The sequence below is a fragment of the Papio anubis genome, chromosome 2, assembly GCF_008728515.1.
Source record: "Papio anubis isolate 15944 chromosome 2, Panubis1.0, whole genome shotgun sequence".
Taxonomy (NCBI): Eukaryota; Metazoa; Chordata; class Mammalia; order Primates; family Cercopithecidae; genus Papio; species Papio anubis.
This window is the reverse complement of record NC_044977.1, coordinates 77,145,993-77,218,081: the sequence shown is the minus strand read 5'-3', so window position 1 is coordinate 77,218,081 and position 72,089 is coordinate 77,145,993. Positions and strand designations below refer to the sequence as shown.

The window sequence follows — 72,089 nt, the reverse complement described above, 5'->3', positions numbered from 1 at the left end:
TGCCCCAGGGAATATAACAGTTAAATTACCTTTCCCTGAATCTGGAATCCTTCACCTTTCTCCTTTATTTACTCTGAATGCCTAAGAGAATCTTCTTTTTCTGGCTTACTTATTGCATACTAATAGGAGAATTTAAAGAGAGAATCCTAGGTTACTCTAAGTGCTGTGGGTGATTCATCTGAAGATTCACATGCATGTTCACATGGAATTACCTACAGATAGAACATGTTGTCATTATTCAATCAAACAAAAGACTAAGGACAATGCTTCACTCAAAATAATCATGGGATACAGTTGGAAATCACCTCAGAAATCACTCAGTCTACTGTTTCCAAACCTGTCTCAACATAAGAGTCACCTGGAAAGGTTTCAACCAATACAGATTTCTAGGCTGATCCAAATTTACTGAATGTGATTTTCAAGAACCAGGAAAAATGAAGTTCTACACCTCTCTCTGGGTGATTTTAATAATTAGTCAGGGTTGGGAACTGCTAGTTTAAAACAGTTGGCAAATGGGTGTCATCCCACTTCCAACACTATGGATGAAGGGTAGCCCCCAGTGTGTTGGAATGAGAAGCATTCTATCAGGTTTCTGGGTTCAATGAGAAAGTGTACTGTAATCTGTTATTAATGTTTCATATGGTCTTTGTTAGGAGGATGATGGTACCTGTATCCTGTACTTACCAGTACAGATCTAGTTCAATACCCACATTTTCAAGATGTGGGAAGAGAATCAGAGGGGGAAAAACCTGACTTACTCTCTTAGTTGGCTTTAGCAACTTAACAAACTATTCCAACATTATTGAGTTAAAACAACAACCTTCTATTTACCTATAATTTTATGGGTTGCCTGGGTAAATTTTGTGACCTAGGTTGGCTTGACTTGGGCTGGGTCACCTAGAATAGCCTCATTCACATTCTTGGCAGTTGGAAGAATGGATGGTCCATTGGGCATCATTCACTCAGTCTGGCTATAGGTTTAAATTCAGCATCATCCAGCAGGCTAGCCTGAATTGCTCATACATGACAGAATGGGTCTCAGCAGCCAGACGGAGCAGAGTCCAATGGGCAAGCACTTTTCAAGCCTCTATTTGCATTGTTTTGCTAATGTCCCATTGATTGAACCATGACATGACACTTAGGAGAAATAGATTTACACCTCTTGATGGTGACAACATCACTTTACAAATGAGTATGCAAACAGAAGTGAGAGGACTTTGATTATTTTGCCATCTGTAGCACTTGTACAAAATCATACATTTTATTTGTAGAAGAGCTAGGACTAGAACTCAAGTTGCCTACTTCACAACTCAAAGAAGAAACAGAAACCAAAAGAAGTGTCATGCACATATAGCCTCTGGTGCACATTTGGATCTTAAAAGTAGGACAGGCTTGGCAGAGCTGGGGCTCGATGGCAGGCAATCAGATTGTAGGATGTAGGACTTGTCATTCCCAGAGATAATTTCAAGGAAGATGTTCAACGGGTCATAACAAACTCAGGATAATTTAAACTGAGGTCATATCTAAGGAGGTTAAGCCTGGTGAGTAGGGTATGGCAACAGGAGAATTTCAGGCTGTGGCTTCTTGGAGCCATAGGGTGACAGCATCATGATTCCAGGTGGTCCCAAATCCTGCCAGTAACTGGGAGTTTAGAATGGTTTCAGCCTGGAAATTAAGACAGAGACTTTTGAGGTCTATGTGGGTTATTGAGTTGAGGGTAAGTTCCTCCCAGTTGCTTTCAAGAGAGGTGCTTTCTATAGACTACGATGTGAATTGCATATTCTGAAATGCTGATGTGTAACATAGTGGCTCTGATTTCCTCTTCCAACAAGAGAATTGTAGTGCAATCAAAAACACAAAGCATTGTCTGAGTCAGAGGAATTGAATAAAATCTCTCACAACAATGAAAATAGCCCACAGCCCATTTTCTTCAAGTAGTTTGAATGTAACACAATATGCACTGGTTTGGAAGCTAATACAAATAATAAGAGCTGTCATTTATCAAGCACATACTATGTGCTAGACACCATCCCTAGCACTCACCTCTAAGATTTACAGAGGATTGATTTTTTTGTTGCTGTTTAAACACATTTTCTAGATGAGAGGAGTAAGGCTCAGAGAAGATAATGCAGCTAACTAGTTCATGAAGGCAGTTGGCTGCTAACTCAAGTCTGTCTGATGCCAAATTCTGAGCTCTTTCTTCCAGGGCATCTTTCTTAACTTCAAATGTGCTTTCATGTGGCCCTCTGTGCCTGAATTGGACCATCACCCATGACCATTAATAACCTTCTCTGTAGGGTAAAGTCAACCATTTTCTCTTCAAATATAGACACCTAAGTAGCTTGAAAATATATTACTTTGGCTTTCATTTAGGAGGGCAAATGCACAATATTTTATTAAAATCATGAGTCTTAAAAAAAGTGAAAAGAAAAAGCTAAATAGCATTTTTGCCCAGTTACTTGGAAATCAGGCAATTATCACATGATTACTCAGGCTGGTAATGAAATTAAGATAAAGTTTCATGAAAATAGCATATGCAATTTTACAGCCACAACAGAATTTGTGTAAATAAGAGCAGATGTGTCTGAATCTCTTGGATTTATAAATACAGAAACATTGTTCCTTTGGGGGTAAAACATCATTCTTTACTCTGGATGTGGGAAGAGTATGACTCAGGGCCCTGGTGGTGACAGAGAAGGCGGGGAGTCATAGCTAGGAGGCCCCTGCATTCCTGTAGCTTCCAACGCAGATGCTCTCACCTGGGAGAATATGTATCTTTCCAACAGCAATTATATACACTGGGGAGCTGAGACAAAATGGTGAAATATGTTTCGGGCTCAGCACAGGGATTTTTAAATCTGGATAGCACACTGGTTTTTCTCTCCTAAGAAAAGAAGCAAATTCATACTAACCATGGGTTGAGTTCAAAATACAAGCAAGTTTGCAGCTCCCAACTCTGTATCAAAGATAGGTTTATAAAGGGCAAACAATTTGTCTAAAAGTGTCCTTTGCCCTTTGCCCACTTGAACTTGTCTCCTTAGAAAAGAGTGGGCAGCTGAGCCATTACCCTTCTTCCCTGAAAGGGTCTAAGGAGGAAGAAAGGCAGAGAGAGAGAGAACGAGAGAGAGAGTGAGTGAGAGAGAGAGAGCCTTGAGTTTTTGATGTAAAGACGTTCTTTCTTGGAGGCACCAGGAAGAATCTGTTTCCGCTCGGAAAGGCCAAAGTTGTAGCAACTTGTAGTGGTCAAGAGCACAAGTTCAGAACCACCTTGAATGCATTACCTGACAGCTCTATGACTTCTTTTCTCAGCTATGAGATGGCACTTTGTATAGGTGATGCACCATGCTTGCTGGAGAAAGATGAGCCATTATTATGTAGGTGAACTGGGGGAAAAAAAACTGCTAAAGGTAGAAGTCCTGACCACAGAATCTTCCTGTGCAGGTGCTCTGCCCTCACTGTCTGGAGCCTCCTTCAACTCCCTCTTGAACAGGAGCTTGGCAGAAGACCAGAGAAGCTGAGTCATCTTCAAGGAGGAGTTTTTATCACTGCATCCACTATGAGCAGTTCTCTAGTGGAAAAAAACAGGGCTTTAGCATAAGTCCTGAGTACAGGAGTGGGAGAATGGGCACTTGGGTGACTGGTGCTGCTTTCTTTATGTCCCCTACCCCTAAATAAACAAGTCATTTTCCCTCCATTGTGCCTGAAGTTAAGGGGCACTAAGTCAGTGGCAGCTTGGACTTGAGCTGCAGAAAACTAACATAGGTGTCTGCTATTTTGCCTCTGCTTTGCCCAAGAACCATTCTTCAAGAGCCAAGATTTCCATCTGGGCCTTTCCTCAACCCTACAGAGAAACCGTTCAGGAAAGAACACACTTTGGGGAGAACACAAAGTCTAAGATCACTGTAGATCATAAAGAAGACACAAGTGAGGCTGTTAGTGCTGGTTCCTTCTCATTTCACCATTAACAGTGAAAGCCCCAGAGCTCAAGCCCTGCTCCTCACATTTAAATCTCTTGTCTGGCCCACTGCCCTAAAATTCAGACTCCTATACAACTGCCTCTTTGAAACCACACTTGGTCGTCTAATAAGAATTTCAAATTTAATATGTCTGAAAACTCCTAACTTCCCATCACTGGTATAATAGTGTGTTCTCACGCTGCTAATAAAGACATACCTAAGACTGGATAATTTATGAAAGAGGTTTAACAGACTCACAGTTTTACATGGCTGGGGAGGCCTCACAATAATGGTGGAAGGCAAATGAGGAGCAAAGGCACATCTTATATGGAGGCAAGCAAGAGAGCTTGTGCAGGGGAATTGCCCTTTATAAAACCATCAGTTCTTGTGAGACTTATTCACTATCATGAGAACAGCATGGGAAAGACCTGTCCCCATGATTCAATTACCTCCCACTGAGTCCCTCCCATGACACATGGGAATTATGGGCACTACAATTCAAGATGAGATTTGGGTGGGGACACAGTCAAACCATATTACCTTGCTCATGCAAATCTGCCCCTCACATAGTACTTATATGTGTTGCTCCCTCCTTCTAGTTGCTCCAGCCAAAAACTTGGAGTCACCCTCAACTCTTCCTTTTCTTTTACTCCCCTCATCTGATCATGTCTTGTTGGTTCTACCTTCAAAAGATTTTCCATAATTCTCACTAGCTCCACTATTACCACTGTGGGACAAGCCAACGTTATCTCTCACTTGGATTCTGCAGTAGCTCTCCACCTGGTTCTCCCTTTTTCTATCCCACATCCCCTCATCTATTCTCAACCCAGCAACCAGAATGACAGAATGATCTTTTAACACATACATCAGACCATACCACTTCTCTTTTCTAACTTTCCCATCTCACTTGGAGTAGGAGCCAATGCCTTCACCATTGCCTGCAAATCCCTCACAATCTGCACCTTCCATACATTTCTGGCCTCTTCTATTACTCTCTTCTGCTAACATCCCTCGGCCACGTTGACCTCTTTGTTCTTCCTGGGTCATAACACCACAGCTTTGCTTCTGGTCCTGGGCCTTTGCACTTACAGTAGCCTATGCCTGGAACACCTTGATATCTTAACTCTTTCAGGTTTTTTCTTAAATGTCACTTTCTCAGAGAATTCTTCTTAAATCTCCATATTTTAAATTGCACCCCCCTTCAGCAATCCTTATCTTCTTTCCCTGCTTTTTAATCACAACACTTACTATCCACCATCTGTGTTTTAATATAATTTATTTTCTCATTTATTATAGCATCTCTCCCTGTCCCCTGAGATTTAAGCTGAGTGAAGGTAGGGCATTTTGTCTTTTTGTTTGTTTATGCTATATTCTTGGCACCTAGAATAGTGCCTGGCACATAGTAGGCATAGTAGACATGTGGCAATTATTTGTTAAATGAATTTTTAAAATTCTATAAAGGATTTGAATTTTTTTAATTCTATAGAGTGTCAGTGTTATTGGTGAAAATTTACTGATTTCCAATTCCTGATATATTGCTAGTATGTTTTTCTAATGATATATCTCTATCTGTGATTTTGTAGGTACTAAAACATTCCCAAAGGTTTTATTTGTAGCATGGTTGCCCTGAAATGAGAAACTATGTACATCATGAATCTGGAGTCACGCACATCTAGCCACCAAATTATGGCTCAACTATGTTGATCTTGGGCATTTTACTGTTTCTAATTTTACCTCAATAAAAGTAAAAAATACAGAAAAAAGTTTTAAAAAAAGTAAAAATTAAAAATAAAAAATATATATATTCACACGTGTGAAGAATATATATATTCACACTTACATGTGAAGAAACTGAGGCTCAGAGACTTCAAATCACTTGCTCTGTGTGTCACTCTTGGTGGATAGGAGAGGTGAGATTAGAATTCAGATTAAATTTATTCCAACATTGACACCTTGTTCTTCTTAGCACGTTGTAGCACGTTGCCAAGTGTTCTAGGGAATAGAATCTTTTTGAAACCACTAATCAGCCATGGGATCTTTGAACAATACTTTCCCCTTCTGGGTTTCTGTTTCCTTGGCTATATGATCAAGGTGTCCTTTATCCCAACTGAGAATGTCTCCTTTTTTGGAGCAATATTGTATGTGATAGTTTATTTATCTTACTCAAAAGCATTAAGAAGGGACAGAAACTTGCCAAAAGGGATTTGCTATACCTTTATTCCCTATCAAATCCAGTGCTCAGCAATATCTAGAAATTTTCTAAAGCTGTTTTTTTTTCTAAATTCTTCATGTTCTCAGTTGGTCTTGGGCACTAGGGCAGGCAAAGTGGTCTCCATGTGGGAAGTGGGAAACATAGGGTTGCCTTTGACTCTGCAGTTGTGACTGTGAACAAGACCAGGTAAATGCAGAGGAGCTATCCCAACCCCCTTACTGGTTCCTTCAGGGCAGAAATTGTGGGCCTGCATTCACTGAAACTGCAATTTTTACTATCGTTTACAACCTTAAGGGATGACTATGTGACTTTGACTTTCCTCTGTAAAGTCATAAAAACTGAGCAAGTGAATTTTCTAAACCAGGAAGGACTTTGAGCATGGAATTTGTAAAAGCAATGTGTGTATCCTTTTGTAGATATTTGACCTATGTTCAAGTAAAGGGTGTGTAGATTTTATTATGGCTTACTTAAATATAACGGCTTATAGGGTCTGTCTATCCCATTGGTGTCTCAAGAAGAACAGAGACTCCTGGGTCCTTGGCGTGGAAATTTCCCAAGGTTATTACAAGGCAAGGCCTAAAATTAACATTATGTGCTCTCTTGACATCTGGTAAAATCAGGAAGGCCTCAAATGGCCTCAATGCAAGTTATTCTCCCCACTCTTCTCTTGCAGGTAAAATCCCTTGGCTAAACAATCCTTGTTAAATGGACCAAATGCAGTTCCTGCTTATCACTGAGTAACAGGTTTCAGTTCCTTGTAGTGCATAGAAATCTTCAAACAAGCTAACCACACCTTCCCACCCTCCCACAGAAACCAAGGGTCACCCCACCCTCTTGAAACTACAAAGCCTGCCTCCCACAGCCCCTGGTTCACTCTGTTCTCAAGTGCAGCCCATGTGGCCCTGTGTGGCCTATGGTGTCCCCCTCCCCTAGGCTGTGAGTATATACCACTAGTAAACTGCTGTCAATCTTACCTGTCCAGTGTCAAGTGATGTGTGTTTGACCGTCCCCATAACCCTACGATGGGAATCCCTCCCTCAGTAACAAAGTGAAGAGAAGGCAATCAAAGTAGGTACATTCCGTAATACTGGCTTACTAAATATACCTTTTTAGCACAAGGTAGAATGTTCAAGCTTGACATATGGGTGACTCTGTGCCTCCTTAAGAAACAAATCTCTCTGACTTCAAACTTATAACTTCTCAAACTGTATTTCAATACTGTAAACATCCAGACTTCATGTCATTTAATGACTGTTTTCCTAGCTTTAATTATTTCAGAAATAAAAGTAGCAGGACTAAAGGTTTTACTCAATAGCTTTGAAAAGCACATACTAAACATTAAGAGGCAAGAATCAATTGTGTAAAGTTAATTGATTCTCATTTGTCTGTAACACATTTTAGTTCAAATATTTTTGTTCAGGTTATAACTTCAGTTACTGTGACTGATACACAAGTCATTGTTCTAGATGGTAAGGTAGGCCCAATTCAATCAATAAAAAATACAGAAATTTCAGCAAGTTCACCACTGACTTGCTTAAATTTCTTCTCTGAAAGTCTTACAGGCAGGGCATGGTGGCTCATGCATTGTAATTCCAGCACTTTGGGAGGCTGAGGTAGGTGGATTGCTTGATCCCAGGAGTTCAAGACCAGTCTGGGCAACAGTCAAAACCCTGTCTCTACAAAAAATACAAAAATAAGCCAGGCATGGTGGTGCATGTCTGTAGTTCCAGCTACTCAGGAGGCTGAGGTGGGAGGATCACCAGGGATGTCAAGCCCAGTGAGTCGAGGTCGCACCACTGCACTCCAGCCTGAGTGGTAGAGTGAAATGCTGCCTCAAACAAAAAACAAAACAAAATGAAAAAAAAAAATCTTACCAAAACTATAGACAGTGTGCCTCAATAATATAGACAAGCCAAGACTTCTGAAGCTCTTACTTTGTCATCAGAAAATGATCAAAGTTTTGATCATTTTCAAATATATACTAATATAATAATATAGCTGCATAGTGCAGCTATATTAGTAATACACAGCTGTGTATCAAATTACCCTCAAACTTAGCAGCCTGAGCCAACAAATATTTATGATTTCATAGTTTCTGGAGGTCAGGAAACTGGTACTTTTGCATGGTGCCCCTGGCTCAGAATACTTCACAGGCTGCCACCAAGCTGTTAGTCTGGGCTTCAATCATCTTGAGACTATCCTGATGCTGTCAGCATTCACTTTCAAGCTTGCTTGAATGGTGGTTGACAGGCTTTAGTCTCTCCAGGCTACTGGTCTGAGAGCCTTGGTTTTTCACCATGTCACATGGTCCTCTCCACAGGGCAGCTCATAACAAAGCAGCTAGCTTTTCCAGCCTGGGAGAGTGATCAAGAGTGAGCAATACAGTCTTCTTATAGCCTAATCCCAGAAGTGACATCCCATCACTTTGCCATATTCTATTCCTTAGAAGCAGGTCACTCAGTTTAACCCACAGTCAAGGTGAGAAGATCATCCAAGAGGGTGAACAGCAGTAGATGGGGACTATTGGGGTCATTTTGGAAGCTATAGCAAACATGCTTACATTCTGATACAAATGATGGCATCCTATCCCAGGAACGCGCAACTGCCCGGGCTTTCTCTGGCCACAGGAGTGTGCCTGGCTCACACATAGGACAGACTGGAAGTGCTGGAAAGTTCATGCCACACCTCCAGGAACAGGTCTCAAACAAGGAAGGATGGGAGGAGATGAATCTCTAAGGTCTGCACTGTTCCTCAGTGTTCCTGAGGGCACCTAACTCCAGTTGCCCACAGTGGTCACCTGTGCACAAAAGCACCATTTGTTAGCTTTCTGCCTGCCATATTTTACTTCCTCTCTGTTTTTATTTGGTGCTTCCTGAAATTGCCTCTCCAGCTACTTAATTCTAATCCTTGTCTCATGAACTGCTTATGAGGAAACTAAGAAATTAAACATTACTTACACACCACAGCAATGTTAGAAGAAATTGCCTAACTCTAAGGAATTGAATAGCTGTATAAGTTGTTCTTTCTCTCAATGAACAATTATTTATTGAGCAGATGCTATATGTGTACATACTACTATGCACTGGATACCAAACATTTTACAAAGCCAATTTCTGTACTTCATAGACTGCTTTAAAATGAGGAAAGAATGGAAGTTTTTATTCATTGTTATTTCTTGTGTTGGTTGTAGGCTTGAGAGAAAACTCTGTAGGCTGAAGATACCATGTTTGCTATTAGTTCTACTTTTGCAGTCTAGCTAGCGAGCTAGCTGATATACTCTCTCTGTGTGTGTATGTGTGTGTGTGTGTCTTTATGCCACCTCACACACATCAGACAGGCTCTTTGTGAATGGACAATGTCTGCTTTCTCACACTTGCTTGACTCAAGGTGGCAGAATTTTCCTCAGCTGTTTTAAAAGCACCCAGCCTTGAGCTGAGATGGAGAGGGAGACATTCCAATTCCAAGAGGGTGGTTGCTTGTTAAAAGTGGCAGAGCCTCAGTAATTGTGAAATTGCTTTTTCACCTGTACTTGGTGTCATTACAAAAGATTCCATGTGTGGAGACTCAGATTCATTCACGACCATTCTACCTCCTTTACAAAGCACTTCAAATATGGGAAAAGGAAGAAAAAAGGGAGAAAACTATTCATGGCTCTTGCTGAGAAACGTGATGGCCAACTGTTGTAGGAAAAGTATAAATTTTGAAGTCAGACAGGTTTGGATTAGAAACACAGTGGACCACATTCACACTTCCATGGCTTTAGTAATTCACTTAAATTTGCCAAGCCTCTGTTTCCTCATCTGTAAAATGGTGACACAGGTTGAGCATGCTCATCGGAGCATTTCAAATTTCAGATTTTCAGATTAGAGATGCTCAACTGGTAAGTATAATGCAAATATTCCAAAATCTGGAAAAATCTGGGATCTGAAACACTTCTGGTCCCAAGTATTTTATAAGACATACTCAGCCTGTAATAATACCTACTTTTCGGGGTTGAGAATTAAATAAAGAATGTGCACAGAGATGTAGGCTGTAACCTTTCCACAGGGGAACTGTCTCTTCAGACTTCTATACATTTAGAAGTGAGTTTAACTGAACTGTGAAATGCCATCCTGTATGTGGCCAGTCATATTACAGCAGCGGCCTTGAAAATAATTTAAAATAGTCTAAAGATGATTTACTTGACTCAGTGTATTACGAATGAATTCAGATTGGAGAGTGGCTTTTAGAAAAAGGAGGCACTTCCTGTCATCTTTAAAGTTTTCTGATTTCTGCATGATGAATCACTTATCTGTCTTACACTTTACATCTCGAGCCAGTTTTGACTCCTGGGGACTTGAGTGAACATCTGCTAACTTTGCATTTCTGTCCCCCACTTCTTCTGGTAGTGGCATCTTAATTTTATTTTGGGGATGCATTTCTCTCCTACTCTCAGACCATAGAATTCAAGTGGACTTTGTTCTATCCCACTGTCTCTGGGCTGTGAGATTACCCAGGCCTGGTCAGTAAGAGCCACAACAATTAGTAGAGGATGGTTAGGTAAGACTTTTAGCCCAGGATGTGATAGGCCTCTGGATTTACTGAAACTGTTAGAACATGACAATTCTGTTTCCGAGGATAAATGTGAGCTGCTCATGAGTACTCAGATTTTGATGATATAGGTTGAGCTTCTGACTCCAGCTGTCATTGAACCTGATAATTTTCTAGACCTATAAATCAATGTCACCAAATTCTATTTTATTATTTTTATTTTTTGGTAATTCTATTTATGCTGGATTCTCTTGTTTACAACAAAGAGATTATTGTCATATACCTGGATGATCACAAGGATAATACATAACATTTGTTGAGCACTCATTATGTGCCAGATGTTGTTCTAAGCACTTAACACGCTATGTATCTCATTTTATCTTAAAACATCCTATGAAGTAAGAACTAATATTAGTCCCACTTTGTAAGTAAGAGAAATCATGTGAGATGTTTTGAAGAAAATTCTGTGTCTACACAGCCAGTAAATGGTAGAGCCAGAACTTGAACCCAAGTCTGTCTGATTTTAGTATTTGTGTTCTTAACCTCTACATTATAATTAATAAAATGGAGCAAAACTCTTCATGTAATGAATAATAAATATTTGGAATTTCATGTATTTTTCCAGGATGTAAGAATTACTCCAAACCACATTCTTTTCCATTCTAGAGGTGATTTCTAATTTTAATTTTCTGAGATCTTCACCTGGAGTAGACTTATGAAAAAGATTGTGGCTAACAGAGTGAGAATATTGGCAACTATAGGCGTCAGTTCACCTATTAGTAGGAAGATGATCCCAGTCAAAGGCTATCCTTGGACGTCAGCAATTTCCTGTGTCTGTGAAATGGCAAAGAGGGGTGGGGTGGGGTATTTATGGGAAGACGTGGGCAGCTTGTTGAATTTTAGTGGTTTAAAAGCATTTGCTTTACAATATTTGGACTAATTGAAATAAAAGGTTTGAGGCTCCTTAGAGTTGACTCATTCCCATCATCCTAATGTAGATGAATCAAGTTCCATTTGGTTGATGGTCTGTACCAAATTTCTCAGTATTGGCTGACAGCCTCGGAAAGATCTGTTCATTTTTACAACGTTTCAGTGAGTCATTCCACACACATTGCTGGCATTGGTTACCGTTTCACTGCGAGAGTGAAGGGCTTGGAAGTTCACTGGGGAACAGGAAGCAGGTCAGCAGCACTTTTATCCAGAACAAATTTGGGGCTCAGGGTTCTGGTTTTCACTCCTGAGCTCCGTGTTAATTAGCATAGACATTGTACTCTTGGAAGAATGATACAAATCATATGGTCTCCAGCAGTCAAAGAAAATAGGGTTCTTTTTGATAAATTCAGCTGAATAGTTTTAACAAACTACATATACACACACATGCATGTGTATACATATATATCTACTGAAAAAATAAAGCTACTATGTATAAATAGACATATAATCTACTAAAAAAAGTGCTATGGAATCAGACTGCTCCAGGTTTAAATCACAGCTGAACTATGTTTTGTCTGGCTTTAGGCCACTTAACCTCTTGGAGACTCAATTTCCTCCTTTTTAAAATGTGCATAATTTTTACTTTTTGTGTACTTTTGTGAAAGTTAAAAATCATGTATTCTAAGTGCCAGTACATAGTGGGCACTCAATAAAGCAAAAACTTGTGGTATTTAGATTCTGAAGCTATTTCTGACTCTGCCATTTACTAGTAGTTTGGATTTGGGCAAGCTACTTAGCCTGTCTCACTCTCAGTTTCCTAGTCTATAAAATGGGATCATAATGCTCTGTAGGATTGTTGTGGGATTGCGTGCCATTATTTGTTATTGTAATTATTACCAACAATTATTAATCTATTCAATTTTGCTGAACACTTTCATATAATGCATGTCAAGCATTTGATAATTCCTAACACATAGTAAATAATGAATAAACATTAGTAGTTATTCATAGGTTATATAACAGAAATTACTATTGAATATTATTGTTCCTAGAGGGTTGATTTATTGTCATCAAAATTCTGTATCTAGTAACCTAGTAGCCTAGATGCTTTTCTTTTGTTCGAGCAGTAGAAACCTGAGATTGATTGCTGCCTTTCCTTTCAGGGCTTTCAGCAGTGATTGATTGAACTTCACAAGAGTCTAATTAATTCACCACATTCCCCTGAACTTCTCATGAGCTTAAGAAGCCTGGTCTCCCTCCTGGTGTTGCAGAAGTAGGAAAATAACATCAGAAAGAATGGCTAAGGTTGGAAGAATATGTGACCTGGTGCCATGTGATGTCAGCCCATGCTTTTCTATCATGACATTCAGATTTCTGATTCTCAAGAAATTTTCCTGCATTAAGAAAATTCATGACATAGTGCTTTGACTTTTCTAGCTTGCAGCAAATTTTCCTTGGTTGAATATAATCTTGAAGATGCACAATAAAAAAAAAAAACAACAGTCATGATGTTGGAGGTCAGTCCTGTTGATATCAGAAACAACTCATGATAACCACTTTTGGCCAGCTCTGAACTCAGTAATAGACTCGTTGAGACTTTAGGAGACCAAGTAAGAAGTTATGGTGGCTTGAACTAGGATAATGACATTGGCAGTAAGAAAAGAATATGGGGTACATAATATATTTAGGAAAAGTGCTGATGACTTGAATGGTTATGGGAAATGAATAGAGGAGAAAATACGTTGGACATGGGATAGACATTGGTGCCATTTTCTCACATGGGGAAGACCAAGGAAATAATGGGCTCAAGGATGTGGGGAAAATCGAGAGTTCTATTTCTTTTGTGTTAAATTTGATGTGCACAGTGGACATGTAAGTGTAAATTTGAAAGTAGCAGCTGGAGGTACAATTTGGGAGCTCAAGGCATAAGTCTTGGAAGAAAGAGGATTTTGTGAACACTACTCCAGCAAGCATGTGTTCTCCAGCATGCTATAATATATTATGGGAGGCTGGGAGTGGTGGCTCATGCCTGGAATCCCAGTAATTTGGGAGGCCAAGGAGGGCGGATCACTTGAGGTCAGGAGTTTGAGAACAGCCTGGCCAGCATGACGAAACCCCGTCTCTACTAAAAATACAAAAAGATTATCTGGACATGGTATCAGGCACCTGTAATCCAAGTTACTCAGGAGGCTGAGGCAGGAGAATTGCTTGACCCCAGGAAGTGGAGGCTGCGGCACCACTGCACTCCAGGAGCTCAGGTGACAGAGAAAGACTTTAAAATAAATAAATAAAAATTTAAAAATTAAAAAAAAACATGATACGGAACACAAATAAGGTGAGAGAAAACTTTGATAAAGGAAGAAATAACAAGAAAAGCTAACCAAGAGATTAAGAAAGAACCTGAGAACAAGAAGGAGATAATGGACGAAAGGGGACTAAGTGCTGAACACCTCTTGACTGAGCTTATACAATACGCGTGGCATCGCGCTGCACACTTTTACACACAGTACCTTGTGAAATGCTCACCAGAACATGTATTACTTCTGAGAAAACTAAGGATCCTGGGGTTTTAAGTAACTTATCTGAGTATCCTAGCTAGTTCTGTACATACCTAGTTATGTACAGAGCCGAACAAAATCTACCTGATCCTAAAGCCTCCTTTTGAAAATGTGCATAATTTTTACTTTTTGTGTACTTTTGTGAAAGTTAAAAATCATGTATTCTAAGTGTTCAGAATCTGTGTTCAGAATGGATAAAATGTTTGTTCCTCCTTGCCAGTGAAATAATCTAATTTGTTAACAATGAACAAGAAACAAGACTTAAGAAAGAGTCAAGGTTTTTCTGGCTTGTAAGATGCCTCTTCACGGAGCTCACCCACTGGAGGTCATACCCTTGTGTCTGCAAAACACACATCTTACTTGGAGGTAGAGGGGGGAAAGAAGAGTGAAAAGAAGACAGACAGTTCAAGATAGGGACACTTGTTAAAAATATGAAGCAGGGATATTTGAGTTTCTTTAATTATCATGTATCATCTCTATATACTGCATTACTTATTTCTTTTGGTTGTAGCTCCTAAAAACACTCCTTGTCCTTTCCTTGACTATTTTCTAGCAGGCATATAGATTAAAATGGCTTTTCTACAATTCTCTGCCATTAATTATGGTTTACATTCAGTTGCTTAATCATAACCTTTTGTTACCATTCTCCAGCAGTATTTCTCCAGCAATTCATTGGCTTACTTAATTGAAACATCCAAGGGGTAAGCTTCTTTCAGACACAGTTAGATCCAGGAATTTAAGTGCTGTCATCTGGGCTTTGGCTCTGTCCCCAACTCTAGGCTACACACAAATCACTTGACTTTTCTTTTTTTAAGACACGTTTTATGCATGTGATGGTTATGTGGTGTCTGGTATTGCACAGCACTCTTCTTCACAGTTTAAGGTGATGGAGGAGGCAAGAGACTATTCTTCTCTGTATATACAGTGATGCTCATAAAACGGACTCTGATTTTCCCATGTGCCCATCTCTTTGACCATGCCCATCTTCCTACATGCGCATCTCTCCAACCAATCACACAGGAAGATAATTGGCCAGACCTGGGTCGTGTGCTTTCCCCTGCGTGTATGAGGTAGGCAAGTTCCTGGGATTTACAGTTTCATCAGTACCAAATGGAGCAGGAGAGGGCAGTCTCTCAATATAAAAACAACAGAGATACATTTCAATGCTTTGATTAGATGGAGGCCATTGTTGTTATTATTTGCTGTTGCTATCATTGCTGCTATTTTTATTCCACTCAGGGGCAGTATCTGAAGCCACACAATAAACCTGGCAGTAGCAGGAGGTCTCTGTTTTGGTTATTGACATATAAAGAGCCTTCTATTCTTCCTGTTTTGATGAGAGTTGCATGAACCCTGAGTTCCAAGTAGCTCTGTAATCAGTTTCTGAGATAATATCAAAAGAATGACAAATCAGTTTGGAAAAAAGACCCATTGAAATGTCTGAACAGATTCAATCTTCTCTGACTGAATAATTCAACTTTCTTTTTAAATCCCAGCTTAGTTTTATGGAGAAATCATTCCTTTTCTTCTTGAATCTAGGAAGGCAAATCTGGATTATTATATCTGCAGGATTCAGAGCTCATAATAATTGCTTTTTGATTGTATTTTTTTTTTGTGAGGTTTCTGTACGACCAACAAACAGGGTGATTAAGTTAAGGCAGAGTTTACAAACTTGATATGCACACCCTTCAAGAATTATAGCTCTTTGGCCTGATGGTATCATTTGTGGGGTATGGACAATATTTTAATAATTTGATTTAGTTGCCAGTATTTTTAAAACAGGTGATTTTACATGTTAGAAATCCAGATTTTTAGCTTGTTAGAAAATGTGGCAACTCTGGGCCTGTGTTCCCACATTCGATAGTCGGAGAGGCCTATTTTTGTTGGGAAACAGAGCAATTAGGAATATATTCTGCTGCAAGTAATAGAGGTTTAAACCACAGGGATATTCATTGCTTGCTCAACAATGAGTCTGGAGATAAGGTTTGTCTGGTTTCCATTCAAGAGATTAACAGTGGCATCTTCTATCAATCATTTGCTGCCATCCTCAATGTATTAGGGGGTTTTTTGCTTATTGGTTTGTTTTGGTTTGTTTTGGTTTTGTTTTGTTTTGTTTTGTTTTGTTTCTTATCACATCAGTAAGAAGGAAAAGAGGTCATCCACGGGAGTGCTGCAGGAGTGCTCTGGCCAAGCCCAGTGGCTCATGCTTTATAGGGAGACCCCCAGAAACTATTGCTACAGAATAAAAGATGAAATGCTCCTGATTATTGTAAATACAAAATTGCATGCAGGATTGTGTAAAGACAATGCCAGGTTGGACTTTCAGAATGAACCAACAGCACGTGATGTGCTTCCCCTGCAGAGAGCCTATCAATGGACGTTCAGTCAGGGAGGTTTCACATCACAAGATTCCTGTCCCAGAAAAGCAGATGTTCATAGCTCTGGGAATAGAATGTGACCCTCGTGGAGAGCCTATAAGCAGATGCAAGGGGGGGCACCTGTCCATATGGATAAGATAGGGCTATAAACGCCCTTGTTCTACAAGGCTCTTCTAGGCCTTTAGGTTAAGGCATACCCTTCTAGGAAATCTGATTCAACCGGTTGTCTAACTTCACGTCCTGTTTCTATGAATTGTTTGTAACCAGCTTTTGCTGCAACTGTTACTTCATGATTAATATCTTGCTAACGTTATGGAAAGACTGTTCCTGTTTTGCCCTGTTAGAAATTTTCATTGATGCACACACTATATTGTACCTTATTCTGTATACTGTACTTCTGCATACAGATGTTATGTTAAAGAATTACTTCATCCTCTATGTGACCATCTCTACCTCATAATCAAATGATCCTAAATCCTCAATTAACCTACCCCTGCCCTCACTAAACTTACACAAATGCTGGCATATCCAGCATTGTTGGCACTGTGGGACCAGAAGGTGACTCTGACTCAGATTTCACTATCTTGTGTGTGTCTATTATTTAATTCCGCCGCATCTACCTGGGGAACAAGAGATTCCATTGCATTGTGGGCGGCTAGTCAGATCCCGCAATATCTGGCACCCAACGTGGGCACCCGCAATGCAATGGGGCTCTCTCTTTGTTCCCAGGCAGATCGGCAGGTCGAGAAATAATAGACACACACAAGATAGTGAAATCTGAGTCCAGTGGGGGTCACTGCCTTCTGGTCCCACGGTGCCAACAATGCGCTGGATATGCCAGCATTTATTATTAAGTTTAGTGAGGGCAGGGTAGGCTAGTGAGGATTTAGGATCATTTGATTATGAGGTGAGATGGTCACATGGGGATGAAGTAATTCTTTAACATAACATCTGTATGCAGAAGTACAGTATACAGAGATAAGAATTTACAATATAGTGTGTGTATCAGTAATTTCTAACAGAGCCTTAAAACAGGAACACAGTCTTTCCATAACCTATGATTAGCAAGATATTAATCAGCAGTAACAGTTGCAGCAAGAGCTGTTTACAAACAATTCATAGAAACAGGACGTGAAGTTAGACAACCGGTTAGACCAGAATTTCCTAGAAGGGAGTATGCCTTAACCCTAAAGAGGCCTAGAAGAGCCGTGGCAAGATGAGGACGTTTATAGCCCTATCTTATCCATATGGACAGGCGCCCCCCTTGCATCCGCTTATAGGCTCTCCACGAGGGTCGCATTCCATTCCCAGAGCTATGAACATCTGCTTTTCTGGGACAGGAATCTTGGTGATGTGAAATCTCCCTGACTGCACATCCATTGATAGGCTCTCTGCAGGGGAAGCACATCACGTGCTGTTGGTTCATTCTGGCAGTCCAACCTGGCATTGTCTTTACACAATCCTGCATGCAATTTTGTATTTATAATAATCAGGAGCATTTCATCCTTTATTCCATAGCAAGTTTCAGGGGGTCTCCCTGCATCTCCCCCTTTTCTCTGATTTAAATGAACCATAGCAATCATAGCTTGGTGCTGATTATGATTGGATTGAAGAATATTTTTTCCAATTTTACACATGAACAATAAACCAACAGCACAAATTATACATAGAACAAGGGTCCCGCAATAATGCCTGTAATCCTAGCACTTTGGGAGGCTGAAGCAGGGGTGGATGGCTTGAGCTCGGGAGTTCAAGACCAGCCTGGGCAACATGGTGAAATCTTGTCTTTACCAAAAATATACCAAAAAAGCCTCAAAAACCTTTAGTTGGGCTAAAGTTTAGTGTGCACCTGTAGTCCCAGCTACTTGGGAAGCTGAGGTGGGAGAATTGCTTGAGCCTGGGAAATAAAGGATGTAGTGAGCTGTGATCGCGCCACTGCACTCTTGACTGGGTGACAGAGTAAGACCTTGTCAAAAAAAAAAAAAAAAAAAAGACAAAAAACAAACAAAAAGAATGTGGGGGTGCTCCTTGTCCATCTATTCTTTCATTTTTCAGGAAGAGAAATTTTCCCTAGAAGTAACGTCTGGTCTTTCCTTTGTTCTCACTGGCCAGAGCTACGACAGATGACACCCCTAGCTGTCAGCAAAAGATAATGGAATTACCCATGATTTGTTTACACTAGTGCTGATCTATCCCCTGGGGTTGGGAACACTATCACCTGAATAAAATCAGGACTGTGTTAGCAAGTCAGGAATAACATGTGGATGGGCAGGCAACAGTGCCTGCCACAGCAATTGCCTTTCCATTTCCCCATGGTCCTCTCCACTCCCTGTGGTCTGACCCCAGCCACCTCCACTCATTTACCTCACCTGAATGACTCTTGTAGGTGTTTGTGTTTATGACTGTAGGCCCAGAATAACCTTGATCACTTTCCTAATTCTGACCTGATGCTGGCAAAACAAGATGCCCAATTTGTTGAGTCAGGAGAACCTTGATTCTAAGACTCCATTGAACATTACTAGCTATGTAACCAGGGACATTGCAAACACTTACTGTGATTTACTTAAATGTGTGATGTTAAGATTCCTAGAATTAGGCAATTAGTGCTTGATATCTAGATACTTTGTCCCTTTTTACTGTTAAAACCTTCAAAATTATTTATGAAAAAGAACATTTTCCTTGTATACTCTAGAATACTATTTTAGCATATAGGAATTTTTTCTCTATCCAAAAGCTTGCTTTCTGCTCTCCATTTAATTTCTCAGGTTAGAAGGATCAGAAGCAAAGAGAACAAGAGAGAAAGAGAAAATTATATGTTATGTTTGGGGGGGGGGTTTGGTTTTGTTTTTAAAACAAGTTTAGGATTCAATAGATAATTTGGAATATAAAAGATGTCAGTGAGAAAGGTGGTAAAATGTTTACTAGGTTTTAAATTAATTTCCTTGCTCTGAAAATAAAATTAAACCTCAGATTTTATTTGTTGGCAATCAATTATGTAACATGAACAATTATGGGTAATGTCTTTCTTTAGTTACAGACGATATATTATTCATAGGACCACATGACTTTTCTCCCATTTTTGTTTTAATATCTCATTGTCTGTTTAAAATTTTTTCACATATCCACATAGTAAAACTCATAATAGTAGCTAACTGACATTTAAGCAATGGGTGTTTACTGTATGGCAGATTCAATGCATGCTATGTAGTAAGTACTCAATAAATAATTATTAATATAATACAAAAGAAATCAAGATGAGTAAAAGAATAGGATCTAACCCTTCCACACTGACATAAATGAGAACTCAGAAAGGTAGCGTAGCGTGTTGGAAAATGGATATTAGAATCAGATTGCCCTGGATTTAAATCTCAATTTTGCCACCTGTTAATTGTGTGACTTTAGGCCAGTCATCTAACTTTTTAAATAGGAAAACACAACCCACCCCTCCAAACTGTGTAAGAATTGAAACAAATCATGAATCTCAAGTCCTTAGTCTAGTGCCTTGCACAAGGTCAGGGCTCAACTGGCATAGGCTGCTGTTGTTCATCTGTCAATTTATGTTTAATTATTAACAATTATTGTTCAATAAGGCTGCATAACAAGTCACCTCACAACTCAGTGGCTTGCAATAATAAACATTTAGTTTACTTTTCCAGGGGCTGAAGGTAAGCAGAGATGGCTCTGTATCCTGCTGTGCATGGGCTGGGCTTGGTTCACTCAAGGTTGTGGGTTTGGTTCAGTTCTGCTCACCGTCTTTGGGTCAGTCCTACCTGGGAATGTTCCTCTCTTGATGAATGGCAGGAGACCAAGACAGCAAGCCAACACATGAAAACATCAGGGAGGCCTCTACTTCTGTCACCACCACATTTTATTGGAGAAGTGAGTTACGTGGTCAGGTCCAAAGTCGTTGGGGCAGGAAAGTGTTCCACTTAAAGTAGGGTGAGAGGAAGGATGTAATTATTTGCTGAAAATACTCTCATTTATCATAATTTGAAAATTTGCCATCCAAGTGGAACAATATTTTGTGTCCACTCAACTATCTCAATTACATTTCTTTTTGCTTTACAGTGTCACCACCTCTCCCCTCAATACTACAGATATATGTATTTCTATATATTTTCCCCATGTGTTAATGGCTTTCAGTTGCCTTGAATTAACTCATAAGGCAATGGTAATAATGTGTTTCATCTTCCCAAGGGTATTTGTATTTTAAATAAAGATCTAATGCAAGGAGAATGGGTAACTTCAAGGACTGAATGAGTAATGCTGCTATGTTTTGGTGCTATGACACCTGAGTGTAGAGGTGGAGAGATCTTTTGATCATCATCCTAATTAATAAAACCCAAGGCTGTGTGGAAGGGCTCAGTAATAGATCAAGTACACCTCCACAGATAAAAAGATACTCTTCTATAGTGTTGCCAAAGAGGTAAAATGCTTACTAGTAAATTTCCCCCTTGCTAAATCTGCAGGGCCTCTCGGGCTGAGAAGAGTCCTTGAGAGGAATATTTATTTGATGTCTTTTTGTTCCTTATTTAACTGGAGTCACATATCTTCCCTGAGGCCACTTATAAACTGTATCACATTCCTATTGAATGCACATTCTGTATATAGACAGGCTCTGAGTTTGAGTTAGCATTTGTAACTTCTCATTATGAACTTGGGAGAGTATTTCCCATGAAAATGAATGGGAAATCCTGCCACCAAATAGCTGTTATCAGTTAGTGTTTTTACGATACTATTGTGTTAATTTATTAGCAGTAATATAGACCTTACCATGAATGTGTTTTCCATACTTTAAAGCCAACCGTCTGATGAGAACAAGCAATCGTGAGAGTATTATTTATTTTTTACACACTACCTCCATTTCTGCAGCTTCAATGTGTTTCCTAGGAAACTCTACATTATCATTGTGGAATGATTGCTTCAGTGAATTGAACTAATTGGTCTTGTATTTACCCTGAAGTTTTAAGTCACTCAGAGGCTTATATCATTTCATGTACAGCATTCTGTAGCTCGGTTATGTTTGAATTACTTTGTTGCAAACTTTAATATGTTTTTTTTTTGTTTGTCACAAAGCAAGGTTCTATTTCATGAACATTCCTTCTAAAATTTTACTATCTGACTCTCCAATTTTTTTCAAGTCTGTGTTAGATCCTTGGTGCATATGGATTTAGCATTTCAGTTGTTTATTTGTAAGTGACTGGGAAGGCTGATGCCATAAAGAAATTTTTAATTTTGTTAAGACACAAATATGCATTGTGTTGGGGAAGGAGCCACCTACTTAGTAAGGGAGGCTCGCTGAACACCCAGTACTGTGTATATATTTCAAGGTACTTTGCTGTTCTCTATACACCTTTGAGAAAAAATAGTTCCCTAATGTAATTATTTTCAAGAGTTTTTTTGAAAAAAGTAATATGTAATATGTATTAAGCATTTATGAAATACCGGTTTATTAAGTGTTTTAAATGAATTAGCACATAAAAATATTGTCATTACCCCATTTTACAGATGAGGGAAGTCATACAAACAAGGCTTATGAAAGTGAGATCTTCTCAAGTTCACGCAGTACTAAGTGTCAGAGCCAGGATTTGAATCTGGGAAATCCGACTCCAGAGCCCAGCTCATTATCTACTCCTCTCCCCGTATACCCTCCAGCACTGGCGGGGGACATGAAAAGGTTTGCAAAATTGGGAGTTATTATCTGGACATGACATGTATTGGAGACATCAAAGAAGGGAAGGTTATATTCAGCAGTGAGTTAGATCTCTACATTCTCTATTATGAAAACAAGAAAAAGTGATCTGTGAAATTGCTTCAGTGAGTGTTCCAGCAAATATTAATTCTAATGGCTTCATAAATTACTTTTAGTCCCATATTTATAGAATCTAATTAAAGACTGAGGGGATTATTTATAGTTTACCCGTTATTGTTTTTTTCATTTTGTGGGGAAGATATAATTTGAAGAGATATATTTGATAGTTTGGTGGTTTACAAAGGCCTTGGAATATATCCAGCTGGACACCAAGGACTGTTGTATTGCCATTATTATTTTTAGTCTTAAACTGTTGGGTTTACCTGCACAGAGGTGACTAGAGATGTAAAACACCTAACATGGAGAATATAACATCAAGTTCTTAGCATATAACAATTGGTCTTGTATTAGAACTCAGAGAGTCACAATTTGATCTTCAAACCCAAGTCTTTAACCACCATATGCACCAGTAGAGGCAGAGCAGGTTGGCAGGGCAGCTCCTGTGTTTAGAGTTTGGAGGGATAAACAGGAAAGGAAAGCAGAGATTCAGGTTTGGGGATGCACAAATCAGTTAGTAGTGACAGGGGGATGAGGAATCATAGTCTCCCAAAATGATGCCCTTCTGCAAATATTTTAATGTTGGCATGATGGCTATGATGGCATTAAAGAAAATATTTTAGGCAAGACAGCAAAGCAGCAAGACCATGAGATAGTGACATGAAGTGGTCGAATGCTGGTACCCTTTTAAAAAACCTGTTACTCAGTAATCATTAATCATTTTTCAATACCTCTAGCCTGGTCCTGAGACTCTGCTGTATGGTTCCCCTTGATCTGGCTCCTGTACCTAATTTTCTTCTGGAGAATTTATCCGCCATTGCATACCATCTTGGTAACTCACATTCCAGATATCCTGCTGTCCCTTTGCCAAAGAGGTGGTTTGTGACCCAAGCTGGACGGGTGATTGTTTCCTGGTATTCCTCATCTTTAATGAGGTGACATGAGGGAGGGCAGCAAAAGCAGTGGAACTGGTTCATCCCAGCAGTGGTGGCTGATGAGTTTGTGAATCTGTTCCTGTTTTCAGCCTTCCCAGAGCATCACTGGCCTCTGGTAGCCTTCTGTACAGTTCTTCAGTTTTTCTCTTAATTCTCAGTTTCCCCCAGTCCTGCCAATGAATTACTTTGTGCTTAAATTAGCCAGACTCATCAATATTTCTGTTGTTTGAAAACTAAGAATCCTAATGGAAACAGTTGGTTTTGTTACAATGAGATGTCAAAGAATGGATTTAATGATTTTTTTAAAAATATTGAATAAATGATTTCAGAAGAGTACCATCTATCTGAAATTCTCAGAAAAAAAAAAAAAAAAAAAAACAGTAAAGTTGTTTTTACAAACTTTTCAACTATGTGTTTTCTTCTCCAACCCAACTGAGGTCTGTATTGTTGAACTGAAAACAAATTTCTAAACTGATCTCTCCCTGGAGGTTATAGCAGAAAGCAAAAACAAATTTTGAGTGTTTGTCTGAAAGAGCTCTCCTTCACACACACACACACACAAACACACACACACACATTTATCCTCCAACCTCCTTCTCTGAATACTTATTTTGTCTTCTTCCTTATGTATTCATTCAAGAAGTATTTTTATTTTCTTTTTCTCTTCATATCAGGGGACAAAGCATTGAAGTTACTATTTATTCTGAGTTCTTCTGAAAACCCATTAATCATTTTGGAAGGTAATCAATAGAATGCAAAATGGGATGATCTCCATGGCTATCAGATTGCCATAAATAGACATATTCTGCAATTATCATCAGAATGATTTGTTATCATTTGAAAGTAGATAAAGAAGGGAGATGCAGTTCTGCCTCAACATCTAAATCCCAAGAAGCAGTTTTCTATCTATTCTTTAAGTAAATCTTTGGGTCTGGCTGTTCTTTGCTGGGCTTTTTCCACTTTTTTCTTCTTTCTATTCTGCCAAACAGCTAATCATGCTTGAATGCATTCTGCATAATAAACCCACTCTTTGCACTTTCTATGACTATTTTAGTACAATAACATTTTAATATTAGTTTGTTTCTTCCCCACTTCCTTTTTGGAATAATTGTTTAACATGATTTGGGCTGAGAACTTTTTCCAGAGTTAATGGTAATAATAATAATTGCAATGGTAATAAGGCCTTCAGCTTCTGCTTGATAGCTGAGGGCATGTGTGCTTCTTTGTGTGTTAGAGATATTGAGGAATCTATTCTAATGTAAGCCTTGGCTTGATTCTTTAGATACTTGACTGGAAGGAATTCTTTGGTTATGTAATCTGAGGGCAATTGTCAGCACTTAATCCTTCTAAGAACTATGTTAAACACAGCACATAACCACATGACTTTTACAATTAAACATAGAAGGGTGTTCACTTTGGTCTTCTCAAGATGACCCTAATACAAGCATTAAGGTGCTAGTCAGTTACAGAGGAAGTGATGACAAGAAACACTAGGAGAAGAGTGGAATGTGAGATGAGATAGGGAAGAAAGCCAATGAAGGGAACCTCACAAGCCAGTTACCACTGTGGGCAGCTGAAGCTTAATACCTTTGGGTAACTCAGAGACCATGGAGAACATTTCTCACATCTCTCAATGGAAAGGAAAATAGTAGGCATTGGTTGAAGGCTATCTTAGGGGCATTCACTGTCCAGTCTTTCACCTGGACCTGCATGGGCCAAATATGCTCCCATGGCCAGGAAAAAAACCCCAGGCAGAGAGGCACATGTGTTCACAGTAACACTCTCCATTATGAAGAGATTGATACTACAATCAATAGTAGTATCTGCTATAATATGTCATATGCCCATAAGGAATCATCCATCCACATTGCAAATCCCAACTTGGAGGAAGTGGGTGCTTTATGAAAAGGCAGGATTCAATGCTGCTAATGTAGTATGTTTTGAAGGGTAAGGTATTGCTCCAAGATTTCTCTTTTTTAGGAGAGACTCAGTGGTTCCAGAAATGTAGCCTCTAGAGAATAATCCTTTTGGGTTAAGCCAGAGGAACTCAAAGTAAGATCCTCTGACCATCTTCATCAAAATCACCTAGGAAAGTTTTATAAAATTCAGGTTCCTGGATCTTTCTTCAGACCTGTTGAGTTAGATCTCTGGATTTGGAGTTGGGTGACAGAAATCAGCTCCAAGCAATTTTAATGAACTTCTTAAGTGTGAAAATACTGGCATATTTTCCCTCTCCCTTATGACCTTAACATTTTAAAAATGAAAATACAGTTTGTTTTTTCTATTACAATATTAATACATTTATAAAATATGCCTTTTAAGGCATTGCTTTATTTTTGTATTTATATTTTTATAGATGTATAATGGTTGTACACATTTTGGGGGTGATATTTTGATACCTGTATACAATATGTGATAAATCAGAGTAAATGAGATATCCAGTGCTCCAAATATTTGTCTTTTCTTTGCATTGGGAACATTACAATTCTTTTATTCTAGCAATTTTGAAATATACAACAAACTGTTTTTACTATAATTTCTCTACTGTACTATCAAATACTAGAACTTATTTCTTCTAGCTCTCTGTATGTTGGTACCCCTTAAATGCCTGTCTTATTTCACCTCTGTATCTTCTGTGGTTCCCTAGCACAAGCCTGCCAAATAGTGCATGCTTAATAGATATGAGTCAAATGAGTGAATTCTCATTATAGAAACTAGAATGCAAGGATTCTTGGTGATTGAGTGACTCACACTTTAGTGTGAATAAATTTGTCAACTCTTTTCCTCTAAGGAAAGAGGAACAGATGCAATAATAGAACACTGGGAGCCAGAGGGAAGGAACAGATAAAAATGGAATAAGAATCAGTCTTGCCAGCTATAAGCTTATCCATCTGCAAAATGAGGATGTAGTCAGCACCTGATGTTTTTGCCTGCCTAGTGTCCATTACTTTGCCATTGGACACTTCACTCTGATATTCTTTTGGGAAACTCCTCCTCTGTGCAGTCTGCATTTCTTTTGAAGGCCTGACTCAGGCCTGGCCAACCACTTTATTTCATCTCCCTCCTCACATGGAATTAGCGTGAATGAAATGGGCTGTAAGCCAACTGAGAACAATTAGAGTTTAATTCAGATAAGGCATAAAAGAGACTCTTCCTCAAATTCATAGGGAAAGCAAGATGAATGTATGTTGATTTTGCTTAAGTGGTAGGATATAAGCCTGTAGCTGGTTGTGGCCATCTCTATCATGTGAGGAGTGCCTGTTTAAAACCAAAAAAAGAAGAAGAAGCGATGGAGAAAAATGTATGATGTTATCGTTGGAGCTTCTGGATCTAACCATGCCTGAAGCTCCTATAACTGGCATGACTTGCTACTTATATGAACCAACTTTGGTTGTTTATTTTGTCACCTGGAGCCAAGAGTCCTGACTGATAAAATGAGTTTGAAACTAACTGATCTCCAAGGCAGATTATCACTGAATGGCTATGGTTGTCTGAAAGAGTTGGACCAGAATCCTTGCTCTACCACTTTTTATCTGGGTGAAACTTGACCTGCTACCTAGGGTCTCTAATCCTTAATTTTCTCATTATTATAAAGAACTTGGAATATAATTGACTCCATTGGCTTGTGAGAATTCTATACATGTCAAGAGTAGCCTTATAGGTACTCATATGTGGTAGAGTTATTCAGTAAGACTCTTTTAGATGTCAGGACTTCCTTGATTTTATTTAAGAAAGACCCCTTAGAAATTCCAAAAATCTCTATTAAATACTATGGGACATGTCATGAAGGCAAGCTACATAGGAAAGTGTATTTTTTTTCCAGGGGGTGTTCAATACATTAGGTAAGTTCTTTGTCTCCTCATTTCTAGAAATTTGAGGCTGGCAGGAAAGTCTACTGTAAGACATTTGATGTTCAAGATGATGACGTATGATGAAACAGGGAAAGTGTAGAGTTGAAGGTTAAAGCAAATTATATATTTCAAAGATTTCCATGAAAATACCTCCGATCACACAACCAGTACCAGCCATTGCAAAAACATGCCAAAATGTAAAGACCATCAATGCTAGGAAGAAACTGCATCAACTAACGAGCAAAATAACCAGCTAACATCACAATGACAGGATCAAGTTCACACATAACAATATTAACCTTAAATGTAAATGGACTAAATGATCCAATTGAAAGACACAGACTGGCAAATTGGATAAAGAGTCAAGACCCATCAGTTTGCTGTATTCAGGAGACCCATCTCACATGCAGAGACACACAGAGGCTCAAAATAAAGGGATGGAGGAAGATCTACCAAGCAAATGGAGAACAAAAAAAAGCAGGGATTGCAATCCTAGTCTCTGATAAAACAGACTTTAAACCATCAAAGATCAAAAGAGACAAAGAAGGCCATTACATAATGGTCAAGGGATCAATTCAACAGGAAGAGCTAACTATCCTAAATATATATGCGCCCAATACAGGAGCACCCAGATTCATAAAGCAAGTCCTTAGAGACCTACAAAGAGGCTTAGACTCCCATACAATAATAATGGGAGACTTCAACACCCCACTGTCAACATTAGACAGAACAACAAGACAGAAAGTCAACAAGGATATCCAGGAATTGAACTCAACTCTGCACCAAGTGGACCTAATGGACATCTACAGAACTCTCCACCCCAAATCAACAGAATATACATTCTTCTCAGCACCACATGGCACTCATTCCAAAACTGACCACATAGTTGGAAGTAAAGCACTCCTCAGCAAATGTACAAGAACAGAAATTATAACAAACTGTCTCTCAGACCACAGTGCCATCAAACTAGAACTCAGGACTAAGAAACTCAATCAAAACCGCTCAACTACATGGAAATTGAACAACCTGCTCCTGAATGACTACTGGGTACATAACGAAATGAAGGCAGAAATAAAGATGTTCTTTGAAACCAATGAGAACAAAGATACAATATACCAGAATCTCTGGGACACATTTAAAGCAGTGTGTAGAGGGAAATTTATAGCACTAAATGCCCACAAGAGAAAGCAGGAAAGATCTAAAATTGACACCCTAACATTACGATTAAAAGAACTAGAGAAGCAAGAGCAGACACATTCTAAAGCTAGCAGAAGGCAAGAAATAACTAAGATCAGAGCAGAACTGAAGGAGATAGGGACACAAAAAACCCTCCAAAAAAATTAATGAATCCAGGAGCTGGGTTTTTGAAAAGATCAACAAAATTGATAGACTGCTAGCAAGACTAATAAAGAAGAAAAGAGAGAAAAATAAAATAGATGCAATAAAAAATGATAAAGGGGATATCACCACTGACCCCACAGAAATACAAACTACCATCAGAGAATACTATAAAAACCTCTACACAAATAAACTAGAAAACCTAGAAGAAATGGATAATTTCCTGGACACTTACACTCTCCCAAGACTAAACCAGGAAGAAATTGAATCCCTGAATAGACCAATAGTAGGCTCTGAAATTGAGGCAATAATTAATAGCCTACCAACCAAAAAAAGTCCAGGACCAGATGGATTCACAGCCGAATTCTACCAGAGGCACAAGGAGGAGCTGGTACCATTCCTTCTGAAACTATTCCAATCAATAGAAAAAGAGGGAATCCTCCTTAACTCATTTTATGAGGCCAACATCATCCTGATACCAAAGCCTGGCAGAGACACAACAAAAAAAGAGAATTTTAGACCAATATCCCTGATGAACATCGATGCAAAAATCCTCAATAAAATACTGGCAAACCGAATCCAGCAGCACATCAAAAAGCTTATCCACCATGATCAAGTGGGCTTCATCCCTGGGATGCAAGGCTGGTTCAACATACACAAATCAATAAACGTAATCCAGCATATAAACAGAACCAAAGACAAAAACCACATGATTATCTCAATAAATGCAGAAAAGGCCTTTGAGAAAATTCAACAGCCCTTCATGATAAAAACTCTCAATAAATTCGGTATTGATGGAATGTATCTCAAAATAATAAGAGCTATTTATGACAAACCCACAGCCAATATCATACTGAATGGGCAAAAACTGAAAGCATTCCCTTTGAAAACTGGCACAAGACAGGGATGCCCTCTCTCACCACTCTTATTCAACATAGTGTTGGAAGTTCTGGCTAGGGCAATCAGGCAAGAGAAAGAAATAAAGGGTATTCAGTCAGGGAAAGAAGAAGTCAAATTGTCACTGTTTGCAGATGACATGATTGTATGTTTAGAAAACCCCATTGTCTCAGCCCAAAATCTCCTTAAGCTGGTAAGCAACTTCAGCAAAGTCTCAGGATAGAAAATCAATGTGCAAAAATCACAAGCATTCTTATACACCAGTAACAGACAGAGAGCCAAATCATGAATGAACTTCCATTCACAATTGCTTCAAAGAGAATAAAATACCTAGGAATCCAACTTACAAGGAATGTAAAGGAGCTCTTCAAGGAGAACTACAAACCACTGCTCAGTGAAATAAAAGAGGACACAAACAAATGGAAGAACATTCCATACTCATGGATAGGAAGAATCAATATTGTGAAAATGGCCATACTGCCCAAGGTAATCTATAGATTCAATGCCATTCCCATCAAGCTACCAATGAGTTTCTTCACAGAATTGGAAAAAACTGCTTTAAAGTTCATATGGAACCAAAAAAAAGCCCGCATTGCCAAGACAATCCTAAGCCAAAAGAACAAAGCTGGAGGCATCACGCTACCTGACTTCAAACTATACTACAAGGCTACAGTAACCAAAACAGCATGGTACTGGTACCAAAACAGAGATATAGACCAATGGAACAGAACAGAGCCCTCAGAAATAATACCACACATCTACAACCATCTGATCTTTGACAAACCTGACAAAAACAAGAAATGGGGAAAGGATTCCCTATTTAATAAACGGTGCTGGGAAAATTGGCTAGCCATATGTAGAAAGCTGAAACTGGATCCTTTCCTTACTCCTTATATGAAGATTAATTCAAGATGGATTAGAGACTTAAATGTTAGACCTAATACCATAAAAATCCTAGAAGAAAACCTAGGTAATACCATTCAGGACATAGGCATGGGCAAGGACTTCATGTCTAAAACACCAAAAGCAACGGCAGCAAAAGCCAAAATTGACAAATGGAATCTAATTAAAGAGCTTCTGCACAGCAAAAGAAACCACCATCAGAGTGAATAGGCAACCTACAGAATGAGAGAAAATTTTTGCAAACTACTCATCTGACAAAGGGCTAATATCCAGAACCTACAAAGAACTCAAACAAATTTACAAGAAAAAAACAAACAACCCCATCAAAAAGTGGGCAAAGGATATGAACAGACATTTCTCAAAAGAAGACATGCGTACAGCCAACAGACACATGAAAAAATGCTCATCATCACTGGCCATCAGAGAAATGCAAATCAAAACCACAACAAGATACCATCTCACACCAGTTAGAATGGCGATCATTAAAAAGTCAGGAAACAACAGGTGCTGGAGAGGATGTGGAGAAATAGGAACACTTTTACACTGTTGGTGGGATTGTAAACTGGTTCAACCATTGTGGAAAACAGTATGGCGATTCCTCAAGGATCTAGAACTAGAAATACAATATGACCCGGCCATCCCATTACTGGGTATATACCCAAAGGATTATAAATCATGCTGCTATAAAGACACATACACACGTATGCTTATTGTGGCACTATTCACAATAGCAAAGACTTGGAATCACCCAAATGTCCATCAGTGACAGATTGGATTAAGAAAATGTGGCACATATACACCATGGAATACTATGCAGCCATAAAAAAGGATGAGTTTGTGTCCTTTGTAGGGACATGGATGCAGCTGGAAACCATCATTCTCAGCAAACTTTCACAAGAACAGAAAACCAAACACCGCATGTTCTCACTCATAGGTGGGAATTGAACAATGAGATCAGTTGGACAATGGAAGGGGAACATCACACACCAGGGCCTATTATGGGGAGGTGGGAGGGATGGCATTAGGAGTTATACCTGATGTAAATGATGAGTTAATGGGTGCTGGCAAGTTGATGGGTGCAGCATACCAACATGGCACAAGTATACATTTGTAACAAACCTGCACCTTGTGCACATGTACCCTAGAACTTAAAGTATAATAATAAAAAAAAAAAACAGGAAATACCTCCGATCACACATGCTCTTCAAAACTGTGATTTTACTTCCCCCATCAAGAGATAGTGTCTAATTCTCTTTTCTTGAATCTAGCCATTTCTTATTGATTTACTTGTACCACAAAATACAAAACAAAAGTGACACTATATGATTGCCAAGTCTGAGAATGCTTGTTCTTCAGCTCCTCCCACTTGTGATATCACCTTTCCGAACCCAGCTGCCATTCTCTGAGGAGCCCAAGCCACATGGAAATCCTGCATGTATGTGCTCTGGTCCTTGCTCCTAGCTCAGTTTAGCTTTTGATTCATCCTAGTTCATGTGACAGGCATGAGTGGAGATGCTGCTAAACCATTCCAGCTCCTAGATGTTAGAGTTGTCCCTTAGTCCCAAGTATTTTTAACTGGGGTCCTAGATGTTGTAGGAAGAGAAGAGCTGTGCCTACTTTGCCTTTTCAGAATTCCTGACACACAGAATCTACTGTCGTCGTTTTACACCACTAAATTTTGGAATGGTTGATAGTTGTCAACAGAAAACTGGAATGTAAGAGACAACATGGCCATCAAGAAGTGTCCTTGGGAATGGAAGTCATGATGTTCATGGGACCAAAGTGCTATCAAACAGGACTTTTTGAAAATAAAGACGAGTTAAACAAACAAATGGAAAACTAACAAAAACCACCAGAATAGAACTGGGAATCTGGTTGCCAGACCTGGAAGTATGTTTAATGGCCATTGGTCAGAACTCTCTCTCTAACAGGAGAGAAAGCCACCCAAAGAGTTGGTGTTGTGAGGGAAATATATCCTGTTTCAGAGTGAGGACATTTAAATCTATACTGATATGTATGAAATAAGAAGCAAGGTAGTATGGCATAGTGGTTAAGAACTGGAGCCTGAAGATCAGCCAAACCTGGGCTCAGGTCTTTAGCCATATTAGCTGAATGATCTTTAAAAACTCTCTCCACCATCCTAAACCTCAGTTTCCCCATCTGCAAAATTTGGACACCAATATTCACTTTATAGATTTAATTTCAGGATTAGATGAGACAAATTAACACTTAATACATTGCCTGATGCACAGTAAGCATTCTATATTTTAATTATTATGTTAAAATAATTGTGTTAATCATATTCAAAGCCACATTGCAAACTCTAGAATGTGAGATAACTTTCAATAAACAAGACAATATTCTATGATGGAGCAGAATAAGAATTCCAGCTAATATTCATTAACATGTACATTTGCCATGCACTAGGCCATGTTCTTTAGAGGGATTACCTCCCTTAATCATCACAACAACCTTCAGTGTCAGGTTTCATTATTATCCCATTTAAAAGGGAGAAACTGAAGCATTACAATTGTAGGTAGTATGGTGAAGGTCACACAAAGATTGAGTGGTAATCAGACTCCAGAGCAATAGCTCTTAATTACTCTGCCATATTGTGTTTCCCTGTTGGATACATTCCCTTTCAGTTGTGAGGTACGGAGTCCTCTTTCAGGTCATCAGCACCATATAACACTAGCAGTACGGTTGGTGGCCCTGCAGAAACATGAGGTCTTTCAGAGTTATCACATTGAGGTGTAGAGCAGGTAACTCTCCTAATATATGCAATAGAATGGTTGAAAGACAGACATGACTGAACACGGAATGAAGACAGATTCATTTTGGTTCCCCATGAGTGATTCAGCATTTTCAAGGTGAATTTAATATGGAGAATGTTGCCAATTCCCTTTCATTGAAGACCTGGTGCCTGAGGCCAAAACCACTTAAGTGACTCAGGAAAATTTGTCCTTATCATTTTGCATTGGATGTGCCTTTTAAGGATGGAATTGGTCTCTCACTTTGATCTTCGGCTCAGGCTGCCACAGGTGGCTTTTGAAGGATCCTCAGTCTACATTCCACTTTCTGTCCTGGAGGTGAGTACATTTTTCTGGCAGTCAAAAGCATTCGCTAGACCCTCACTGCTCAAAGTGTAGTCCATGGGCCAGCAACATCAGCATCTCTGGAGAGCTTGTAAGACATGCAGAGTTTCAAGGTCCTGCCCCAGACCTACTGACTCAGAATTTGCATTTAAACAGTATCTTTAGGTGAATTTGATACACACTAAGGTTTGGAAAGCACTGTTCTAGACAAATATTTATTGAAAACCTTCTATGTGTCATATCCTTTTCTAGATTTTGAGGAGGCTGAGAAACTCTGGAATCATAGGGGAGGATGTACAAGAATCAGGTAAAAGAAAAAATTCTAGTTCTTAATAAATGTTATGGAGAAAATAGAGAGACTGAGGCTTCTGGGAAGGTTTGTTTAGGATTATCAGGAAGGGCTAGTTTAAAGAGGTATCATTTGATCTGAGATCTGAATGAAAGGAGGATCTCCTTTCATTCCCTAAATATAAGGGAAGAGGATGCCTCAAGAATAGGGCAAAGGCGGATGCAAAGTTTAAGAGGCAAGAATGAGCCTGAAGTGTCTTGAGAACTGAAAGGAGCTCTGGGTAGTGAATGAGAGCAGAAGTAATCGAAATTGAGGTCATTCAGTTCAACACTTGCCAAACAGACATTATGCACTAGGAACTGTCCTAGGTGCTGAATACATTGCAGTCAACAAAACGAAGATCCTGTCCTCATGAAGGCTACATTCTAGTAGCTGAACCAGGTAAGTAACAAATGTGAAAATATTCTACAGCAACTAAAGCAGGATATGAGGATACAGTGTGATGGGAGGAGTCTTATCTTAGGGAAGGATTTGGCAAATTATGGTTCACAGGCCAATTCCAGTTGGTTTCCTGTTTTTGTAAATAAAATTGTATTAGAACATAGCCAATTGGAAATCATGTATTTACACATTGTCTGTAACTGCTTTCATACAACAATGGCAGAGCTGAGTGTTGTAGCAGAGACAGTATGGCCCCCAAAGCCTAACATATTGACTATCTGGCTCTTCACAGAAAAAGTTTGCAGATCTCTGTCCTAAGGGATAAAGAGTGTCCACTGGGGATGGGAAAGTGAAAGGGGATGGCTCTTTGAGAAAACAATAGCCGAGTAGAAAGATAGTCAGGACTCAGATCAAAGGGGACTTTTTCAGTTATGGTGAGGAGTTTGGATTTTATTTTAAGTGTCACAGAATATCATTGGGTAGTTTTAAACAGGGAGTAAAATGATCTAATTTATGTTTAAGGGCTCACTAAGCAGTTCTAAACGACTTGAGTTGCTGCCAATCTTCAGCCAACAAAGGCACCTGGAGATGAGTGCCTAGGTGTTTCCCCTTTGATCTTGGCTCTGTCTAGATGACGTGGATTTTTGGCCAGAGTAAGAACCAAAAGACACTCAATGCAGAGGTGACAGTCTGCTTTCCCGCCCTTGTGTTTTCTAATAGCATTATGATAAATAGGGCTTTATACAATTCCTTATGAGTGACTGATTTGGAACAATTCTTTGAAAGGGATGTGGTAATTGAGTCCCAACTCATGTCTACAGAGGAACAAAGCTGCCTTGTTTTTAGCTTAATACTAAGATTACTTTTGCATGTCTTGGCTGCATTTATTCATTCATCTTTTCAACAAATATTTATTGAGTGCCTATTATGGACAAGGCCCCGTACTTGGCAATGTAGATGAAAGGGCTATCTTAAAAAGGTCTTATTAAGTGTTGCTAGAAAGATTGAAGAAGCAGCTGTAGGAGAAGTTGCCAGGTGACTACAACATTTTGAGGGATGAAAGAAATGTAGACTTTCTAGGATTATGGGTTTTATTATTTGTTTAAAAATAAATAGAGGTCAAAAGGAAATATAATTGAAACCTTTCCAAACCTAAAGGGCATGGGTTCCTTTAACAAATCTAGGAATATTATAATGAGGGTCACAGAATAGGATAAGATGCTAAGAGTTCAAATGGCTGACATGCAGCACTTAGCATTTTTCAGATACTGGAAAATGAATTGACTGATTAAATCTTCACAATAATTCCATTAGTAATTATTATAAGAATGATTAAACAGAAACGTAAATAATTTAAGTGACTTTTCCAAGATCACACAGCTTATAATGGTAACTTCAGGACTGGAAACCAGGTGTGTCGGACCCCTGAGCTGATATAAAACATTCCTCATTCAGCTTCATATCCATTCAAAAAAAAAAAAAAAAGATTTGGAGCCTGGGGAGGGGAGGAACTGGAAGTATTATACTTAATTTTTAAAGCTGATTTTTAAGAAGACAACTGTCTTCCTCTACCTGGGTACCTTTAACAGGGAATGAATTTTGGCATGATGTGCAAATCTTTATACTGTGTGGCAAAGGGAAGTTAGCTGCGTGTGAATCACTACATTCTCTGGCTCAGAATTAAAAATCCAAGCAGTAAAATTCCTCTCTACTGACCCAGCTAAAGGTAACTGGTGGGTACATGCCAACTCTAGGTATATTATTTATAAAAAATAATGTACAAAACATTAATAAATGTGATGAAAAAAGTTTGAGAAGCTAATGAATAACAAAGCTAGCTAAAATGTGTTGACTGGTTAATATGTCAGCATTATACTAAATGCACTATGTGCAATATGTGCAACAATTCTAAGAATTATTTACCACTGTAGTGCCTGTTTTCAAGATGAAAGAACTGAGGATTAGAGGCACTGATCATGTAACTCAGAGTCAGGTGACAGAATCAGGGCTTACCCCCACCTCTGCTGAATGCAAACAAAGCTAATGCATTTAAGCACTCTCTATTGGGCCAGTGTTGTAATTCTCTATGCTGCTGACTGCCAATTTAACCCACAGACATATGCCAAAGTGTTTTCAACCTTTACTCCAACTGACCTGCCAAATCCTTGGCAAGGGGGTCAAGAAAACCCAGATGAAGTGGGTTAATCTCTCTGATGTGCAACTCCTGATCAATAGCTCCTGATATGCCTTCAGTGGTGAATTGGAACCAAGCTGACCTTTCTGTCAGTGGATTGGAAAATGAGTCAGCCTGAATTACACTCCAGAGGAGGCAATGCCCATTGCAACTCCAGATAGAGCAAGACATAGATAGGGAAAAGCAGCTTGATTAATTTTAGCTGTACCATTTTTGTTAATGATGAGTCATGTTAGTGACCACAGAGAAAGAAGAGGTAGAATTTTTTATAGCTAAGCAATAAATAAACCTTTGTAAAATCCATCTTTATGGCCTCCTTTTATAAGGGTTTTATACAATTGATGTAATGATAAATTTATACTAATTGACTGATTGATTGATCCATTCTTTTATCCATCCAACCAATATTTATTAAGCTCTATGAACTATGTTCTTGTTTAATATTCTACTTCATCCAGGTCAGTGGTTTTCCAAGTATGGTCCTTAGATCAGTAGCACCAACATGACCTGAGAACTTGTTAAAAATGCAGAAACTGAGACTTACCCAAGACTATCAGAATCTAGAGGTGGGGTTTAGCAATCTGTGCTTTAACAAACCCTGCAATTGATTATGATGCATATTAAATCACTGATCTAGGCAACTCTTATGCCAGAAAGAATCCTCTAACCATCCTCTTCTCTCCAATTCTAATTGAATCTCTTGAAGGCAAGACCTTTTTCTCCAGATCATCAGTGAGTCTCCAGTGCCTAGCACAAGACTGGGTTCAATCTATGCTCTCAAAACTATTTATGCTGAATGAATGAAGAAAGAAAGATATGGAGTTACAGATATGTTGAGTATTCTCTGATCCATCCAGTTTCATGATTTGTAGAGAGGAGACAGAAGAGCAGAGAGTTGGAAGGACTTGGTTAAGATATCAACACAATCATCAAACACATCAGGGTCCCCAGTACTAGTCTAATGCCAATGAACAGAGGATATAGACGACTTTATTTCTTACCCCTCCTTGCTTTTGGAGTTTGACACTGTGACCTAAGCCTTTTTAGAGAAATTCAGCAAGATTTTCAAAATAAGCATTTTGGTCATGATTTATGATTATATAAAGGGCTCTGACATTGAAGCTGCTAGCCATCTGTTTGTCATACATTTCTACTGAGGACAAAGTAAGTGGTGAAGTGCTTTATGTACCATAAGAGAAAACTTATTAGAGAAGAAAAAAAAATATCTTCCAACAATGAGAAAAGTAACAGGCTGTTTATGAGGCTCACCTATTCATTCATTCATTTATTCTTTTATTTACATGTTAATTTAACAATATTTAGTGAGCATCCACTGTGTTCCAAGCATTGTGCCAGGTGATGGAGATACATTGGTGAAAAAGACAAATAATCACAAAAAATGATTAGTTGTAATTAGACAAAATCCTATAAAGGAATATTATATGGTTCATGAAATTTTGTAATATGGGGACCTAAGCTATTCTGGAAGGGTTAGAGAGGCTACCCTGGGGAATATTTAGTCTGGGACCTGAAAGATGAGTTGGAGTCAGTGAACTAATCAATGTCCTTTTATTTGAAATATTATAAGTGTTCTCATCAGAATGGCTTATCTGGGTTAGAAGGAAGGTATAGGCAGAAAGGAATTTGAGGAAAAGGCAAAGTTTGGCGTCTGAGCTTTTAGATTTTCTGGTTACAGCAGTCAGAGGGAGTGAGAACTAAAGGCAGGATGTGGGCCAAGGTTAGTGCATCTTTTGTTTGTTTATAAAGGCAAACTTTGGCATAATGACCATGGTCAAATAATCAATAACCACATTTTTAAGAGACAGAGTGTGCTGTGAAAGATAAAGATGATTTGCTTTGACTTTCTATGTCAGCTGGTGTCTTGGTTATCGAAGGTGCCTGGGGACAAAGATATGAGCATACAGACCTGTTCTGGAAATACACAAAGTCTAGATTCTGCAGAGATCTTGCTTTGTTTATTTACTTCAGAGCAAGAGTGTTAAGAGAGGCACAGGAAATAATAAAGGGAGGGAAGAAAGCCTAATTTTCTCATACTTCTGGCAAAAGACAGACTAGAAAAAAGATTATAATACTTATACTCAGGAAATCATGTGGTGTTGACTGAGAATAGGACTGGAAGTGGAATGGTACTTATGTCAGATTCAATTGAAGCATTGCGCAGGTTCTAGAATCCTGGTGCCAGTAACTCAGCTTATTATTGTACATACTCTGTTATTCCTGGGGTCAAATGGAATCCAATATAATCCTAGGCAATTAATATATGTTAAAATAGAATTTGACCATAATATGGTCATGTCCTGTGCACCAGTACTACAATTATTCAAGAAGGTTATGTGAGTATTTGTTTGCACTTATAATTAGTGATAACTTCATAATTAGGGATAATCTTGTAACCACTGCATTGTAGACAGGTGGGTGTTATGGTCAGGAGACAGGCTGAAGTTAATTGACAAGAAAGTCTTTAGCTTCTTGAAGGCAAGGATGATAGCTTTTTCTTTTCTGTGTCTTTTGCACCAAGAACACTGCTTGGCACGTTGGAGGCAGAGAATTTGGAAGAGGACAGCATGGTGAGCAGGGTGAAGAAAGGAGGAAGAAAATGAAAGAAGGAAGAAAGGGAGGAAAGAAAGCTGATCTGAGCTCTGGACCAGTGGTTCTCAATTCTGGCTATGTATTAGAATCACCAAGGGACTTTTCTGTTTTAGTTTTTAGAGTATAACACACACAACAGAAGTACCCACATTGTCAGTGTGCAGCTTGATTGACACACCACAAAAAACAGAACACCAATGGCCTCTCAGAAGCTCTTCGTGTGTCCTTTTCCAGTCACTACCCCAGTAAAGGATAACTACTCTCTGTAATTCCAACACTACATCTGAGTTTTTGCTGTTTTTGAAATTTATGTCATTGCTGTAATCAGAATATGTTCTTTGGTGTCTGGCTTCTTTCACTTAACATTATGTTTGAGATTTGTTCATTTTGTTGTGTGCAATATTAGTATGTTTATTCTCACTGTTTATAGTGTTCCTACGTGTGAGTATAAAACATATCCATTCTACTCTTGATAGGCAGGCAATTGGTTCCTTTTCCAGTTTTGACTGTTTTGAATACTACTGTGGTGAATATTTTTGGGCATGTCTTTTTGTGTACAATACGGACATTTGTATTGGGGATGTATTTCTGCTGGGAGTGGAATTTCTAGAACACAGGGCATGTATATGTTCGGCTTTAATAGATATTGGCAGTTACTTTTCTAAAGTGGTTGTACCATAGTACATGTGTACCTCTGGTGTGTAAGAGTTTCACTTGCTCCACATCTCATTCGTACTTGGTTTTGCATGTCTGTCATTTTCACCATGTTGGTAGGCATGTTATTAGTATTGCTTGGTAGTTTTAAGGTGCATTTGCCTGATGATTAATGAAGTTGAGTACCTTTTCCTGTGTCTATTGATCATTTGTTTAACCACTGTTTTAAAATAATTACTCTAGTCTTTTGTCCAATATTCCTTTGAGATTTTTGTCTTTTACTTCTTGATTTGTAGGAGTTCTTAATACATTGTGAATATAAGCCTTTGTTAGATATATGCATTGTAAATCTCCTCTCTAAGACTTGTTTTTTCACTTAATGCTATATTATGATGAAAGGGTCTTCTTAATTTTAAATAAAATCTTCATCAGATTTTTCCTTTCTGGTAGGGCTTTTAGTGTATATTCATGAAATTTTTACCTATTCTAAGGTCATAGATATATGATCTTACCTTTTTTTCTAAAAGCTTTATTATTCTACCTTCTTTATTTAGACATACAATCCATTTGGGACCAGTATTTGTATATAGTATGAAGCTGGGGTCAAGATACAATTACATTTTCCATTTGGATGTCCAGTTGACTTAGCTTCATTTACCTTTCCAAACTGTACTGTAGTATTTCTTCATCAAAAATCAGGTGACTAATTATGTGTGGGTTTGTTTCTGGACTCTCTATTCTGTTCCATGTTTCATTTTGTGTATCCTTGTACCAATACCAACCACACTGACTTAACTATTATAGATCGATAATAGGTTTTGTTATATAAGTAAGTGTAAGTCCTACAGATTTGTTCTTCTTCAAGACTGTCTTGGTTATGCTTAGATCTTTGCATTTCATTCTGATTCTATCATCATCTTGTCAGTTTATACCAAAAACAACATACTGAGATTTTGAGATTACATTGAATATATAGATCAGTTTGGGAGAACTGACAACTTGGAATATTGTCTTCTTTGTATTCATGTGCATGACATATTTACTTAGGTTTTCTTGTGTAATGTTTTATAGTTTTTAGTGGTAAACAGTCTTGTGTAGCTTTTGTTTGATTTATTCTTTGGTATTTGATACACTTGATGCTACTAAATGGTACCTGAGTTGCTTTTTAAAAATGCCAATGCATATGCCATGTGCTCTAGAGATTCCTATATAATTAGCTTTAGTATTGTAATATGCAGCCAAGTTTTGAGTACTTCTGTTGTAGATCTATCTTTTTGCCTGCTTTAGGCAAATCAGTTGACCCTTGGAGCTATCATTTTATTATTTAAAAATATGCAATAAGATTATCTGCCTCACCAGTTCAAGAATATTCTGCTTTTAATTTGATGCTGAATGTAAAACTCAGAAGCATAATAATTTGACCTAGATGCTTTATTTTTAAAGGTAGATGACAAAATTAACTTTATTTATAAAATACGGTAAAACTGAACTAATTTGAAGTTGATTTGATCACATTAGCCTGAGGCCTCAAAACTCTGAAGAGTAAAAACAGCCGTCATCAAGACGATGTGACTTTTTCCCTTACTCATAAGCAACCCCTCCTATGTTTCATTTAGGCCCTGTTTATGCTTATGTCCTAAGCAATTCTAACTAGCTTGATTATCAGAATTTCCAGACTTCAACATAATAGAAGAGGCAAGAAGAATAGTGTAAAAGCCAAGACCACCAGAGATAAACCCATAAACATCAGGAAAGCAACTGTGACAGAAACAACAAAGACAGAGGGCTTAAAAAATAGAAGGCTGGGCTCTTTAGTGTAAGTATAGGAACAAAATGCATGAGGAGCATAACATTGGAGAGGATTATTTTATTACACACAGTTTTGTATCTAGTTATCAGTATTTAAGCCCCCAATTAGCATCAAAAAAAAAAATGCTGTGTGCTTTTTTCAAAGATGGCAGGAAAATGAGTAACATATTTCAAAGAATTTTCAAAAAGAATAATTAAGGTAGAATTTTGGCTTTTCTTCTATCTGAAAATACACTCAAATGGTATTGCTCAACTCCTGGAAATATTAGACAAATGGTATTTTCATTTACCACCTCTCATTGGGTAAAGAGGTAAGCCCTTTCAAACCTGTCTCATTCTATTACACTTTATGAGAAAATGCTATTAAATACCACCTGCGCAGCTCTATGTGTATGTGTGTGTAGGGGGGAGGAGGTGGAGGGAGGACATCTGATGTCATCTCTTGAAGAGTGAGTGTCCCAGATTTAACCCTTTTCTTTATAGCCTTATTTGTCATTTAGATGGTTTAGACCTAATGGTTACGATCTTGCCTGACTCCTTCATTTGATTTCCCTATGTTGTCTTCAGAAGCAAATTTGGAAGCAGAATATTTCCATGGGAAACTGAATTATTTTTCCCTGGAGCTGCATTTCACCAATTTCTGCTCCAATACCTCTATACCAAATTCTAAAATCGAATGATCGATATTGCTTTTTATTTGTAAAGTTAGACTCCATGAAGCCATTATTTACCATATAAGAAGCCAGAGCACATATTTGCTCATATTGAGATAAACTAACGCTAGACAAAAGTCCCCCAAAATATCTGGGAAAATCCCAGGGATCTGGCTGACAGATGTTGCTTTGTGCCTACAAATAAGCAAACACATCTGCAAGAGCCAGACCTTTGAGCATTTCTGTGCTTGAAATCAGCAAACACTAATTCAGTCAACAAATATTTATTCAGCTATCTGCTCTGTGTCTGAGGCTGGAGATAGACATCTGGTCAACCGAATCATGGCCCTGACCTATAGGCCTATGAGACTGGGTTGCCAATTACCACATTGTAAAAGTTTCCCAGTGTTAGCATTACAAAGAAATCTACTCAACATTGGAGTTGCTCTATTTACTGATTGAAAGAAGCCTAGTGCCTTAAAAGAATTGAGATATGGTTCCTCAAAAGGTTTTCTTAGCTGTAATTTGGGATGGCAAGTGGCATATTACGGAAAGCCATCTGGCTTTGTGGCTATGATGGACAGAATCTGGAGCATGACTCCTCAGTTCTGGTCTCAGCACTACCACCTATTAGCTGTGTGATTGTATGGCCGTTTATAAACTTCTTTGGTTCTCAGTTTTCTCATCTATCAAATGGGAGTAACATTAATACCTTCCTCATAGTTTGTTGCTAAAATGAGTAAGTGAGTTAATACATGTAAAGCATTTACGCAAGTGCCTGGTTCTTAACAAGCTATCATACACGGTGGCATAGGGGTGGGAGAGGCTGTGGCTGTGAATATGGCCCAGCGGTGGGGAGAAGTGTTTGATTGATAACACTGTTTAGAATTTCTGATGCTTGATGATAACAAGCAGCAGGCTGATTGTAGTCCAGTTTATTACTGTTTTTAAATTGCTCACAGGCAATGCACCCTCTTCGTGCCAGGGCCTGGGCAGTCTGCATCTGTTCCCCCCAGCCCCCAACACTAGGTCCATCAGGACCACTTATCCATTTAAGGAAGTTGTTTTCTCCATATTTAATTATCAAAATTTTTGGCCTTTAAATTATAGGTTGGTGACTATGCATAAAAAATTGCTTCAATAACTAACACTCGCTAAACATTTTCTATGTGCCAGGCATGGTGTCAATTTCTTTAAATGCTATATTTCATTTAATCCTCACATACATTTTATGAGGCACATAACTTATAATCCCCATTTTACAGATGAAGAAACTGAAGCTATAAGGCAAGTTTTTTCCAGCCTTGGCAATATTGACATTTTCGACTGGATGATTATTCGCTGTGGAGGCTGCTTTGTGGATTGTAGGATGTTTAGCGGCATCTCTGGCCTCCACCCACAAGAGGCTAGACTGTGACAGGCTGTCAGTTGTGAAAACAAAAAAAGTGTCTCCGGATATTACCAAATGTTCCCCAACAGTAGGGAAAGGGGGATAGTAAACCCCATTTCCTCACTCCATTAGAGAACCACTGTTATAAAAGATAAGTAGCTTCTCCATCTTCTCTCAGCTAGAAAACGAAAGAATTAGGATTTTAATTCAGGCAGTTTTAACCATATGTACTATTACATTCTCATCCAGTGCAGTGGGGTCTCAAATTGTTGTCCTGAGACCAGTAGCATCAGCATCTCCTGGTATTGGAACTGCAAATTCTTGAGTCTTGCCTCAAACATATTGAATTAGAAATTCTGAGGGCAGGATCCAGCTCCGAGTGATTCTGAAATATGCTAAAGTTTGAGAACCACTGGTGTAGTTCAATGTTTCTCAATGTCGGCTTTACATTAGAATCACCTGAGGTAGCTTTTAAAAAACACTGATCTTCAGACCTTATTCCACACCAGCTGATCAGAATCCCTGGTGTTGGACCAAGACAATCGATGTATTTTATGCTTTTTTTTTTTTTTTAATTTTTAAGCTCCCCCTGGTAATTTTAATGTGTAGCCATAGTTGAGAGTCGGTCTTGTGGGAAAAGTAGTGTCTGTTCAGGACCAGGGCTTCCAGTCTCCATCCAAATCAATCTTGGACAATATTCTTACTCTTTCTGGGCTGCAGTTTCCTCGTCTTCCATATAAAGGCGCTGGATTAGATGCTTCTTTCACTTTCTGGCTTACATTCCCAGATGCTAAACTCCTTGTATTTTAAATGATTAATCACCTCCATCTGATAGTGACCCTGGATAAATTGCTTATTCTTTTTGTACTTTGATATTTTCATCTGTAACTGGAAAGAAATACTGGTGTTGGTTTTTTTTTAAAAAAGTATATGACTAAGACAGAGAGAATTCTGACCAAGAAAGCACAAAAGAGATGAGCCTTCTTGTTCTGTGGTTTGGTGCTCTGCAACTGACTGAATTACAAAGCAAGTGGTCTGGTTCTTTTAGCTCTGCCTGCATGGCCTTGATATGGGCACCATGACAGTTGGTACTGTGCCACCCAAGAGATTCAGAGGAGATTTTATAAAAACAAACACAAAACCTCTTCCGTAGGCAGTCTGGGTAGACTATGCTATTCTGGGTGGGGCAATACCTATTATTCTGGATAAATATTCCTGTAGGAATCTTAGATAGGAGCAGATGACAGAGATCCACACCCCAATCCCTAAAATACTGAGCTGTTGTCCTAGCAACCTGGTTAAGATTTCTTCCTTTTATCATTTGTCCGATGCCCTCTATTTTTCCTTCTCAAGATGTTCATGTAGTGGAGAAATCAGGCTGTATGGATGCAATGCCAAAAGAAAGAGATGAATGGAAGCCATTTTCACTGTATTCTTGAGAAAGAGATGAAATGAAAACGGAAAAAATGGAGGAAGGGAAGGCCCATGTAGGTTGACATTGACTTTTTCATTTCTTTCTTTAAATAAAAACATAACCAGAGCTAATATTCCCATATATTGCTAAAGGAAATTCATTTCCAGCAACGGAATAGCAGTAGAAACTCTCCAGAGGCAGTGCCCAAACTTACGTGCATGAGAATCTCCTAAAAAGCTTGATAAAAGTCTCAGCTTTCCCCAGAAATTCCATTTTAACAAGTGCCTAAAGGTTTCTGAGGCTTGGGTCTGAGGAACACTTCTCTAAAACCACTTTTCTATGACAATGTTATCGTGGCAAATATTATATTGCATTGGTAATTTAAGTGACCTATAATTTCCATCTATGCGACCCTGGATGAATAGCTTCCCTTCTTTGTGACTTGGTTTTCTCCTCTGTAAACTAGAGAGAAATATTGGTGTTGGCAAAGAGCGTATGGCTTGGTGAGAGAATTGAAACTGTTTTAGTCTTTCTCCTTTATTAGCTCCTTAGCTACTTGGTGGCAAGAACTAGATCATACGCTGGTAAACAGCTGGCACTTTAGACTTGTTTGCCAAATGAATGAATGGACAAATTCTTGTATGAATGAATGAATAAAAATGATGGGATGGCAGAAGCCTTAAAGAACATTTTTTCCCCCTTGGCTAAAGCATGTCATCAAGATTTCCAAATTGTATTAAAGTTACTAGCCCACATACTTTACCAGATCACCTTCCTAGAGAATCAAGATAATGAACATTATCCTTTTACTTTCTTTGGAAAATCTGTTTTTGTTTTCCAGATCACAGGGTTGAACAATTCTTAGTCACAGTGACCTGATCATATATTAACAGACATCAAATTATTAGACTCCTGAGCTACGTAAAGTTCTTCTCAGTTCACACATTCCCAGGCAACCAATGACACATTTTTTTTTTCTTGCTTTAAAATAGGTGATTTAAAAAGCAAGTGTGGTTTCACTGGTATATATACTCTTTCACTGGTATATCTCACTGTTTTAACTCTACCCTCTGATGCAACTATCACATTTTCCTTTTTTATAACAGTACTTTTAAAAGTATGTGTATGGAATACTACTTGGCAATAAAAAAGGAATTGACTGCTAATGCACACAGCTTGGATGGATCTCAAGGAAATAATGCTGAGTTTTAAAAGTCAGTCTGAAAAAGTTACATATTGTATGATTTCATGTATTTAGCATTCTTAAAATGGCAAAATTATAGAGATGGAGAATATATTAGTGGTTGCCAGGTGTTAGGAAGATGGGAAGGGAGGGAGGTGGCTACGGCTATGTGAGAGGTAGCGTGAAGGATCTTTATAATAAAACTCTTCTGTATCTTGACTGCGGCAGAAGTTATATGAATCAACACAGATGATAAAATTGCATAGAAGAAAATATACATCCACATACATAAATGAGTATATGTAAAACTGATGAAATCAGAACCAGATGTATTGATTATATCAATATCAATTTCCTGGTTGTGTTATTGTACTACATAGAAACATAAGATGTTACCACTGGAGGAAAATTGGGGAAGGATATGTAGAATCTCTCTGGATGACTTTTTACAACTGCATATGAATTATTTTGAATTATCTCAAAATAAAAGTATATATGTGTTATGTACGTGTCTATGTATATCTGTATGTATACACACAATACACACATATAAAGTAAACCCCATTTACACAGTCGCCTTAAGAAAGCAGAACATCATTACACCACTGTTGGGTCTGCATCCTTCTCCCTGATGCCAGTTTCCCTTCCTCACCTCCAAGAGAAAACACTCTTCTGAATTTTGTGGTTTTCATTCTCTTGTTTAAAAATAAAAATAGTTTTAACACATATATGTACAGGAAAGATTCTACCAGTATAGTTTGAAATAATAAAAAGCTGGACATAATACAAATGTTCACCAAAAAGAAAATAACTAATAAGTTGCAGTCAATTCATACAAAGGAAAACTAGGCATGAATGAAATAAACTACAATTATATGAATCAACAAGGGCAAATCTCAAAAATATAATTTTGGGTAAGAAAACTAGTAGCAGAAATATATCCATAAGATTCCATTTATATAAAATATAAAACCTGTGTGCAGCCAAAAATATTGTTTAGGATAAGCCATATTGCAATTTTACTTTAGAAACTGAATTATCAAAACCCTGCGGCTTTGGAGGAATGTGGGAGAATTGGATCAATTATCTTTAGGATCATGGAAGTGTCATATATATGGCTTTTAGAATTTTTCTCCTAGTGACCCTGGTTTTATTTTTAGAATTGGCTTCACATCACTAGAGAATGATTTGAAGTGGAAATGGTGTAATTTCTTCCATTTCTGAGAAGTCATTTGAAAGATAGTGCTGGTTGCCACTTGAAATTTTCTTTACTAGTTCCAGAGTGATAAAAAATCACCCAAAGTTCATCTCACTGGATGGCTTGAAGAGTACCTTGTTATTTTGGAGAGGAACTGAGAACCTAGGTAACACATCATGTGGACTATGTAAATGCTGAATATCAGTCACTATTATGCGAGCAAGGTCTAGCTAGTACAGATGCTGATATGCATTGGTACAATTTAAAGAAATCAGTTGGTTTGTCTTTTTCAATATCAACCTTTTTCTTTCCTCTGAGGATGTGCATTTATTGGGCTATGACTACCTTGAGGGTTAATGATATAACAGAAACACTATTGGGGAACTCATTACTATTCTAAAGACTTTACATGTATTGACTTACTTAATCCTCACAACAACCCTGTGGGGAACCTGAGGCATGAACGGTTAGAGAACTTGCTCAAGATCAACACAGCCTGCTAGGGGCAGAGCTAGGATTTAACCCCGGGCAGTCTGTGCTCACAACAATTATAGTCAACTATCTATACAAAGCTAAAGACATATTTGTGTGTTTAATGTGTAGACATTTTGGAATAGATAATGGAAAAAGTCAGTCTAAATGGTGAACAATCTGAAACATATATTTAACACACATGACTTTATAATTATTCAGTTCATTAAGATCACTCTCTTTTAAAAATATTTTTAATTTGTGTGGGTACATAGTAGGTGTATATGTTTATGGGTACATGAGATGTTTAGATACAGGCATGCAATGTTTGATAATCACATCATGGAAGATGGGGTATCTATCCCCTCAAGTGTTTACCCTTTGTATTATGAACAATCAAATTTTACTTCTAGTTACTTTAAAATGTACAAATAAATTGTTATTGACTATAGTCATCCTGTTGTGCAATCAAATAGTATGGCTTACTCATTCTTCCTATTTTTTGTACCCATTAACTATCCCCGCCTCCTCACATCCCCCTAGTACCCTCTCCAGCCTATAGTAATCATCTTTCTACTCTATATCTCCATGAGTTCCATTGTTTTGATTTTTAAATCCCACAAATAAGTGAGAACATGCAATGTTTGTCTTTCTGTGCCTGGCTTATTTCACTTAGAATAATGACCTCCAGTTCTATCTATGTTGTTGCAAATGACTGAATCTCATTTTTTTTGTGGCTGAATAATGCTCTACTGTGCATAAGTACCAAATTTTCTTTATCCATTCATCTGTTGATCAACACTTAGGTTGCTTCCAATTTTTGGCTGTTGTAAACAGAGCTGCAATAAATATGGAAGTACAGGTATCTCTTCGATATACTGAGTTCCTTTCTTTTGGGTATATACCCAGCATTGGAATTGCTGGATCATATAGTAGCTCTATTTCTAGTTTTTTTGACGAGCCTCCAAACTGTTCTTCATAGTAGTTTGTACTAATTTACATTCCCACAAACAGTGTACAAGGGTTCCCTTTTCTCCACATCCTCGACAACATTTGTTATTGACTGTCTTTTGGATATAAACCATTTTAACTGGGGTGAGATGATATCACATTGTAGTTTTGATTTGCATTTCTGTGGCAATCAATGATATTCAGCACTTTTTCTTATGTCTGTTTGTCATTTGTATGTCTTCTTTTGAGAAATGTCCATTCAAATCTTTTGCCCATTTTTTGATTGATTAGAATTTTTTCCCTGTAGAGTTGTTTGAGCTCCTTATATAGTCTGGTTGTTAGTCCCTGCCAGATGGATAATTTGCAAATATTTTCTCCCATTCTGTGGGTTGTCTCTTCAGTTTTTTTTATTGTATCCTTTGTTGTGCAGAAGCTTTTTAATTTAATATGATCCCACTTGTCCATTTTTGCTTTGGTTGCCTGTGCTCAAGAATCTTTGCCCAGACCAATGTCCTGGAAATTTTCCCCAACATTTTCTTGTAGTAGTTTCATAGTTTGAGATATTAGATGTAAGTCTTTAGTGCATTTTGATTTTATTTTTGTATATCATGATAGGTAGGGGTCTAGTTTTGTTCTTCTGCCTAAGGACATTCAGTTTTCCCAGAACCATTTATTGAAGAGACTGTCCTTTCCCCAGTTTATATTATTGGCACCTTTGTAAAAAATAAGTTCACTGTAAGTGTGTGAATTTGTTTCTAGGTTCTCTATTCTGTTCCCTTGGTCTATGTATCTGTTTTTATGCCAGTACCATGCTGTTTTGGTTATTATAGCTCTCTAGTATAATTCAAAGTCAGTTAATGTGATTCCTCCAGTTTTGTTCTTCTTGCTCAGAATAGCTTTTGCTATTCTGGGTCTTTTATGATTCCATATAAATTTTAGGATTGTTCTTTTCTAATTCTATGAAGAATGGCATTGGTATTTTGATAGGGATTTCACTGAATCTGTAGGTTGCTTTGGTAGTATGTACATTTTAACAATATTGATTTTTCCAATCCATGAACATAAATATTTTTCCATTTCTTAGTGTGCTCTTCCATGTCTTTCATCAGTGTTCTATAGTTTTCATTATACAAATCTTTCACTTCTTTGGTTAATTCCTAGGTAGTTAATTTTATTTGCAGTATGTAAGTGGTATTTGTATTTGTGAAGATGAAGCAGGAAGGTTTGCTAACTAAAGCTGTTTTCTTACAATCTCACTAGATTTTAGGCTTCCCTAGGCAGAAAAAAAAATCATTATAAAATTGATCCTTAAAAAGTTCATGGGAAAAAATTTTTTTTAATGAGCACCTATGACAAGAAGCAACAGTAGTCAGGAATCTCTGTTTTTAACAAGTACCTCTCCTCTAACCCTGCCCAATTAATATGTTTAGTTATAGTTAAAAGCAATATATCAGTTAATTGTGCTTCCCAAAGAGAGATCCTTGAATGGCCAGAGCCAGAGTCATCTAAGGTGCTTGTTAAAAAAATACTCTCCTGGGCCTCCTCAGTCAGATTCTCTTAATAACTCTCACATGGGAGGATCACTCTTTTAGAACAAGCTCCATCTTCAGATGGGCAGATGTGGTGAGAAATAGTCCCCATCTATGAGCAGAGTAGGGACAGGGTGTACAGTACTAGTAGTACAGACATTTTCTTCATTCCAGATGAGATTGATTACCTTTTTATTGGCCTCACAAATTTTTTCACCTGTGAAATGCCAGTTATTTCCTTAGACCAGGTTCTATTAGTTTATTTGCAATTGGTAGATGTTATGTATTTTGTATTCACATCTGGTAAATATTTATTGAGCATGTACTATGGTACCAGAGGCAGTTCCAGGCACTGGAAATACAACAGTAAAAAATGGCAAGTTTTCCACTGTCTTGAATGTCTATTCTATTGATGTATGGGGAACAGACAATAAAGTACAAAATAAATGCTATAATGTTTGACTTTTATAAGTACTATAATGAAAATTACCTCAACATAATGAGAAAAAAGTAACTAGTGCAAAGGGAATAGTTTATTTGCTGAAACCAATCATAGCAAGTGCCTTTGGAGACAAACTTTGGTTGAACAAGCCTGCAACTAGATAAATAGATAGAGAGTAGATAGATAGATATAGATATAGATATTTCAAATCGCTTTGCCCAGGACTGTGCTACAAAATGGGAAATAATTAAAAACATGAAAAACCAAGGTGTCTATTTTCTGAGTTACTCAGATTGAGTTGAGACATGCTATGTTTGTGTATAAGTTTAAGGTGGTTTGAATGGCGGGATTGAACAGTGTGTATGAGAACTTTGGTTCAGAAAATAACAGTGTCGCTATGAACTAAAACAATCAGGTATAGTCTAAGTAACAATTTGACTAAAATCAGAGTTTTAATCAGGATTTTCCTTCATTAACAGGATGAAAATGCATAGAAAGAATATTCTAGGATGAGAAAAAAGACAACATGAGCAGAGAGACCATGAGCATGGAGTGCCATCTTGCAGCACTGCACACGGGGGAAAGGTGTGGGAAAAGGGAAACAGGATCGATTCATGCTCTGTTTACTTTTTGTTTGACTCCCCATCCTGTCTTTAGTTCTGTCTTTTTTCCTTAAGCTTTTTTTCTTTCTTCTTTCCTTTTTTTTTCAGAGGCAGGGTCTCACTCTGTCACCTAGGTTGGAGTACAGTGGCATGATCATGGCTTACTGCAGCCTCAAACTCCTGGACTCAAGTGATCCTCCTGCCTCAGCCTTCTAAGTAACTGGAACTACAGGCTACTCCCAGCAACTGCTCATTGCTAATATTTAACGGTTTTTGTTGTTGTTGTTGTTGTAGAGGTGGAGCCTCACAATGCTGCCCAGGCTGGTCTCAAACTCCTAGCCTGAAGCAATCCTCTGCCTCAACCTCCCAAACTGCTGGGATTAAAGGTGTAAGCCACTGTGTATGGCCCTTTATTTCTTATCTTGCTTTTCTGCTTACTCAAGGCATCAAATGGGGCATTAGTAATAAAATATACCTTTCTGAAGTGATGAAAAGAAAACAAATTTCCCTAAAGTGTGAAGGTAATTCTCTTTCATTTCATCTCACCCGTAGTGCAAACAGCCTAGGATTTGGGGGTAGATTCCAACCTAGGCCTTTCTGCTTATGGGATGTGTGGCCTTCTGAGGGTTTTTTTTTTTTTTTTACCTCTTGGAATGTCATTTAATTCATCTGTAAATGGGGATTAATATTTTCCTTGGATCACTGGAAGGATTGAACACATTCATGTTTTGACTGTGTTCGAAATTTGCCACAAGCACCAACTTTTCTACTTGTGAGATTCATTCATTTATAAATTTATTGCTGGAGGCCATTCTTCTCCTACAACCTCTCTGTTCAGTTTTGTTCTTCCAAGTTTTACTTATCTCTGTTTCTTTGGCAGAGAATCTGCTACATACATGATAGATGGCCATGTGATGCTTAATGGATAAATGAATTAATGGAGTAGGACCACCCCAAACTCTTGTTTCTATGGAGAAGATCTGAGAGAAGACTGTGAGTTGCTGCACTTCTTCATGGGTCCCAGTTACCCATTAGTCTTTTTTTTTTTTTTCTAATTCACAAGATTATATTAGGCCTCTGATTACCATTCCTGCTATAATGTTGCGAAATGGCTTCCAGGATGTTGACTGGGAGAAAATAACAGAACTTGGCTTTGAGTCCTATGAACAAAAAGCTCTGAACGGATTCTAACAGTGTTTTATGACATTATTTCTTCCATTGTATACTGTTTTCTGTATCCTTGCTAATATGTGTTGGTTAAAAGTGTCTCAAAAGAGTAGTGAGAAGAGAAAAATGAAATCATCCTAGAGTATGTCTCTTACAGAACAAGAGACAAAACAGTGGGAGGGGAGTAAGATAATCAGATATGAAATAAAGCAATTTGGACAAGGGACAGTAAGGGAGAATAAAAAAGAAAAAGAAAGAATATTACAGTAGTGGGGATAAAGGAGAAATTTGTGGAAAATGTTCCTTTGTCAGTTCTAAGACTCCCAGGCCCCTGAGGGAGATTCTGAATTCTTCTTGCCTGAATGTTAAGATGAGAAGACCTAGTTTTATTCCTGGCTGGAAGGCTAGATAGGATTCTTAGGGTTGTACGGCACTGTATGTTCAAATGATGCAACCACCAGCAGCGACGTGGTCTCCTCTGAATCACCGCCTGCTAGGTACCTAAGCTGTGCTTGCTTGCCTCTAATGGTGTGGACTTCGCTATGCACAGCAGAGATCCATTTCATACTCATTCTTTCCTATACAGAGCTGCAATCTGTTTCTCTGTCATTTCTATTTGCCAGGATCCTATGCAAATGCCAATGCTTACTGTTGGGTGACCTTGGAAATGTGATATAATCAAAGTCAGTTTTCTCACCTCTAAGATTGGGATAATAGTATCTAGTTCATGAAATTTGGGTAAGAAATAAATGAAAACAGTCCATGTCAAACAATGAGCATCCCCAGGTCCTTATCTGGTTTTCCTTCTGTAGATTACCATTTTCTCACCAATCTGAAAGTCTTTTTGTTAATCTACCATCTTCCAAAATTCTTCTCAATTTTCAGATTCTATCAAAATTATTTAGTGACCATCCACCCATACCTCCAATCTAATTTTGCATGACCTACACAGGGAACTCACAGAGTTTCATGAATGACAAAGGATGTAGTTCACCTGATGTATTGGTTCAGGTTCCCTGCTAATAAGTTAAAAGTCTAAGTGCTGCTTGTCCCTTGCCATCCAGGTCCACAAATCCACGGAAGCCCTAAGATCATCTGGATAAGTTACCAGTGATTTCAGGGAAGCATATAGAGTGAGATCTAGCTGCTCAATAGCCTAAGTTCATATTTTATCTGGTTATTTTATTTACATACTTTTAATCTTCTTTTGTTAGAAAAGCAATACACAATCACTGAAGAAAAATGAGAAAATAAATGTGAACAAAACATCCAACTTAAATAAAATACCCATATATCGTTGTTTTAGAACTATTGCTTATTTTCCTCCAGAATTTTTTTCCATTTGATATACAAATAGAAAATAAGTTTTATAACTTGAGATTATGTTAAACAAACAGATGAATAAATCTTCTGTTTGACTCAACCACTTATTTTGAAAGTTTTTGAAGTTCGATGTCACCATTGTCTATTGTTGGGCAACTAGGATTACAATTTTTTGATTTTATACACAATACCCTAGTGAACATTCTTGTACCTATATCTCTGCACTGGGATGACTATTACCTTAGAGCAAATTTCTTTATGTGGGACTGGTGGGTCTAAATGTATATATGTATGTGGGGGCTTTTGTCTGTTAATTCATACTGACAAATTGACACCAAGAAAGGATACACCTACACAGTTTACAAATGTGCCTTCTTTCTCGTATATTCTATGATTGTGTATTACTAAGTAAAAATAACTTAAAACCATGTCTCACTCAATAAATGTTAGCTACTGTGCTTACTGTCATTATTATTCTATTACTGTTGTTTTCTTGATGTTGTCATTATTTTCCATTTCTTCCCAGTGAATATCCTGTGATTTAATTAAAATGGATTATTTGCTTTTTCTTGGAAGTATCCCACACGTCAAATCTCTGCATCTTGCTCATGGTGTTTGCTCTGATTAGAATGTCTGTCTCTTCCTCATCTGTCAATATTCTATCCATCCTTCAAAGTCCATGTTACATAAAGCTCCTTCATTAAGCTTTTAAAATTTTCCCCTGAAGCCATCAATTGCATGATCTATCTCTTCATCTTTTGAACCCCGAATCGCATTTGGGACATCCCTTTTTGAATTACAGGCATTTGTATTCTTGGTTTAGGATGTAACTATTAGAGTATAACTTGTTTCTTTGACTGAGAAATGTGTGCTTCATAGGTGCATTGCCTGTAGTGCCTAGTATCATGATAGGGACATAGTAGGTGTTAAACAAATGACAAACTGAAGGGGCCAGATGTTAATGAAGTGTGATAGTCTTAAGCATCTTTACAAAGAACCAGTTGTTTACTAAAAAGAAACGAATTCATAGGCAAATCATCACAACAGGAGTTTACTATTTCTTTTTGCGATATATACTGCTCTTAGATACTTTCAGCAAGGCACAGGCACACTTAATCATTGTACTTGAGGTGGCCTTTCTGGAAACTTATATCCCAGGAGACACATTTTTGCTTCATTGGCTTCCGCAGGGGTCACAAATCTGACCACTCTCCTACTTTTTGTTGGCCACAGGATGTTTGCATAGAATGATCAGAGATGATTTGTTACACAGAAGTCAACAAAAATTGCTGTTGATAACAGGGAAAATCCCTTGCATTAGCATAGATATATTGAGTCCATAAAGTGATTTCACAGATGTTATTGCAATTTCCAAGGCCAACTGAAAAGGCTTAAAACTCTGTGGCTAGAAATTTTAAAAAAAAGATTAACAAAATTCTCCATTTCTTTTGGTATATCAGATACCACTGAGTATCGTGTTCTTAGTGGGTTCTCAGTAAATAAGGTGTCCACCCACCAGGACCTAGAAACCCAGAGTGGCATCTCAAAAAAAAAAAATATATATATATATACACAATCGTTACATTGATTTAAACACTTACCCTGAACCCTAGGTTTGTACTCATTTCTCATTCTCCAGCTGAGACAAAAGCTTAAGAGTATGACTAAGGACATGTCAGGCAACTTCAATATCTAATGACTTATAGTCATTCCTGATAGCCAGAGATGGGGATCATGATGAATCCAGCCCGAAGATACGCTTTTTCAGGTTAATCTCCCAGGCTAAAGTTGTTGTTGTAATAGTGGCTGACACACTGGGATTTCTGAAAAACCTGAAGGGAACTTAAAGGATTTATGGATAGAAGCTTGGATCTAGATGGCACCTAAACTCTAGTTCCAGTCCTATTATTTGATGATTTGCCATTTTCAGGCAGTCCCACCAGGATCTGTCTCAGCTTGAGAGATGATTGCCATAGGATCAATACTTAGTACTGCAGTGTTTCAGGCTGCATTCTCTAGAGTGGGGGTGGAAGGCAGCTCCGGGTGTTTACTCAGCCCCAGGGAAAAGAGGGAGATCAGGAGAAGAGGAGTGTGATTTGCAGAGCCAGGAAGCCTTACGGCCCCAGCAGTATTAGACAAAAGCTTTATCTCTCTTCATATGGAGATGTTTTCTCTGTGGATTAAATAATTTTGAGGGAATGAGTGAAATGCCCACTATACTATGCCTTCTGTTTCTCCACAACTCGGGTAGACCCACTTTAAGAAAATGTAATGAAAGGAAGCTTCAAGTATATTCATGATGTTTTATTTCTTATGCCAAAGGATAAGTACGCAGTTTTCTTTGTATTTTATTTCATACCTTTTGCTTTATTTTGAATGTTACATAACACAACAGTTTTTAAAGGAACAAAAGAGAAAAATATAGGGCTTTGCATATTTGGTTAATAAACAGTTAATTTGTGATGCTACAATATTTTTCCTTTACACAAAAATTACGTTTCTGGTGATATGGAACTAGCATGGGGTGGGTAAGGGAAGTAAAGATCGGGGAAAAGCCACGGTACCTGGGGTTCACATTCATGAAGGATCTGAAACTTGGTCATTTGAGATTATGTGGTACTAAGGTTATCTTATAGTCACAGACGTAGAGTTTCAAGATCAAAAAGGAGGCTCATTTATCAATTTTATGCTAGTGTCCCAGCACTGAACCACATAGCCTGAAGTACATTGTGAATTGTTAATGTAAAAATTATGCATATTCATATACACATCATTACTTAAAATTATACGTTGGCATTTCTTATATTTTTACATATGAAAATATTGGAGGAGTCTGTACTTTCTCTGACTGTAAAGGAGTCCTGTTGAGGAGCTGCTACAGCACAGAGACAGATGATAAACTCTGAGTTCAGAGACGAAGGTTCCAGTCTCAGATTCACAGCAAATGGACCATCGAAGTCAGGGCTTAGAGCCTTCTTTTCTAAATAATCAAATGTGATCAAATGTGTGACTGTGATGAAGTGAGACTCCTTAAAGGCTGTAAGCATAGATTACATGTCTTATGAGACTGATGCACTGCTGGCTACACTAAGAGGGCAGCCTCTTGTATATTTTAATGTTGGTTAAAGTTTCATTGAGTCCTTCCTTTGTTCCTAAGCTCTTTACCTATATTTTCTCATTTAATGTTCCCAACATCCCATGTGATAGCCCCTATGATTATAACTATTTTACTGATGAGGACATTGAGGCTTAGGAGGGTTAAGTAACTTGTCCAGGTTCCACTATTATTAGTTTTGTGAGCAGGTATTTGAGCTAAGGACTGTCTAACCTCAAAGTCTATGTGTTTAAACCATATGTCATGCTACAGTCATTATGGGCAGTCAGAAAGCTCTCACTGATCAATTTTTTGACTGGCATAGAGATAGAGGGCTCCAGCCAGGCCCAAGTAGAGGCAGAGACTTCTACAACCCCCTAGGTATTTCAGCACTACCTGCTTTTATGAAAATCCATACACATTAAAGTAGAAGTGAATGGTCATTTACTAATATGATTCTTAAACTGTTTGCCAAAAATCTAGCCTTTTTGTAAATGTTTGGCCTGAAGTGCAAGAGGAGAAGAGAAGTTCTGGCTGTAGTACAATTTAGAAAACCATTTTATAATGTTTCTCTTAAGATTGTTCGAATATATTTCGATTTAGCAATAAACAAGAAGAGAGAAAAGGAAGACATTTCAATCATCTGACAAATATTGTTAAGAGAATGCATTGGGATATTTAATTCCTAACTAAATGTCATCTTTTAAATTTCAAATGTCCTTGGGTGGGATGACTAATGAAGTTGGTTTATGGGAAGGCAAGTTTAACAGAATTGTTACATATCCGGGCTGTAGAATTACACCACTCTGGGTATGAATTCTGCTATTTCATAAATGGTGATGATATAGAAAGGAGATAAATAAAACAATTCAAGCTATCCAGTAATCCAAAGCATTTGCCCTAATCATGATTAGATATGTGCCATACATAGCTATCAAATTTTTCACAAATGTATGTAACAGAAGATCCAATTAAAACTCATTTGAAAAAAAAAAATTGGTTCAGCTTTAAGCATCATGAGCTAGCTTCAAGCTAAAAATTTATTTCTTCAGGATCCAGCAACCTGCTTTTATCTCTTGACTGCCTTTTGTTCTTTGTTAGCTCCATTCTTAGATGATTGTCCTAATGGGGTGTCAGGATGGCTGCAAATGAGTTCAGTCTTAGATTCAGTTTTAAGTTCAGAATTGGAATACCTTATTTCTTAGTTTTTCAAGGTACAGTGCTAGAGTTAACTTTGTTGAATCAGTTGTCTTGGTCTCTGTTATATCCCTATAACAATTAATGGAGTAAAGAGGATGGGGTGTTCCAGAAGCCAGTACTGTGCCCCATTTCTTGCAAAATCACATCATGCTAGTATGAGGAAAGTGATTTCCTAGAGACAGTTGGAGTACTTTTACTAAAGATGGGGTTGATAAATTGTAGGTAGGCAAAAACAACAGAATTCTATATGTACATCTTTTTAAAAAGATCTATGCACTACTGGATACAAACAAGGCGCATTTCCTCACTGGGGGAATATGCATTCTTCCAAAAGGGAGGCTTGCCAGCCACCTGACAATGGGTTGCTGCTTTCCAGGCTGTTCTGAGCTCTGGTTTAGCTGCTGATTTGAAAAGTCCCCTCTTGCATAACAATTACACCTGGCACACCCACCTGGGAGCATGCGGGAGAATTTTCTTCATCCTTTCTTAAAGATGCAATTGTTTCTGACAGCCAGTGTCATCTGCAGTGACAGATGTCACTTCTGACTCTCATTCCCTGCAGACAACTGAGCTCAAGGAGACCGCTAGGCTCTGACAATAGGTTTAACTCTTACCTAGAAAAGCCAAAGCACAGAAATGTTTAGGTTTGTGGGACTCTCATGGTAATATAAATAGGAGGGTGAGGGTTCTTTGTGCAATAGCACACGACTCATGTACTTCCTGGTCACCACTTATCATGTGGTCTTCAAATTATTTGTTCAAATATTCTACAATGTAGACTCTAAGAGAAGCAGACATTGAGTCTTGTGCTTTTCTTTGCCCTTGGTGACTAGCACAGTGCTGGGCACATAGTAGAAGATAACTGTGTAGTAGAAGATAGAGAAATATTTGTTGAACGGCTTATTGAATGTCTGAATATGGCAATTTTAAATGAAATTTAGCACTAATTTGCTTATCGTGTGTGTGTGTATGTATCTGTGTGTAATAATATAACCAGGGCCTGTCATTTGTACCTGTTGTTCATATGGGAAATCGAGGCACAGAAGTTAGGGAATTTGTATCAATCCCAATAGGTATGTTTTAGCTCTATTTGTGAAAACTCTTATTGAAATTTCAGCTCTCTTGAATATTTCTTTTTAATAGTATTTCCCTTCATGTACAGCCTAGTTCATTCAACATACATTCATCACATAATTACTGTTTTTCAGACATGTTTACATTCTCATTTTGATTTTGAACCTCACAACAAGGAAGATATTATCCCTACCTTCACCCTATATGAAAAGGTGGAGGCCCAGTGAGTGATGTGAATTGTATATAATCAGGAAAAGAAAGGTTAGCACCAAGAATCAAACGAGTTCTTCTAATCCCAAGTCTGATGTTTGTCTCCACTGGGAAATGATGCCTTGTAGTCTATAGAGTGTGTGGGCACTGGGGGCTCCCTTTAAGTCTCAGAGGCTCTTCTGTCTAGTGAACTTAATGACTGACATGCTTATTTACTGAGCTTTGTTGATGTATGGTTATAAAACAGTAACAGTTCGGTCCAGTATTTTTCACAATTATGACTGCTGTTGGAACTCAGTCTAGACTTTGCTGTTGATTTCTCATTCATTTTTTTTCCAGAAATAAATTAATGAAATGGAATAGAAGGCGGAAAGATCACCATATGCACAATTATCTTTGGATCTTAAGATCTCTGAGTCACAATTTTTCAATGACTGAAAAATGGCAGAGACACAACCTTTTATTTTGATCAGCTCATCAAAAATAAGAACAAGAGGAAAATAAATTTTGAGTACATGGAGCATCAGATTTCTTTGTCTAAATACCTAACTTGGAATATTTTCTGCTGATGGCTCAATGCCTGGGGCTGTCTGACTTCTTAACTGAGGTTATTAGTAAAAGTAATATTTTTGAATTCTCAGCTCCACCACTATGGTATACATATTTTCTTAAATATGAATGCTTTAGAATTTTTAATCATAGATGATAGAAATAATGGTCACAGTGTTATGAACAAATAAATATAATGCTTTGATGACTCCATTTAGTATTTTTCTTCTAATGATCTCAAAAAAGATTTCCATAATCTATGTTATTTTTCATGTACTTATTTCCCAGATGAGCAAACTGGGGCATGGAAAGTTTGAGAAATGTTTCAAAAGAAGATATTTAATTAATTTATTTAATTTTTATGTTCAGTTCAGGGGGTACAAGTTCATGTTTGTTATATAGGTAATCTCATGTCATTGGAGTTTGTTGTGCAGATTCTTTTGTCACCCAGCTATCAAGCCTAGTACCCATTAGTTCGTTTTCCTGATCCTCTCCCTCCTTTCACCTTCCACCCTCCAGTAGGCCCCACTGTGTGCTGTTACCACCCCCAATGTGTCCATGTGCTCTCATCATTTAGCTCCCACTTATGAGTGAGACCATGCTATATTTGCTTTTCTGTTTCTGCGTTAGTTTGCTAAGAACAAAAGCCTCCAGCTTCACCCATATTCCCACAAAAGACATGATCTTATTCTTTGGCATGGCTGCGCAATATTCCATGGCTATCTTTACCACATTTTCTTTATTCAGTCTACCATTGATGGGCATTTAGATTGATTTCGTGTCTTTGCTATTGTGAATAGTGTGGTCATGAACATATGTATACATCTGTATTTTTGATAGAATGATTTATATTCCTTTGGGTATACACCCAGTAATGGAATTGCTGAGTCAAATGGTATTTCTGTTTTTAGGTCTTTGAGAAATCACCACACTGTTTTCCAGAAGGGTTGAACTAATTTACACTCCCACTAACAGTGTATAAGCATTCCTCTTTGCCTGCAACCTCGCCTGCATCTCTTATTTTTCGACTTTTTAATAATAGCCATTTTGACTTGTGTGAGATAGTATCTCATTGTGGTTTTGATTTGCATTTCCCTAATGATCAGTGATGCGAGCTTTTTTTTTTTCATATACTTATTGGCTGCATGTATGTCAAAAGAAGACATTTTAGATTCAAAGGCATGACTCTGAATTCTTTATCTTCTTCACTCTGCCAGGCTGCTGGCTTTGGCTATGCATTTTTGGATATGAGAAATAGAGTCTTAATTAAGACAATTCAAATAAAGTGAATAGCAAGCTGTCATAAGGATTTTTGTGAAGGTAATAAATGCGATAGGAAAGGTTACATGTAACCTCCATGGATAAGATGCTTTGTTTTGCTTCCATGATGCAGAGGTTTTATTTTCACTCATCATCGTGAATGAAAATGTTAACATATATTTAAATGAATAATTATAAAAACAATAGTATGAATAAAAATAGCTACCATTTATTGAGTGCACACCATGTGCCAATCATGATGCCAAGACCCTTACATAGATCAGTTTATCCTCTTAATAGTCCAGTGAAGCTAGTATATTGATATCCCATTTTTACAGGTGAGAAAAACGGCAATTTTAGTAAATTAAATGTCCAGCTCAAGATTATAAAGCTAGTAGGTAAAGGAACTGAGATGGGATTATAGAACTACAGAGATAAAAGCCAGTGCCCTTAGCCACTACCAGAATCCAAAAACATGAGCTGCTGGAGACAAGCTAAATCTAGTGAGATGCTTAGTATTATCTCAGACCTTATTTCTTTTTCAGTCTTTCTTTCTCTCTTGTGGACCACACACATGGTCTTCTATTGCTTTTACTAATTTTCTTCTCTTCTCGCACTCTTGACTTGCCTATTCCTTCCTTCTTCCCTGAATGTTTTCTATTCAGACTATGACTTCTTCTTCCTTATGGACTCTGCTTCTTCATAACTTGGGATTGCCATGACCTCTTGTATCTTAATTCTATCTCAGAGGATTAAATCTATCTTATACTCTCATATTTTTAAAAAAATCTATTTAATACTTTAAGCTTCAGTTCCTGTTGCCAATCACCTCATTTCTTATAAGTTTTAAAATTCAAATTATCAAGAGCAAGAATCTAGTTAGTCCAGTTCCTTTTCGGGGGCCAGCCTGTGTTACTGGGAAGCCTGCATATGCATTGACTGCCTCTACATCCAGTGCGTAACCCTGGTCCACTCCACTGGAATTTGGGTAGGATTAGAGCTGGTGCAACACCTCTCTGGAGTTTGGGTTTTGTCTATAATTTTTAAAATTAATTTCCCATAACATTTACATGACTGTAATGTCATCCTTATCCACTGGGACTTTTTTAATTTTTATTTTTATCTCCATAGTTTTTAGGGAACAGGTGGTCTTTGGTTACATGGATAAATTCTTTAGTGGTTGTTTCGGAGATTTTAGTGCACCCATCACCCTAGCAGTGTACACTGTATCCAATATGTAGTGTTTTTGTTGTTTTGTTTTGTTTTGTTTTGTTTTTCTGGCAGAGCTGGCTGAGCTTTTATTCCGGGGGAAAAAAAGAACAATTGAATTATTTTGTACCTGGAGGCATGGGCAGGGGGGGTGCCCCAGGTAGTAAACTCCCCTGAGGGTGGGCTGAGGGCTAGGGCGGAGCCTCAGGTGGGTCTTCTTTTCCCTATGCTTCCCTGCACAGCAGCCTCCCTCATAGGCTCTGGGGCAGCCGCAGGAGGGGCAGGCTGAGAGGGGCTGCTGCAGCTGTTCACTTGGGCCAGACTCCAGCTTCCCATTGCGGGCCTCAATCATCTTCACAACTACCGCCCTGGCGGAGCTGGTGCGGCTTAAGAAGCGGGAGCCCGCGCCAGAGCCAAAGCTGGAGCGCAGGCCATAGCTGAGGCCGGGCTTGTGAGCCCCCCATAGGCCGAGCTCAGCACACCTCCATAGCCACTCTTAGTCTTCCTATGGATACTCCTGTTCTCATCCCAGACTCCAGCCAGCTCTCCTCGCCCTCCAGCAGCTTCTTGTAGGTGGCGATCTCTATGTCCAGGGCCAGCTTGACCTTCATCAGCTCCTGGTACTCAGGCAACTGCCGCGCCACGTCCTGCTTGGTCCGCTGAGGGGGCAGCCTCCAGCTCGGACAGCTTGGAGTTGGCATCCTTAACCGCCAACTCCCCCCGCAGCTCGGCATCTGCGATGGCGGACTCCAGGGAAGCCCTCTGGTCTTTGAGGCCCTCAATATCAGCCTGGAGCTAGTTGATGTTCCAGTACGTCAAGGAGATCTTACTCTTTGTGCGCCGCAGGTCATCCCGTGCTTTGCAGCCAGTGTCTGCAGCTCCTCCTGCTTGATCTGGTACATGCTCTCGGCCGCAGCCTGGCTGCAGTTGGCGATCTCCTCCTACTGCGCCTTGACCTCAGCCATCATGCTGTCCATGTCCAAGGAGCGGCTGTTGTCCATGGACGGAACCACAGACGTGTCCAAGATCTGGGACTGTAGCTCTCAGATCTCCTCTTCATACAGCTGCCTGAGGAAGTTGATCTCCTCAGTCAGCCCTTCCAGGTGAGACTCAGTTGTACCTTGCTCATGTAAGCTTCATCTGCATTTTTCTTGATGAGGACAAATTCATTATCCATCTCTGTACGCTTATTGATCTCATCCTCATACTTGTTCTTGAAGTCCTCCACCAGCCGCTGCATGTTGCCATGCTCCGCCTCCAGCTTCTGCTTCTCCTGGCCCAGTCTCCAGTTGCCACCTAAGGTTGTTGATGTAGCTCTCAGACATGTTGTCCCTGTTGCTCTGAGTCGTCTTCTGCTGCTGCAGGAGGCTCCACTTGGTCTCCAGCATCTTGTTCTGTTGCTCCAGGAACCTAACCTTGTCGATGAAGGAGGAAAACTTGTTGAGGGTCTTGATCTGCTCCTCCTGGGTGCACACGGCCTGGATGTTGGGGTTCACCTCCAGGTTAAGGGGGTTCAGCAGGCTTTGGTTGACTAGGATGGTGGTGATGTCTCCCATACCGCTGGTCCTGCCATAGCCTCCACCCAGGTCACCCTGCCCACTTCGGAGAAGCTCGAGGAACTGAGCGGGCTGAACTAGGCGGAGATTCCAGAAGGAGTGGAGAAGCTGCTTCTTGGTCCAATATGTAGTCTTTTATCCCTCACCTACCTCCCACCCTTCCCCCTTATGTCCTCAAAGTCCATTATAACATTCTTATGCCTTTGCATTCTTATAGCTTACCTCCCACGTAGAACATATGGTATTTAGTTTTTTATTCCTGAGTTACTTCACTTAGAATAATGGCCTCCAGCACCATCCAAGTTGCTGCAAAAGACATTATTCCATTTCTTTTCATGGCTGAGTAGTATTCCATGGTTGTATATATACAACATTTTCTTTATCCACTTGGTTGATGGGAACTTAGATTGGTTCCACATTTTTGCAATTGCAAATTGTGCCATTATAAACATTGTGTGCATGTGTCTTTTTCATATAATGACTTTTCCTTTGGGTAGACATCCAGTAGTGGGATTGCTGGATTGAATCGTAGTTCTACTTTTAGTTCTTTAAGGAATCTCCATACTGTTTTCCATAGAGCATTTTTTCATATGTTTTTTGGTTGTTTATATATCTTATTTTCAAAATTGTCTATTCATTCCTTTGCCCACTTTTTTGATAGAATTATTTGTTTTTTTCTCTCTGAATTGTTTGAGTTACCTGCAGACTCTGGATATTAGTTCTTTTTCAGATGCGTAGTTTGGGAATATTTTCTCCCACTCTGGGGTTCTCTGTTTACTCTGCTGATTATTTCTTTTGCTGTGCAGAAGCTTTTTAGTTTAATTACATCCCCTCTATTTATTTTTGTTTTTGTTGCATTTGCTTTTGCATGCTTAATCATGAATTCTTTGCCTGAGTCAATACCTAAAAGAGTTTTTCCAATGTTATCTTCTAGAATTTTTATGGTTTCAGGTCTTAGATTTAAGTCTTTTATCCATCTTGAGTTGATTTTTGTATAAAGGGAGAGATAGGGACCCAATTTCATTCTTCTACATGTGGCTTGCTTAGCTGGGACTTTTAAAACTGTATATAATATACATTTTATGTAAAAAATAATATGTAACATATAGTTTAATGTTTTATATATATAATATTTATATAGAGAGAGTTTGAAAATAAAAGGAAATGTCTATGCTTGATTCAGCAATGCTACCAAGTAACAGGGTCTTTCTTTTTCCCTCTAGCCTTATCTTCCCTTTCTGTTAGTACCACTCTCAAGTAAAATTCTTCTACATACAACTCATGGAAACTGAGACCTTATATTTCTACATGTCCAGGTTTAGCAAAAAGAGGAACTATACCTCTATTTTACAACAAAATACACAAGTCCTAGTAATAAAACCCAGATTGTGTCTCAAAGGCTCATATTAGCTATGGACCCATTCTTGATCCAACCATAGTAGTTGGGTGAGTAAGGAGACAATGAAATGCTCACATAAGCCAAATAAATAACTTGTCCCCCATAGAAGCTGGAGTTGAGATGAAACCAATACTACATCAACATTTTGGACTCTAAGTAGGGTAAGGGAGATTTTTCAGAGGAAAACTGGGGGCTTCCTCTGAAGAGCAAATGAGTCATGAGCCTACAGATTTTTCCATCACAGCTTGGACCTGCTATGCTGGGTTTTGAGCCTGGAAAGGGAGTAAAGACTCATGCTTTCTATTCTAGGTCACCAGTAGCCTTATCATTAATAAAATTAGTAGAGAGAAAGGAAATTAAACTTTTCATAGGTAAACCTTGGTTTCAGACCTACAGTAAGATTTCCATTTCAGAACTTAGCAGTGTGAGCGCTCCTCAGCTGAAATGAACAGGTATGCTAGGTCAGACAGCTTCAGGAAAGCCCAGTTTCCTCATCTCTCCAAAAGATGATTGGATGGGTTCTGCTCCCCATTACAGGAAGAAATAAGGTCTTTAAAGAAAATACAGATGGAAAAACAGGAGGCTGAGGTGTGATAGGAGGCAGATCATCTGGGAAAAATGAGTTTTTTAAAGTTTTGGTTATACTTCTGATTAGTTATGTGACCTCAGGCAAATTACTTAATAACTTTGGGCATCTTCATTTGAAAGATGATGAAATTGAATTTGTTTTTTTTATTGTTTCTATTACTTTGCTGAAATTCCCCATCTGTTCACACATCTTGTCCACCATTTATTCTAGATTTTTAACCTACATTTTATCATTCTTTAAGTTATCTATGTTATACTGCTAACATTTGGCTTATCTCTGAGTATGTCTCTATTGATTCTTATATTGACCATGGGTCACATGTTCTTCCTTCTTCAGTGTCTCTGTCTCTCTCTCTTTTTTTTCTGTGTGTTACATACTACATGCAAAAGAGCAGGAGAGACATAAATAAGCAATATTTGCCTCCAGAAAATGACATGTTCCTTATTCTGTGAGGCTAATGGTGTTGGGAGCTAAGTCAATCTAATCTAGTTTTAGCTTTGATGAAGCATTAGTTTGATTCAGTTCACCTGAACAATTTCAACTTCACAAGGACTTGAGATGTGAGTACTGGTGAGACTTCTGGGGTCTCTTTTTGTCTCAGAGCCTCTCCTAGCATTTTGAATTTGGGTGCTGTTTAGAAATTTATTTATTTCCTACAATATTTACATGTCTTAAAAACATCATCCTTATCAGCTGGGACTTTTTAAGTTGTATATGATAATACATATGTTATGTAAAATATAATATGCAATATGTAGTTTAGTGTTTTATATATATACATAATAGAGAGAGAGAGAGTTGAAAAATAAAAGGAAATGTTTATGCTTGATTAAAGCAGAAACTTTGTGGAATTTCTTTTAGTCCTCCTGCCCAACATTCAGCCTTTGGAGCACCATTGAAAGTTGGAGAACCAACTTGTTGAAAACTTGAGATCACCTGGGTAACTTTCTCTTAGCTCTCCTGCACTGCTCCTATTCATCAGAATAACACCCTTAAGCACCCAGAAAAAGCCTCTGGGAAAGAACTGGAGAATGGATGCAAAGTTTCTCTGTGTTTGAGCTTTCTTAGGATTATAATCTTTCATGCTGCTTGCATACAGTCATTAAAAATTCATTGATAGTTAGGCTAGTTTATGTTCATTAGCATTTTACTAGATTTTTCTTCCTCCCCCAATTCTACCAGGGTTAAAGTAATTGTTTTCCTCTCTTAGGAAGGTCTTACCACTTTCTGGAATTTAGCGTTTTGGGTTTCCTTACCCCCTCAGCCTTCTGTAGCTTATCCAGTGTACCCTTATTAGGGATACATTGGAAATGATGGTCTTCTAGGCCCTAATCCTAGGTCATTTTGAATGATACCTTCTAAATCTAAAGTCATTGGCAATCTGAATAAACTGTTAGAGACAATGTGGATATTACATATTTGTGTAATCGGAAACTGCCTCATAACTTCTCTTTTTGGCTTTTTGATAGTTGAATAAAAGACTCAGCAACACAGCAACTCATAGGAAACAGGGGATGATGTAAGGTGATATACCAACACCTGCTTAAGGCAATCCTAGTCAGGACCCAGCATGGCTAGAGCACATAGTGGTTTTGTTCTTGTTGGGTTTTGGCTGCTTTATTTTTGTTATCATTTTGTTTTCTAAGTATTATTTTGTTTGAAGACAATAAAATGTCTTCTTTATATGACAGGTATTAAGGTGGTTACTTTTGCTTTTAGCAAATGCATAGGAGGAAAATCTAAGCTACATTCTATGAAAAAGAGGTAATTTTGGCCAAATATCAAGCAGTTAGGTCATGAGTGGAGTTAGCATCACTGATGGGTCTCTACACTAGGGATAGAGTTATTTTGGATCTGCTGCTCCATTGTTGCACAGGGAAAAGAGAAAAAAACACTTTATACCCCAGAAAAGTGGAGGACAGAGCTTTGACGGGTATCTCAACCTTGAGGCACTGACTCTCTTGCTGACTCAAGAATTCATATCCCTGAGGATTCTAGGTCTAACTTAAGCTCCCAATATTCCTGTTCTATTAATTAAATCATCCACTTCACACAGGCATAAGGAGATTCTACTTAATTTTGAAAAGTCTAACCTTTCTAGCACTTTCTCACATTTCTTAATGTTGGCCTTTTATAGGATGGATAGTTCAGTCCCCAGAAAGTCTATTAAATCATCTACAAGGGCAAATGAATGACATTATGTACAAGGTGAGTTTGCAGAAGAATTGATTATTTTCTCAGCTGATATCAGTGGAAATCTACTGAGTCTCTACTGTGTTCGTGAAAAACAGATCATGTTTGACAAATGTGGCTGGATATTTTTATACATTTCCTCTATTGCCTGATAAGTGGGAGTGAGGGAGGTGGAATTTATCTGAATATTTGTAAAGTGCATGACACTGAGCACATAGGTGGAATGATTTATGAAACTAGTAATGCTTCCTTTCTTGCGAGAGTAGAAGTCATCTAGATCAGTGCTTAGAAATATAGGCTTTGGAGTCACTTACCTGGGTTTAAGTCCTGATTGCACCATTTGTTTGGGCTAATTTCTATGTCCTAATTTTCTCATGGTAATAGAGATATCTATTATTTATCTCTTGTTGTTCTTTTGAATATGTGCAATGGTATTTGTATAGAATTGTGCACAGTGCCTGGCACACAGTTGGTTCTTACTAAGTGGTAATGACTGTAATAGGAGGAAATTAGAAGGCTTCAAGAAAACCCAATAGTTAGTATAGTAATAACTCTCATGGACTTTCCTCAGTTGTATACTCATTTTATTCTAGCCTGGAGGTGTGATTGGATATTTTCTGCCAGTACAATTGACTAGCAGAGAATTAGCTGCTCAAAATATGTTCAACTTTCTAATGCATGATAAGATTTAGCCTGAGTATCTGGTTTGATATTCTATTTAGGTCCTGCACAGTTCAATATTAAATGGAGTTTCTACCCTAGCGTGAAAGGAGGAAGAGAGAAAATTGGCTCCAAGAAGAATTCGGCTCCAAAATTCCCCGAATGTTAGAGTGAGACCATCTGGAATTCAAAATGTTACTGTAGGTAACTGACAGTTGAATATCGGAAGACATAGGAAATAGAAGGCTAAGGTGAACATTATTTCTATTCCTATACTCAGGTAAGAATGTTATCGGGGTCATGAGTTACAGATCCTGCATAATAATGCCAAACAGAGAACAAAAGAACAGTTATTAATATTATATCTGATTATTTAGCTATTTCCTTACCCACTTCCCATTACCAAGAAGAGAGGCAAGAGGCAGAGTGTATAGTGGTTAAGATAAGCCAAGAGGCTGGAATCAGGGAGTCTGGATTTGAATCTTTGTATTGCCTCTTTGTAGATCCTTGGCCTCAGTTTCCGCAAATGAAACACTGTAGTAACAATGCTTACATTACTGGGTTCTTGTGAGTTAAAAGAAGATAAGATATGTAAAATATGATGCTCAATATAGCTTAACTTTTCTTTTTAATTCAGAAGAAAAGCTCAGTCTTATATATTCCCCCTCTTAAGGCTGATGGTGCATGAAGAATTGGATGTCAGGTGAGGTGATTCTGGGCCATAAACCACATTTTCAACTATACACTCACAGTGGTTATTATCTGGGGTCTGCATAGAAGAATAGAAAAGGTGATGAGGTGGTATTTCTTACTTTATTTTCTGAATTCAGGCTAAGTATCTAGCTGTGTGTAAGAGCTTTGAAATCTGCAAGGTATCATTGGTGTCAGTGCCAAGAATAAAACTGTGCCAAACCACCAATGACTGCCGTGGCTTAGCCAAGCATTGATCAGTCAAGGCTCAAGGCTTTGAGATATGTGCTAGGAGCTGTTCTGGGGAAAAAGAATCACTGGCTATAGAGTCAGCAAGCCAGCAATAATGTGCTCATCCTTTCATCAGGGGAGTCAGAAGTGCTTATAGGTACCAAGGGGCTTGCTTGCAGCAAATGCTCACACTCAAGACATCTCCCTTTATGAGCCCTTTTGTGGTCCCCCACCATTTCTGTCCAACTGTAGAGTAAAATTTCTTATTTCAACAGAGAAAGTTTTCAATTACTGGCTGCTATCCTAATTATATAAAAAGTTAGATGCCCAGAACAACAGAGTGGAATCTTAACAGACTGTCTAATTTATCTTTGTGGTTCCCTGGGCTTAGCACAAAGCTTAACATACTGATTGTTTTAAAAGTTTGTTGACCATCTCATTTATACTGTCACATCTATTCATGTACAGAGACATCCAACCTAATTTATCATGCCCATTATGTAGATAAGAATATTGATGTTCAAAGAGGGGAAGGAACTTGCTCAGGATCACATCCCTACTCAGTAGTTGAGCAACGCTAGAGTTCTTTGATTGCAAGCAACAGCAATGCATTGCAGTAACTTAAGCAATAGGCAGATAAATCGACAGACAAGTAAGAAGATACTAGTCAACTTGTGGAATTGAAGGGAGAGCTGAAGGTTTAGGTTTTGGAAAAGACATGGATAAGCATCCTGAGGGGTCCTGATGGCAGGAACTCACAAGTAGTCTCTCCATGATTCTGCCATCAGGTCTTCCATCCTCAACCACCTCATGTATGTGACTCCCCAAGATTCAAAATTCTGGAGGGAGATTCTGATTGCCATCAAGTCAAATCTTCAGTCCTCCACCTAAGCTGTGGTCAGGGACTCTGGACTCCGTGATTGACATCCCTCTGGAACACATAGGGTCAGAGTCAGGGTCAAATTCTCAAAGGATGCTGAGAAACCAGAAAGACAAACAAAAACATGTATGAAAAGAGTATACACTGCCTGTTTAAAACAGGACAAACTCTTTCCCAAGGGCAAAAATTTAACTTTAAAACATATGCAATTTAACTTTCTAAAAAGTTTAGAAATAGGCACCCGCTTGATATAAATGATTCTTTTAATGAATGTAGCTTCAGACTGATCAAGGCCCTTGGGGCTACCTCCAGCTTTTCTTCCTGATGCATGGCCCTGTTTCTGTGTTGGAAGTAAGGAGACTTGCTGTTCCAGAGCTTAACCTATATCTAAAGAATGATTCAGACATAATGAAGAAAGCACCTGGTGTATAATATCTTAGCCCTTGCTGTGCATTTCAATGCCTTAAAAAATCCTATTTGCAGGATTGTTAAAAATTGTATTACTCATATCTTGGACAAAACCAGGGTTATTCTGAAGTAAAACTTTGACCCAGGGAGAAAGCACATTAGCCCGAGGATGAAGAGGACTGGGTTTGGGTCTGTCATTTGCTAGTTTGGACAAGGCTGCTTTACCTTCCTTGACTTTAATTTGTTAATATATATTATTAATGAAGATGTTGAACTACACACTTTTTATTGAAATAGTATGACAAGTGAATGTGAAGATAAACAAATGCCTTAAAACTTAATAAAACTAAATTTCACTTTACGGATGAGCCTGACTTTCATCCTTTCAAACACAATTTTGAGACATATGCAAACAGACAAGATAGACACCAATCAAACGTCAAAAAAAATTATTTAAATTGCGTATCTATCCTGGCTCCCAGACAATGCAAATCATCATTGATATATTATGGCCAGTACCTCTGCCCTCTGTTGAACTGGTTGTTCTGAACGCCTGAGCACTCTCAAAAGCCCCCTCTCCTCACTACTACTTCCCCAAGTTATGAGTAACTTGGATAAACTGGTGGGCACAGAGGGTTAACGGCCCACCCACCCTCTTTTTAATGACTTTCTCAGAAACAGAAATGTGAGGCAATGATGGTATTCAATCGTAACTCTTGGATCTCATTTGAGGCACTTGGGCAAGTTCCTCTCTGAATATAAACATTAAACAGCAAATAAGCATAAACAAAGAGAACATTATTAGAGAGATTCTGCAAATATCATATACATTCTTTCTTTTTATAAGTATAATTAAACTTCTTTGGTGGTGCCTATAGAGTTTAATACTCATATTTTATTTCCACCACTGCAAGGAGATAGGAAGTAACATTGGATATCAGCAGGTCTTCTTGAATAACCCAGACACTCTTCTGAATTCTAAGGATAGAGCCTTAAGCCTTGTTCTCAAGGAACCCATAGGTGGTGGGGTGTGGAGAGGGAGTACTCTCCATTATCCCTTCAATGCATAATAAATAGTTGTAATCAATATCTACCTGTACGTTTGGCTAAAAACCAGCTTCTGCAAAGCCCAGTCAGGAGCTCAAGTGTTCTGTTCCCCTAGCTGTCAATCA

The 72,089-nt window shown here is 38.3% G+C and overlaps 1 pseudogene; it reads right to left on the bottom strand.

Annotated features, from left to right (window-relative positions):
* Positions 1–32,941: 32,941 nt before the first annotated feature.
* LOC110742485 lies at positions 32,942–64,002 on the bottom strand (annotated as a pseudogene).
* Between the last annotated feature and the right edge of the window lie 8,087 nt (positions 64,003–72,089).